At 52.6% G+C, this 69,895-nt stretch overlaps 1 protein-coding gene and 6 non-coding genes across 7 annotated transcripts; 2 read left to right on the plus strand and 5 right to left on the minus strand.

Moving 5' to 3' along the window:
• Positions 1-453: 453 nt before the first annotated feature.
• Positions 454-554, minus strand: TRNAL-UAA (transfer RNA leucine (anticodon UAA)). Its single transcript is given in 2 exon segments — positions 454-499; positions 517-554. It is a non-coding gene; the product is annotated as a tRNA-Leu (tRNA).
• Positions 555-6,126: 5,572 nt separating this feature from the next.
• TRNAM-CAU (transfer RNA methionine (anticodon CAU)) lies at positions 6,127-6,199 on the minus strand. The gene has a single exon. It is a non-coding gene; the product is annotated as a tRNA-Met (tRNA).
• Positions 6,200-13,127: 6,928 nt separating this feature from the next.
• TRNAK-UUU (transfer RNA lysine (anticodon UUU)) lies at positions 13,128-13,200 on the minus strand. Its single transcript has one exon. It is a non-coding gene; the product is annotated as a tRNA-Lys (tRNA).
• A 14,994-nt stretch (positions 13,201-28,194) lies between these two features.
• On the minus strand, positions 28,195-28,267 carry TRNAF-GAA (transfer RNA phenylalanine (anticodon GAA)). Its single transcript has one exon. It is a non-coding gene; the product is annotated as a tRNA-Phe (tRNA).
• Positions 28,268-36,801: 8,534 nt separating this feature from the next.
• Positions 36,802-36,883, plus strand: TRNAL-UAG (transfer RNA leucine (anticodon UAG)). Its single transcript has one exon. It is a non-coding gene; the product is annotated as a tRNA-Leu (tRNA).
• A 6,886-nt stretch (positions 36,884-43,769) lies between these two features.
• LOC142005147 (C-signal-like) lies at positions 43,770-49,557 on the plus strand. Its single transcript, XM_074982836.1, has 6 exons — positions 43,770-43,916; positions 44,761-44,812; positions 45,514-45,701; positions 47,364-47,522; positions 48,470-48,589; positions 49,444-49,557. Exons 1-6 carry the CDS (start codon positions 43,770-43,772, stop codon positions 49,555-49,557), a joined length of 780 nt encoding a protein of 259 aa, XP_074838937.1.
• Positions 49,558-62,323: 12,766 nt separating this feature from the next.
• On the minus strand, positions 62,324-62,396 carry TRNAV-AAC (transfer RNA valine (anticodon AAC)). Its single transcript has one exon. It is a non-coding gene; the product is annotated as a tRNA-Val (tRNA).
• Positions 62,397-69,895: the final 7,499 nt, after the last annotated feature.

Here is a 69,895-nt window from a genome sequence, read left to right on the forward strand (position 1 = left end):
TCCTATTCTCCGGAGCTTTCTACTACAACTCCTCTCAAAGGCCAGTAGCCTTCCCTTTGAATCTTTCATTATCACCTGTGTCCCACATACGCACAACATGCTGCTCAGTACATGTTTTGGGAGGAAGGGAACTTTGAGGTTTGGGCTGTGAGGATTACGCAAATGAGGTGTTGCGTATGCAATACAGCACCTCATTGCAATTCACAGAGCTGACTCATTTACATGTCCCCTTCCCAGGAGGTGGCTAGTGTAGATGAGGCCCAGCTGTGGCCTCACCAATTCTGAATCAAGGGGGAGATAATAAAGTGTCAAGATCTGCCAGAAACTCTCCTGCCAAGGCCCCCCAAAATGCTTTTAGCCTCCCTGGCTCCAAGGGCACAATGTTGACTCACCTCCCTCCACCATTGCTGAGCCCCTCAGCCCCAAGGTCATAACAAGGCTAAAGAAAGGGTGTGTCAGGAGTGGGATTTGAACCCACGCCTCTCTACAGAGACCAGATTTCTGAGAAAGCATCATCTTAAGTCTGGTGCCTTAGACCACTCGGCCATCCTGACAAATGCCCTAAGTTTTGAATATAATTCATATGCAAGTTTCTTCTTGAGCCTGGTGACCATCCGGTGCTCACTGTTGGTTGCCTCCCCTGTCTTTGTCTCAACAGAGCAGTGAAACTTGCTGACTCAGTGAAAGTTGAACTTTCTGACTCCTGGCCCAGCCCGCTCAACACAAACCTTTTCCTGGGCCACCAGCCAACCACCTCGATGACAAATGCCTTTTGGTTTTTGCTTCAAAATACCTCAAATACTAAATTATTCACATTGCGGTATTAGGTCTGTAACAGAAGGGGGGTTGTAATAATTGATATGAAAGGAGTTATTAGTAATAAAAATAAAAATAATTAAACAGATTAAGAGCTTTAACTTTTTACCAAACTTCCTTAGAAATAAAGCAAAATGTGAATTTATGTCCAAAGGGGGGGTGAGGGTGGGGGGTTCCTGTGCCCCTTGCCCCACCCCCCCCATGGCACGAAAGGGAAGGAGGAGCAGGGCCAGAATCCAAAGTCAGGGAAAGTGGGAGGGAGGGAGGAAGGGCCCCAGGCTGGAGCCCAGACACCTTCCCTTCTCTAGGCACCTGGTGCAGGAAGCGGCTGGTGCTCACAGCTCCAAGGAGAGACTCAAAAACCACGGAGCAGTTGAGGTCCAGGCGAGAGGAGGGGAGGACCATGCCCATGCCTGGACTGCAGACAGCCATACAGACCACACCTGGTTTGCTTCCACCCCCTCGCACAACAAACAACCAGTCACCGAAGGCCTCCCACTGACCAGCACACAGGGAAGCTGCTGCCCCTCTGTGACCGGTGGCAGGAGATGGCAGGAAAGCCAGGCCTGCCCCCGACACCTCTCTCCCTGCTCCCACTCGATGGGCTCAGAAAAGAGCCAGGTGCCCATCTGGAAGAGGGAAAGTGCCTTACACATCAGCCTGGATCCACCACCTTCTTCCTTTGACCAGTGGAGGACAGTAAAGGGGCCAGTGGAAGTATCCAGGGTTCACAACCAATCAGTGACTCCTTCCTGAAGTTCAGCTGGAGCCAGACCATTTTTTTCAGGGAAGCTGAGAAGAAAGTCTCTAAACAAACCCACTGCAATGGGCTGCTATGAAATCAGACTCCATAGCCATTAAATCACAGAAAACAGCTGTTTACGGGTGCTTCTTTCAGAGGAGCAGACAATGTGCTTGTTGGATAATCCAGCAATAGGGCAGATTCTCTGGCTGTGGGCACACTAGCTCCTCCTTTCAGAAGGTGCTAAAGAGATGCTTGCAGGAATAGGCAGCACATCCTTAGCATAATGGTGGCCACAGGTGCTTTGAAAGTGCCAGATTCAAAACGTATGCTGCCCATGTAGCTGGGGACCTTTCAAAACAATCCCCCTCAATTCGAAAACCCCTTCTTCCCATTTGGGCCTCCTCTTGTCTTCCTCGTCTTGGCTTCCTTCTTCTGCCCCATTCCTGCCTCACTTCTTCCTTCAGCAGCTCAAGCAAAGGAGGTCAGCAGGAAGACCTGGCCTCCAGGGGACAATATCCAAGGGCAGGAGATCCAGGCCACAAGCCTCCTAAAAATGACTGGTTTAACTCGTGTAGCTTACCCACGCTGACAGCAAAGGGAATGCTCAACTGATGTCACCACCTTCTGTCCCACAGGAATTGGACTCATTAGAGGGACAGGCCAGGGCAGAAGGAGATGAGACATCCTGGGCATAAAGGGGATGCACAAGAATGAAAACTTTAACACCTCTGCCTTATTCTGAGCCAGGGACCTTTTGGGTGGTAGGCCAATGGGATAACTGCTACACTACAGAAGGTCTTACTCCATTGTTTTTCCACCACTCAATTCCATCCACAATGCACAGCCTCAGTCCCCCTGTATCTCTACACAGTCTGATGAGTTCCAGAACCCCAATCTGTTACAGGCATGTGGGTGAGTCAGCCCAACCAGAGGCCTAGCTCCAGTGGGCCTCATTCATTTAGCAGGATGAGGAGCTCTAACTCGGATACACCTGTGTGCAAAAAAGCCCAGCCCTTGGAGGGAGGTATGTTTAGGACAGACCACCACAGCATCAGAAGGTCCCACAGAGGTTTGAATTCAGATTTCAGAAGTCAGCCTCTTGGGTGCTGCCATTTACAGAATGGGACTTACAAATTTTAGCTGTTTTGGAGAGGAATAAGGGGATTTTGAAAGGTGCAGGGTCTTTTCGAAAAGGACCCCCACGTAGCCACACTGAGGTGCGAGCATTCAAAAGTTGCGCTTTGGAAGCGCCGCAGCCAGAAGTGTCCTAATGCTAATGAGGTGCTGAATATTCAATTGAGTGCCTCATTAGCAATCTTTGCATGGCCATGACCATTTCAAAGTTTTGGCCAAGTGTGGGCACAGCCACTGAGCCCAGCCCTTCTTGCTGCCAACCCCTCCTGGCTGGAGGGCAACATTTCTCTGAAACCCCCAGAGTGAAGAAACAGGTTCATTTTTCTTTTACACTAAGCAGCCGCCAAAGAATTAACAGAAATGCAGAAACTGGGGAGCTTGGTGATACTTGTGTATGAATATCTGGCTGAGGAAGCACATAATGGCCCTGTGTGTGAATTCCCAGAGTAATTGACATCCTCTCTATACACACATTTACAAAGCGTGCAGATACCTTGTCGCTGAATGTGATACATTTGATAGACGATGAATGAGCACCTCCTTATAGAAATGAGACCCAAAACTCCTCATATCGGTATCAACTGTCAGTTTCCCTGTGGAGCCAGATTTCAGCTGCGGGAGGGGTTTGCTTGGTTTGCATGCAACAGCTCTGGCAAACGTTGATGGTTCATCTCCATTTTAAGAATCCCCACACAATAGAAACCCAAAGTGCATTGAGAAAGGTGACACAGCTATTGTCATTCAAATAGTTGCCTTTTAAGTTGGGGGGACAGGGAATGGATTTGAAATAAGACCACTTGGTCTGAAGTCAAAAACTCTACCACTGACCTACACCCACGTTTCACTCTTGCTTCTGTTACTGACCTTCAGGTCCCTGTAGGACAAACCCTTCTTTTCCAGGTTCCTTTGTCTGTCCCAAGCCAGAGTGGTGTTACAAGTGGGGTTTGATTAAACTTTCTTTCTCGAGGTGCACACCACAGCTTCCCCCCACTGACCTGGCTTCTCCCACTCACTTTCATGGGCAGAGACCCGCTTCATCAGATGCATTTCTCAAAGATACAGGCTAACACCATGACCTCTCTGATAGTGATACATCAACGTTTGTTTGTGCATTTTCCTATAGAAATGCATTTGCAACTTTGCAAGGCTGATGGAAAGCAGAGCGTTTTCCATCGAAGACTGGCCTTTTCCTCATCTTGAGCCTTGTGAAGTAAAGCTGAGGCAATGGAATGGGGCTGAATGGCATTTCTGGAGTGTAGGTTTTTTGAGTGCGTTGGCCAGTTTGGACTCTCAGCTTTCTCTTTCCTCATCAAGGATCCTTTAGCTAAAGAAAGATTGGCCACAGACTGATAGATGGAAAGATCTGAGCTGTCTATCAACCTGGGTCTGTGGCTGTTCCCTCAGGATCAGATGAATACTTTTGTATGGTGGAATTGGTTTCAAACAGCCACTCATCAGAAAAGTCCATGTTTTGGGGGGTGAAATAAGGATAAAACACAGAAGGAGACAGCTTGTGTGATTTTTTGATAGCTAGTGCGGTGATAGAGTTATGTTCCCTTTTGCGGCTGGTTTCCTACAACTTCTGGGAGACTAACTACTGCTTTTGGGGTCCAGGCTGACTATTTCTCAGCAGGTCTGATTTTGATATTTTCAATTGTGACCCACTAAGGCACAGGGATGGACACCTTTTGCTTTTCTGCCTGCTGTTAACAAGATGGAGGCCCACCCAGGAGATGAGAAAGGAAGAGCTAGAGCACTGATGTAGGAAGAAGGAATGCCATCGCATTCTTTGGGGAACTCAGAAATGAATGCCATGATCTTTCCATTGAACACGAGCATTTCGACTGGCTCCCCACCTTTTGGAGTGAGCTGAGACATCAGCCAAGCAAACGTATGGCTCTGGGGTCTTCCGTAGACCAGAGTTTCAGACGCAGGGAAGGATCCTTGTATTTTGGGAAGGGGCACAGAGTCCTGGCTCCAGCCATGATCCCAGAATGAAGTGTGTCATGGGGATTAACGTTAGCCCCCAGAACAAGCACCGCACCTTAAAAGAGAATATCAATTTTATGGAACCCGACAATCTCAGGAGCACACCCAGCTCAGGATCCCCATCTGGACTTACACAACCTCCCTGGCCCAGCACATGGTGAGCAGCCTTTTCTCAGCCTAGTGGGACACCCAGAGACTATGTTCCCTCTTAGTTCTCCAGCCGTGTGTGGGATAATTTCTATTTGCACTGAGATATGTACAAATGGGCCTCACCAATAGCAGCAAATAGTTGTCTGAGCACCTTTGGAATCTCTCCTGAGCAGCTGCTCAAGTGCACAGCTGACAGGGAAGATGGCCACAGACACAGGGCCACACCCAGCTCTGCCCTGCCCTGCCCGGCTTCACTCAAGCATACTGTGACTTAGCTCCTTGGGCCGCACTGAATGATGGAACAGACTGGTGGCAGGGGCCTGATGACCTCCCAGCTGTAGGCAGATCACTCTCGTGGTCCCTGAGCAAAGCCCACGCTAGAGGCAGACACACAGCTTAAGCGGAAGAGTATCATATGGGGGCAAACAGCCCATATCTGAGGAAGGGTCTGAGTCCTGCATTCTGGCCACACACTCCAGCACAAAGGTCCCTGCATGAAGCGTGTTGCTGACATAAGGGTTAGGTGAGCAACAGAGGGGCCAACTCTGTATACCGACGAGGGAGCAATCGCACCACCTGTCACAGAGGGAGCACTTTGCATTTGGGAGCTGCCTTCCAGGACTGGGGGAGATCACGTAGGCAGTGGAGGGGAGGGACGGGACTGGATAACATTGGTGTTTATCCCACTGCCTCCCACAGGCTAAGCTCACACTCTGCCACATGAGCTAATTCCCCTGCTGAGGTGCAGCCCCCCTGACCCACCCACCCTGTTCCAGAGCCTGCAATGTCCCTGCAGCTGCCTGAGGCTCCTCTCCGAAAGGGACACTTGTGAGCCTGTCTGTCAAGTGCTGGCTAGCTGTGCTGCTCAGTGTGCTGCCAATGATAGCAGGGCAGCCCCGCCTATGGGGGAGGAGAGGGGCAGTTACACAGGGCCCGGCATTTCAGTCCACAGTAAAGGACTCCTTGTCTCACAGGCTTTTGCCCATCAAATTCCAGTGACAGTTGGGTGCCAGAATGCAGCCCCAACTCCTGGGAAATGCTGCCCATGAAAAAATGTTCTGGCACAAAGTACTAAAGACAGGCCAGGTCCCCCACAATACAGAGGAGGAAAAGGAAATGGGAGTCAGGGCTTGGTCTTTCCAGCTGCAGTCAAGAGTCAGGAAAGGACAGGAAGAGTACATGTCTTAGTCAAACCTGTGTGGGTGTGTTTGGTGGGCGAGAGGGGATCCAGAAAGCACTCTACTTCCCATGGGATTTCCTTCAGAAAAGCTGAAGCAGGAAGCAAAACCAATTGCCTTCTCTGAGGCTTGAACTCAGGACCTTCAGATTATGAGACTGATGCACTACCAGCTGTGCTAAGAAGGCATCAGAGGACCTGAGCCCCCAGGTTTACAGGACCCTCTGGAGCAGTGATACAGATGAAAATATGAGGAATGAAAAATGAGATTCTTCCTTCTAACTTAACTGACTTTGAGCCTTGTTGTTTGCAGTGCTGGTTTATCCTCATTCATCTCGGGACATGAGAAAGATGGGGCTGACCTATTATCTTCTTTCGGGCACCCAACCAAGTGATAGTTCCTCTTTCTTGTAATGGAAAAGCTAGTAGTCACCCAATGACATTAAAGGAAGCAGGGTTGAAACAAATTAGAGAATTAGAAAAAGGGGATGAATCGCTGGGGCTGTGGCCACACTTGGCGGAAACTTCGAAATGGCCATGCTAATTGCCAAATAAATGAATACTAATGGGGCTGAATATTCAGTGCCTCATTAGCATTAGCATGCTGCCAGATGTGACATGGCTACATGGGGGTCCTTTTCAAAAGAATCCCACAAATTGCAAAAATCCCACCAACTTCCTCAGAAAACTACAGTCCATCGATGACCTTCCTGAAAACACCAGCCGGGCCACCATGGATGTAGAGGGTCTTTAAATCCATATCCCCCATGAAGATATCATACTCCAAGCTGTTAAGAGCATTGTCCCTGAAGAGACCAAGGCACAAATGGTGGAGGAGCTTTGTGACTTTGTCCTTACCCACAATTATTTCAGATTTGAGGACAAATTTTACCTTCAAACCAGTGACACTGCTATGGGTACCCTCATGGCCCCACAGTATGCCAACATTTTTCTGGCTGACCTGGAGCAACGCTTTCTCAGTTGTCATTCCCTCCTGCTCCCCTCTACCTGCACTACATTGATGACTTCTTCATCATCAGGACCCATGGGAAGGAGGCTCTTGAAGAGTTCCATTGTGATTTCAACAGTTTCCACCCCACCATCAACCTTAGCCTGGACCAGTTCACACAAGAGATCCACTTCCTGGACACTACTGTGCAGATAAGCAATGGTCACATAAATACCACCCTCTACCAAAAACCCACGGATGGCTCTGATTATCTACATGCCTCCAGCTTCCATCCTGGGCACATTACATGATCCATTTTATACAGCCGGGCAGAAAGGAATAACTGTATTTGCTCTGATCTATCAGCCAGAGACAAACATCTACAAGACCTTCGCCGAGCTTTCCTCAAACCACAGTACCCACCGAAGGAAGTGAGGAAACAGATCGATAGAGCCAGACGGGTACCCAGAAGCCACCTGCTACAAGACAGGCCTCTCAAGGAAAATAAGAGACCACCACTGACCATCACATACAGCCCCAAGCTAAGGCCTTTCCCGCGAATCATCGGTGATCTGCAACCCATCCTGACCAGTGATCCTTCACTCTTACAGACCTTGAGAGGCAGGTCTTTCCTCGCCTACAGACAGCCTGCCAACCTTAAACAAATCCTCACCAGCAACTCTAGATCACAACAGAATAACTCAAAACCTGGAACCAATCCCTGCAACAAACCTCACTGTCAACTCTGCTCACATATCCACACCAGTAAGATCATCACAGGACTTAACATTAACCATACCATAAGGGACTCCTTTTCCTGAAGATCTAGTAGCAGGCATCCCGAGGGATCATGGGCTTGCGCCCCAGCTGGACTGATTCGAGCAGCATCTCCTGTGGCTGTGCAATCCAATGCAGGAGTGGCAGTCCTTTCCACACTGTGAGCAGCAGTAAGCAGATGTCGCTCTGGTATCACGGGCAGGGATCTTCCTGAGGGCTCTCATGTCTTCCGCTTCCTTCACCAAGGTAGTTTCTGACATAACAAGAGCTTCCTTCACTCCCTGTTTCCAGGCATGCCTGTCTGAGGTGAGCGAATGCCAGGTGTTCACACTGATAGTGAGCGTGCTGAGGTCACGCTTGCACATGTCCTTGTAGTGCAATTTAGGTCGCCCTTTCGGCCTCTTTCCAGATGCCAGTTTGCCGAAGAGGAGGTCCTTTGGTATTTGGCCATCTGTCATGCGTGAGACATGGCCCAGCCAGTGCATACACCTCTGTTCGAGAAGGGTGAACGTGGATCCACTGTACTGAGAAGGGAGATGCCGCGATAGTTATTACAATCGCTTTTGTCACAAGGGTTGTCATAGCCGGGGGTCGTTGCGGGGATAAGCTCCCAGTATCTATAAAGTGCTCCCATGGCGTGTGTCTCCAATAGCCTCTGACAACCGAAGTCCAGCTGCTGGCCTTCACGTGTGGTTTAGTTTCTAAGCCTGGAGAAACTTTGCACTGACAGGAGAAGGGGTGAAGGTGGGTGACTGGTGCCAATGGAACAAGTAATTAAGGAAATCGTCTGCAAACACTTGGAAGGTGGTAAGCTGATAGGGAACAGCCAGCATGGATTTGCAAACAACAAATCATGTCAAACCAATCTGATAGCTTTCTTTGATAGGATAACGAACCTTGTGGATAATGGAGAAACGGTGAATGTGGTACACCTAGATTTTAGGCATTTGATATGATCTCGCATGATATTCTTCTTAAACTAGGCAAATATAATTTAGATGAGACTCCTATAAGATGGGTGCATAACTGGCTGGATAACTGTACTCAGAGAGTAGTTCTTAATTCTTCATTCGAAATGCAGCTGGCCACCATTATGCTAACGTGGTGCTGCACACGCATGGCAGAGCCTCACTGGCATCTCCCTTTTGAAAGAGTAGCTCTTATGAGAAAGTTTTGAAATAGATTTCAAAGTGCCGAGAATTACTTTTTTTAAGCAAGTGTGAGGAGAGGGAATAAAACTGGTGTTTAAACATTTGGATGTTCCGCAGTCGTTAAAAGAATTCTCGTGTTCTGTTATGCACACACACATTGCTTTGTTATAAGTTGTTGCAATTGTTTAGGCTGGAGCCTGGCTCTGCTTTTCTACTGTTTTCGCCACGGCTATGTCTGCACAAGAGTTTTTTGTCTCAGAAGCCACAGCTCTTTCAAAAAGTCCTGTGGAGCATCTCCACAGGAAGGCTGTGGCTCCACTGCCCAGCCCTTTTGGAAGTGGCATGGAAATGTGGCCAATAGGAAATGCAAATGAGGTACAGACTTAAATATTTCATGTCTCATTTGGATAACCATTTGGGTCTTCAGTTCTGGAAGAGCTGATATTGAAAGTCCCAGTTGTGAGTGCAGCTGCTTCCCTCTCCTCTAGCAACTGAGCTGGTAAAGGACTCCGCCCAATTTCTATAAGGTCCCCCATCTGCATGTGGCAGGGCAAGCAGTGAGGTGAGGATGCAATTTAAGGGAAGACAAGATAGCTCCAGAAAATGAGTAGAGCTTCTCTAGTGTAGTGGTTATTGCATTTATCTAACATGCCTAAGATTGTGGGTTCAAAACCAGGCAGAAGTATAAGTACCTGTGTTTATCTACCTCTCCCTTATGCCCAGAAGGGCTCATCTCTTTCTGCTGAAACCTCTCTCTCTGGTAAGGCCAACACCCATGTGACAGAAGGGCTGTGTCTACACTAGCCCCAAACTTTGAAATGGCCATTTCGAAGTTTACTAATGAAGTGCTGAAATGCGTATTCAGCGCTTCATTAGCATACGGATAGCCAAGGCACTTCGAAATAGATGCGTCTCCTTTTCGAAAGGACCCCGCCTACTTCAACGTCCCCTTATTCCCATGAGCAGATGGGAATGAGGGGACTTTGAAGTAGGCGGGGTCCTTTCGAAAAGGAGCCCCGTTGGGACAAGCCGCATGGGGGCGAGGCGCGTCATTTTCGAAGTGCCGTGGCCGCCCGCATGCTAATGAAGCGGTGAATATGCATTTCAGCACTTCATTAGTAAACTTCGAAATGGCCATTTGGTGGCCATTTCGAAGTTTGGGGCTTGCGTAGACGTAGCCAAGGAGTTGAACCAGACCCTGTTTTACAGCAGGAGAGCCCAGCAGATGCATTGTTGCTCGTGCACAGAATCTCTGTCCTGGCATGTACTTGAAGGGTTTTCCCTCACTGTCGTCACTGGCTGGGAATCACAGAGCTACCTTTGCCCTCAGCCAACAGAAGCTGTGCCAGGCAAGTGCCTCTGCCCTATGCTACATGTTCCCTCTCAGCCAGACCCAGCCACAGCCGACTCCTGAACCTGCCTCCCAGCCTCATCCCCATCAGCCCCCTACCTCACAGACAGGCCTGGCAGAGAAGGGGGCAATAAAGCTGGAGTTGCTGTGCTAACAGAGCAGCTGGAAAGCAGCAGAGCATGTCAGGAGGAGACACAAAGGCTGCAGACCCTGCCCACGGCCCTGGTCTGTACACACCCAGCAGGGACACATGCACAGAGCTGGGGCAGGGCCCAGCCCCAGAGGAGAGAATGGTCATGGCCGGGCTGTGCTGCTCCCAGGCCAGGGGACCACAGGGCCCTGCTCACCCCAGGAAGCAGCACTGCAGGGGACAGGAGTGAGCGTAGCCCTGTTGGGCCAAACCTGCACGTCCTGAGTCCCCGGCCAGCCACCGAGTGACAGAAATGTTCCTGGCGGGGTTGAAGTTGGGACATATGAAAAATTTCGAGGCACGTTGGGTGAGGTGCCGAGTGGTGAAGGGGATGGACGGCTAATCCATTGTGCTCTGCAGCATTTTAATCCCATCCTCCTTGAACCTTTATAGGCACCATCCTGCTGAGCTTTGTTGAGTTCCAGTCCTATTGTGTGATGCTACTTCTAGCACAGCTGAGCCGGCTGCCTCCCAGCTCCTGTGCTGGGCAGACTCTAAGTCCAGGCCAACTCTGTGAGGCTGAGCTGAGCTCTGGCTGCCAGAGGTGGGGGTGGGATGATTTCATTTGCCTGACAGGGCCCAGCCTATGTCCAGTGTCAAACCAACAGTGCTACACTCACCTCAGTCCCCTGCAGTGCTGCTGCCAGGGGTGAGCAGGACCCCACACACAGCTGGGGTTCAGTGCCCCAGCCAGACATGGGGGCCAGGTGGGGGCAGCCCTGTGTCAGCTGCAGCCAGTGACATGGGCAGCTGCCTATGAGGAAGGGCCTGTTCCCAAGGCTGAATCAGGGGCTCTGGTCTCTCCCAGCTCCTGGGCTGGGCAGTGCACAGCTGGGAAAAGAGCAGATACTTGCCCAGGGGGAACGAATGTTTCTCTGCCCCAACTGCAATAGATTCTTCCACAGCACCAGCAACAGGCCCTGAGGCAGGTCTCCATTCAACTGTGCCACCCTGGGCAAGTCCTGAGTTCTTCTGTGCTTCTCAGAAGTTGGAGAATGCCTCTTTGGGACATATCTGCTGCCCTACAGCAAAAAGGAGCCCCACTGTTAAGAGGCCCCCACTTGGGGATTGCCCAATTTTCCACCACCTTGTGGGGGGGGCTGTTTATGGAACTCCTCTGGCCACATGTACTCATGTTCCTCCCTTCTTCTTAAGCTTTGCTGAGGTGCTCTGTGGCATTAGAGCCATCCCATGGATGTGTCAGTACCAGCAGCAGCACCTCCAGGTGCCCAAAGGAGGACAGGTGAGCTGGGCTGCTGCCCGGAGCCATCAGGCCCCTGAAGAATGGGTCCATGTCTGGAAGGCCCTATGGGAGTACTTTGATCGGGGGATCAAGTGAGCACCACCCAGGTGCACACCCTGCACACTCCCACCACCACCTGCAAACCGCCCCCACCACTCACTCACTGCCTCCATCACCCACACACCAGCCCCACCACACACACACACACACACACACACACACACACACACACACACACACACATTGCCCCCATCACCGGCTCTCCACCCCCACACGTAACACATGGGGGGGGTGAAAAACAAAACTGCTTCCTTGTTAAACAACCAAAAACCTCACCTCTGAGCATGGAACATAACAACCACCATCAGAACTAACTATGTACAATGGGGGGATAACTATATACACTAACTATTTACACAGGGGGACAGGAGGCACATGGGGCTGTCCAAGGGTGAGGGTGCTGATGGGTGCTGGTTGCCATGGCCGTCTCCATGGGCTGCGGTGTGCCTGGGCCCTGGCATGTGGGGGTCATGGCCTGGGGGCGTGTGCCCTGTGGGGTACGTGCCTGACAGTCCACCGCCATGGTCTGGGAATGACCATTGGGCAGATGTCTGGCTGGAGCTGTAGGAGGGGACGTCCAGCACAAGCTCAACCTCCTCACTGGATCACTTGGATGGTGGGGCGGATGGTCCCTGCTGTGGCCCTGGGGGTGAGGGGCTGGGCTCTGGTCCTGACTCAGGCTTCACGTCCTGCTGGGGCTCCTCAGCCATGGCGTCAAGAAAGGCCAGGGGAGAGGAGGTGTCCCTGGGGCCTAGGATGGCTTTGAGCTCCCGGTAATAGGGGCAAGTGGTGGGGACAGCCCCTGGGCCAGATGGCTGAGTCCTGCACTTGGGCATAACCCTGCTGCAACTCCTTACTAGACCTTACTCCTGATATGGTGAGGTGGGCAGGAAGGGTGACCCCAGGGGGTCAGGCCCTTGCCCAGCTGGTTGAACACTTCTGCATTCCATTGCTTGCTTCCCATTACGTGGAGCACCTCCTCCTCACTCCAGAGGTCACAGAGCTCAGAGTAAGGGCAGGAAGGGCCCCATATTCCTGTTCCAATGGCTGGAGGCCTGAGAGCCATGGGATGGCCTGGTGGGGGAGCCCTGGGGGCACTCAGGGGGCTGGCTGACATCTGGTCTCTGGAGGAGCACCTCATGGTGTGGCTGCTGCCTGCATGGTCTCAGCTTCCTGATTCAGGGTTTCCAGGTCTTTGCAGCTTTAAGAGCTGATTCCTGCCATGGCAGACCCCATTACTTCCAAGTAGAGGACTGCAGAATGTCAACACAAATCCTCCTTGTACTGTCTCTGTTTGTACTAGAGCCAAGGACAAGAACACACATTTCCTGCCAGAGGCCGGGACAACAGTGAAAACTGTTTGGTAGGCTGGGAACATTAGTGCAAGAAAGGAAGCGCCCAGCATGGGGCTTGAACCCATGACCCTGAGATTAAAAGTCTCATGCTCTGCCAACTGAGCTAACCAGGCCACAAATAAAACCCTCCATACAGCCTATCACAGAGTAGAAAGAGTCAAATGTGCCTGCCAGCTGGGCAAAAGACAAATGTGTGGGGCAAAGTGCTCACAAGGGCCGGACTCCAGTCTTTGTTATCTGGGCTGCAGGAGGTGAGATGCAAAGAAAATAGATTGTTGGAGTGAATCTTGGCCAAGCCTCTCACTGGTGCTGCGAGCTCTCCCGAACACCTCACACACCTACGGCAATTTCTGCACAACAAATGAATGCTGACACCATTGATCTCAGCGCAGAGCCGGTGCAGTCAGTAGAACACGTTTCTTTTTCATACAGAGCGAACACACATTTGCAGAGAGTTTTCTGTGGTAAATTGCCTGTTAGTGACTCTCCAGAGAAAGGGGCATTCGTGGCTCACAGACTGTTGTGCTTCACAACAATGGGCGATGGGACGAGAAAGGAGGAACCTGATTCATTCACTCTTCACTTCCACTGGGGAGGGCAGCACCTTAACTGAGTGTTTTCCCTGCCTTCAATTTGCTCAGCATCAGCTGGATGAGGCTCTGACCTGCCCCAGGTGAACGTCGGTCGTCCAGCGCAGTTAGTCAAGAGGGAAGGAGAACGGGACAAAGAGGCTCCTTCTCATGCTCATTTTCCTCACCCTGATTCCTCTCCAGCCTCACGGGCAGAGCGGAGGAAGGAGACTCCCTGTGGGGAAGCCCCGGGGGTGTCTGAGATGGCCCCAGCCCTGCAGCCTGTCCCACATGGCTGGTGTCAGGGACTCTCTATGAGGTCATCACCTTCCAGCTTCTTTTAACCAATCGGCTGAGGTGCTGTAAAAGGCCCTTGTGATGTCACTCCCACACCTGCCCCTGCCCAGCAGGGCTCATGTCCTGCCCCTGGCAGCCCCTTTGCATGGCTGAGCTGCTACCCCTCTGTCACCCCCACTCTCTCAGGGACATTCTGGGGCTCTAGCTGGCTGCACATGGGAACACCAGAGGCTGCTCTGTGCCACAGGCTCTTTGCAGAGATCGTCTCATCTGACGCCCCTGAAGATCACAGGCCTCCTGTATGGTGCAGTCGGGAGTGTGGCACCAAAGCGCACACCAGACAGGCACTTGGTCTGCACTGGAAGGCGCCCAGGGCTAGAGAAAGCCCCACACCCCTGGGGTGTTTGGAGGACATTAATGCAGTGACTGGAAGGGAAAGGATCCAAAGTCCACACTTGTGGGTCTGTATCATAATTCACATGCAGAACATCTCTGTGCTCAGGTCTGCACATTTCACAATTTTATTTCTCTCTCAAGCTTAAATTTAATTCTTTGAGCAGTGAGTTCTCCAATCCCTAATGTGGGCAGAGTAATGACCAATAGATGGATAGATAGATAGACACCAAACATCAATCAATCAGTCTATCGAATTGGGAATACAGCTACAAATCATAAAATTCCTTCCCTTTAATTTTAGTTAAATTGAATTCCCCTTTAATTGCAGCAAGGGAGGTTGGAGATTCGGAGATATTTCCTGTCAGGGCAGTTAAGCGCTGGAATAAATTGCCTCGGGTAAGGGCAAAATCTCCATCTTTGGAGATATTTTAGAAGTTGGATAAATATAAAGAAGGAAACTTTTTACATTGGTCCCCACATTTCATCCCTGAAATGAGCAGCTCCCCCACAACCTGTCTCATGTCATCAGAACCTACCGAAATGTCAGTGATGTTCAAATATATAAAAGCCCGTTTGGGCGCATGTAAGAAGTCTGTAGAATGGAAAAACTTCATTCATCGGTGTATAAATATGATGACGCAGACAACGGAACAGATATCTTAAAGGATGTCATAAGGAGGAGGGAGAAAACTTGTTCTTCTTGGCCTCTGAGGAGAGAACAAGAGGCAATGGACTTAAGCTGCAGCAAGGGAAGTTTAGGTTGGACATTAGGAAAAAGTTCCTAACTGTCAGGGTGGTCAAGTACTGGAATAAGTTGCCAAGGGAGGTTGTGGAATCTCCCTCGCTGGAGATATTTAAGAACAGATTAGATAGATGTCTATCAGGGATGGTGTAGATAGTGGTCGGTCCTGCCGTCGGGGCAGGGAACTGGACTCAATGGCCTCTCGAGGCCCCTTCCGGTCCTAGTGTTCTATGTTTCTATGTTTCTATGATTCTATGAAAAGCTCTGCAAAGACATAGGCCAAGTCATCCCTCCAACCCACCCCATATGCTGTGGCCTGAAGCAGCTCCCGTCATTTCCTCCCACACAAATTACAAAAATTGCTGCTGGGCACATTCTGATGGGAACCCTGACAGAAATCTGGGGCGGGCGTGGGACCCTGCAGCCTGTGGTCTGCTGGATTGCTCGTGAGCTTGCTCAAACCTGAGTAATTTTACCATGTGTCCTGCATGCAGCAAATGGAAATAAGGTCATGCAAGGGAAAGTGCTGCTTTGCATTGTGTAAGAGACCCCTTGTGGAGAACTCGACCTTGCGTCTTCTAACAGTGTAGGAACCTCTCCAGCTGTAGCAGGGCTGGGTACAGGCACCTGACTGATTCTCACTACCTCGACAATCGCACATCTACATCCTTAGCTGTGCAGAGTTTTGCCCTCTGCTTTGGTGCCAAAATAAACAAGCCATAGAACTCTACAGGAAAATCCTGACCTCCAACCACACGCTCTTCCAGTCTTTCATGCACTTTCTCCATCCTGTACACACAGCACAACTGAGAGCAGTGGAATATGGATCATGATTGCAGTGGCTCCTCACTCAAGGCACAGTGCCCATATCCTGGCAGAGAACTCCCCATGCAGAGATGGGCCAGGGATGGCTCAGCCCCAGTCTAGCCAGTCTTGGCACAGGGAAGGGCCAGGGCAGAGCTGTTAATTTTACCCCTCCTAGGGTTGGACATACCCCACTTCGAGACCATCCCCAGTTCAAATCAAGGGGGCCTAGTAAAACGGAATCCAAAGGAGAATCAATGTCACATTTCCACTTTCCCCGACCTACCCAGATCCTGCATAACCAAGAATTGCCTCAGCACGGCTCTCAGGTGTGTTCACTTGTCACAGCCCACTGGAAGCCTCTCAGCATCAATGGCTCGTCAAAGTGCAGCTACCTCTGCAGCTTGCTGCCCTTCTTGAGAGATTGCAGCTCACACTATTGTTTTCTTTTAACAAGTGTTTTCTAGAAGCTGAGTGCTTGGGGGGCCATCCAGAAGAAATTCAAATGCAGCCCAGCTGATAAACAGAGCACCCGCAGCTGGCAGGGTGTGTGTTTACTGGTGGTGCCCACACGCACATGCCTTGGTGTACGTTCAATTTATTCTGCACATGGAAAGATGAAATTAAAAGGAACGCTGCTCTCAGACGCTTGTACACCTGTGGGAGGGTGGGTCATTTCCTAGAGGGCTCATTCCCTCCCCCACATTCTGCTGTCTCTGCTCATGGCTTCTCACCCGCAGGCTGCTCTCAACATGCTCACCAAGTGCCAGGCCTTAGGGCATGGTGGAGATGGGATCCTGAGTGTTGCTGTCCATCCTGGCTGGGTGCAGACAGACATGGGGAGTTCCAGCTCCATCCAGGAAGGTGCCTCACTGGGAGAGGCCAGTGGTAGGCAAGTGTTAGGAACAGATGTTCATTGTTGGGGGTAATGGCCGTGCTGGAACCCGTCCTACCCTCCACCTCCGCCCTGCACGGAGGGATCGTGTGCCACTCACATGCCCTCAGGGATTCAGTGCTGTGCCCTGGGCTTCCAACCTCCTGCTGCCGCTTGCTTGGTTCCTCAAGCTGCTGGCATCCCAGAGTGAAGGTGAGCAGAGCTGATGCTGTGAGGAGCTGGAGAGGGGGAGCTGGTCGTCATGCACACCAGCTCGCAGGTATTTCCATGGGGGTCATATCTGTGATCTCCATCCAGTGTCCTCATGTACCCAAAAACCAAACTCCCAGCCAGGACCCTGGATCCCTTCTACACCCCACTCCCAACCCAAAGCCTAAACCCACTCCAGCACCCCACCTCAGAGCCTGGACCCCCATCCTCACACCCACCCACAGTCCTGAGATCCTTCCACACCCAGAGCTCCCTTCCGGCAGCCCGAATCTCTGATGTCTGGCACCTCCCTAAAGCCCAAACTCCCAGCCAGAGCCCTCACACTTCTGTACCCCAACCCTCTGTCCCAGCCCGGAGCCCCTCCCCCACTCAGACCCCTTGGCCGCACTCCCACCACATGAATTGTGTTATGTGCACCAGGGTGAAGGGGAGGAGTCACACGTCAGCTGCGTGTTGCACCCCCTCACCTCGACACACATGAGAAAATTCATGCCACTCGGGTGTGGGACAATTCAAGGGAATGCCAGCTGGACCCTGCCTGTGGGCCCCTGGTGTCCTGAGTCACTCCCAGGGCAGGCTCCCCCCTAACTCTGCTTCCCCCCCGCAGGCTCTACTGACGGTGGAGGCGAGTGTCCGAGGGATGCTGCACGTGCTCTCCACGCTCTGCGAGAAGGACAATGGGGCCTTTGGGAACTGGGAAGGGGAAGTTCTTCCCTGGTGAGACGCTCCCAGCCCTGCACCAGGAGCTCTGGGCCAGGCTGTTCCAGTGACCCTGCTGTCAGCTGTGCCTGTGTCCTCAATAAACACCCGGAGCTAACGCAGCAGCACTGCCTGAGCCGGGCCTGCTCTGTCCTGTCCTGGGAGACACTGGCTGCGCCTGGGTGGAGCTGCCATGTGACCATTGGTTCCTCCCCGCACAGCCAAGGCGCAGAGCTGGCCTGTGAAGGAGGAGCTTTGGGTGGGTGGCTGTCTGGGAGGGGGTGGCTGAGGGTGGCAGCCGGGGTGAGGAGGACACCCAGGACCTCACTGTTGCAGAGAAGAGGGCCCAGGGAGAGCCCACGTGCAATGATACCACCTTTCCTGGACTCATGCAGTGTGTTGAATTAGCTGTGCCGAGATATCCCAGCCAACACTCCCTAAACTGGGCCGAGAAGCACCTGTCCCCAAGGCAGGCAGGGGTCACTGGGATAGGGTGGCCAGGAACCTCTCCATACACTGGATCTCTCTCTCTCTTCATGTGTCTGTAAGACAGGAGGATACTCTGGGCACAGCTGAGAGAGCCAAACCAGGGCAAATTGCTTCAAACTGGGTGTAGAGGTTGGGTCAGGCATGTGCGCCCCCTCTAGGGTGGAGCAGGCCACAAGACCTCTCCAAATCAAGGCACTGCCTGGTTCTGGGCAGACAACAGTCTCCATGGGCCCCAGTCCCATTTAACAGGGCTGCAGGTGGGCAGTCAAGACAGAAGCCCCAGCCCTAGGGCAGTCCCTTAGTCAGACTCAGCCTCTACACAACCAGTCTGTGTAGAAGCCCTGGGCCTGGGGCAGGGCTGGGCGGCGTTTAATCAGCCTCAGCAGCTTGTTCACAGGACGGGGCAGTCCAAACAATATAAGAGCCCTGGGCCAGGGGCAGGGCGGAGCGGTTCAAACAGTTTGCCAGTGGGTTTTCCCTGAAGCAGGGTACAGCACCAAGCACACCACCAAGGCACTCTGGGTTGGGAGAGGCAAAGGAGATGGGGAGGGGGCACAGGCACACCAGCTCTGCTCAGCGGGGATCCCCCAAAACACATCAACATGGGCTCTGATGGGGCGTTTTCCCCAGCTGCTTCCTACCTCCACCTCCCTTGTCTCGAGGTCCCACGCCGTGTTATCTGGGAGGTTGGGCAGTTCTTTGTCATCTGGGTAAGTAGCCTCCATCAGGTCTGGAAAGTCGGGCATGCCTACGTCATTGGGCTAGTGCAGTGACAGCAGAGCTGTAGGCTCAGGCTGGTCCTGGACCCCTGGGTCGGTCTGGGATGCACAGGTAGCTGGCAGACAGCAGATCAGGACCTTCCCGAGAGTGATTTCATAGAGGGGCAGAGAGCTCAGGTCAGTCCAGGACCTCTGAGTAGCAGGTAAGCAGGAGGGTCATCTCCACCTCTGGGGTCATGTCAAAGCAGAAGGTGGGCCCTTCTGGCCAGTCTGCCACCTGGGTGTATGGTCTTTGTCTCCTGATTCCAGGACCTCAGCCAGGCTCCTCTGCTTGGCGTAGAGGCCACCCTTTTAGTGAGCCCTGGGTCCTGCCATGAGCATGTCCTGTCTCCTGTGTCAGTCTCTGTGGGGCTGGGCACAGGTGTTCTGGGCTCACCCAGTGAGGCCTCCAGCAGGCATCCCCTTCTTCTGGGGATGGGGGTGCAACACCCCTTTGCTTCACAGGGCTGCTTACAGCCCAGCACTGGGTGTTCTCCCCACATGGCACCAAATCAGTCACAAAGACCACATCTGTTGCCAGCCTGGCCAGCAAGAAGTCACACAAGCAGTTTTCTTGCACACCCAGCTTCCCTTGTGCCACAGCCCGTATCCTCCTCACACAGACGTAAACCAATCTCACCAAATCCACCCAGGTTCTTCCAGTTCCAAACGACCTGCCACAGCCCCAGGTCAAGGTACCCAGAAGACCTTAGCGAAAAGAGCCCACTGGGCCAATCCTTTTGCATTTATTAATAAGAAGAAAGACGAGGTGGAGGGTAAAATTGCCAAAATAATCAAATTGCAAAGTTTTTGATGCAGACTTGCAGCAGAAGTGGGGCAGGCTGCTATTTTCAAAGTCTCTACAGCTGGCAGAGAACCATTTTCATCCATTGACCACTGGGTTATGGGCACAGCACACTTCTGCTACGCCACACCACTCAGCTGTGAAGGCTTTACCCAGCATGCAGTATGGTGAGTATCCTGCACTGACGCTGGCAGAGGGCGAGTGTTCTGCTGGTGAGTGGCTTTGCAGCCATGTGCTAATCCTGTAGCTATTAACCGGAAAGATGGAGATTCAAGCCCACCCAGGCACAGTGCTGTTAAGAGTCTGCTACTGATGACCTTTGTGTGAGTTTCCTTATTACTGGAAGCAGCCTTCCCTCTCAGCTTCTTACCCAAAAGGGCAGACTGTGCCAATACTGTATAATCTAAATTCGAAAGCTTTCTTCCGAAATAAGAAAGGGAGAAAATGTTGACAGTCAAATGGTGAGAGCCATCAAATTACAGAGCCCAATTGCAAAGATTTGGTGCAGGCTTGTAGAGCAGCAGAGTAAACTGCCAGCTGGCTGAAACAAGACTCTTACTGCCACGTCCTCCTCTCTGAGCGTGGCTCAGAAGGCCTTTTGGGCTCACTTCTTAGCAGAGAGGTTCCACAAGAGAGGAGTTGAAATGAAGACCAAAGGGGAGATACCCACCTGCATTCTGGGGGCTCTTGGTCCCACAGGGGAGTGCACTAGGCTGAATAAATAAGTTTCCCAACCTTGGCCAGAAAAATCACATGAATATCTGAGAGGTGTCAGGCAAAAGGAGTAGCATTGTCCCCTTCAGTGGTGTAACATCAAACAGTCTGCACATTCCCTGCAGTGGTGTAACATCAAACAGTCCACACCTTCCTCCCCCCATTCAATTCCAGGGCAGGGAGGAAAAGGTTTCTGCAGAACGATCCAGAATAACAGCTTCTGTACTGCATCCGTCCAGTGGTCTGGCCACTGGGGGAGGGCAGCAGCCCACGAGCCTCAACCTCTGCAGCCCTCATCCCTTCCTTTGTCAGCCACCAGAGAACCAAGGCCACATCTGTGTTCCCTCGGACATTGCCCATCCTCGGGCTGGTGGAATTTCCTTTGGGGCGGACAGAATTTTTTATGGGTGACACCAATGCTGGTGTCGTGTAGATTTGCCTCATGGGTACAAATAAATATCTTTGTTGTAAATACATATTTGGAACAGCTCATAGGTATGGAAGACAATCAGATTTAAGCAGCTGATAACTGACAAGGAGCAATGCTTCTGATGATTATTTCATATGACGTCATTCTAAAAAGAATATTAACGCCCCATTTCAGAACCTCTGTTTAATCACCCATTCTACCTGCTCCAGCTGTTAAACACACCCAGATGGGACACTCTGAAAATGGCTTGAGAAATAAATCACAGACTTGGCTATTCAGTAAAAGGTTAAAAATATGCCCCAGAGGAAACCCCTCCTCCCACAGACCACTAACTCTCCACTGCAGCTGCTCTCAGAAATGAAGCATCTACCAAAGCACCTCATGCTACAGACCCCTGCAGTTCACACAGTCACCCGTTACATGTATCTCACCTGCCCACGGAGCTTAATCAAGCTGAGTCCAGGGAGTTGACACAGCCAGTAGAACCTGTGCAGAGGACACCAGGCACTGCAAAGCCACTGGAACCTCCCTGTCTAGAGCAGCCAGGCCACTTAGTCAAGATGCCCCAAGGGCTCATGTAGAGCTGGAAACCGTCATTTTGGCATTATTAGCAGCACTGTCTGAACAGCTCAGCCAGCCAGCTGGTAGGAACGGGTCTTACAAGTGTCATCTTAGGAAAGGAGCTGGGGAGCTGCAGGGACGTGTGGACTCAACAGTGAAGTGGCTGGGGCACAAGACTTGCCTACAACCAGGGGAATTAGCTCAAATGGTAGAGCGCTTGCTTCGCATGTAAGAGGTAGTGGGATCAATACCCACGTTCTCCAATGACAACTTTATTCTCCACACTTTTCTTCCAAGGTAATGTGAGAGCAGTGCCCCCTTCACAGTTCCCCCCCAGAAAGCTCTCAATGTACAGGGGGGATCTGTAGGTCCCTGTGCGGAGCTGTGTGCAAGGGCTCATGAGAGCCCTTTGAATATCTCCTCTCTCACCTGGAGGGAACACACACATGTTTGATGTGGAGGCTGGATTTGAAAGAGGAGGCCGTGGCCATGGACTGCCTCGGCTGAGAGAAAGTGGTGATGCACACGTGAGCCATTTACCTCATAGGGAGATACCCCTGCAGCAGGTAGGAACGAGTTGCAGGTGAATCATTTTGGTGGGCAGGTTTAGTGCTGCATACGCAGAGGTTCTGGGGTTGGGGTGACAGCTGTGGGCTCTGCTCCTGTGGGCTCTGTGTCTGTGGTAGGAGAGCAGACAGGGCAGCTGCTGGTCTAAGGCCCTGTGCTCTGGGTGAGCTGGGAGCAGCTGAGCTCAGGAGCAGGCAGCAGGCTGGGGTCCCTCCGTTGGAAGCACGTTGCAGCAGGGGGTGATGGTGTTACCCCTCTGCCAGGGAACATGGGCCGTGTTAACGTTGTGCTCAGGGGAAGAGAGGGAGGGGATAGGCAGGGTCTGAGGAAACACCCAGCAGGGGCCTAGGACAGCGGGTGAGGGGCAGCAGGGTCTGAGGGAATTCCTAGCCAGGGCTCAGGGCAGTGGGGAATGGGAGACACAGTCTGGGGCTGGGGTGGGGGCGGAGGAGCCAGGTTGGGGCTCAGGATGGTGGGGGGAGGGGGTTTGGGAATGCGCAGGTGGGATGCTGAGCTGTGGGGAAGGGACAGCGATCTCACTGCAGGGGTAATACTGTCCTCGCAACTGCCAGTTGCTCCTTTCTGAAAGCACCTCGGAGAAGCCTGGTCCTCTGTGGGTTGGCTGGCTTGTTTGGTTAACACTAAGCCCTTTGCTACCTCGGAGACAGCTTCAGGGTGCTGGTGTGTTCCCCTTTGCTTGACTGCTCGAGACAGCAAGGGCCAAAGATCAAGGAAAGGCGTTGAGTGGCTTGTAGGGAGCAGGCCAGAGTCCTGCTGAGAGGAGGTGGCAGGATGCAGATGCTTTACTGGGTGTGGGGGAGGCTCTGCCCTGTATTCCCCTCACTCAGGCTACGTCTACACGTGCAGCCAACATCGAAATAGCTTATTTCGATGTTGCGACATCGAAATAGTCTATTTCGATAAATAACGTCTACACGTCCTCCAGGGCCAGCAACGTCGATGTTCAACTTCGACGTTGCTCAGCCCAACATCGAAATAGGCGCAGCGAGGGAACGTCTACACGTCAAAGTAGCACACATCGAAATAAGGGTGCCAGGCACAGCTGCAGACAGGGTCACAGGGCGGACTCAACAGCCAGCCGCTCCCTTAAAGGGCCCCTCCAGACACAGTTGCACTAAACAACACAAGATACACAGAGCTGACAACTGGTTGCAGACCCTGTGCCTGCAGCATAGATCCCCAGCTGCTGCAGAAGCAGCCAGAAGCCCTGGGCTAAGGGCTGCTGGACACGGTGACCCTAGAGCCCCGCAGGGGCTGGAGAGAGAGCATCTCTCAACCCCCCAGCTGATGGCCGCCATGGAGGACCCAGCAATTTCGACGTTGCGGGACGCGGATCGTCTACACGGTCTCTACTTCGACGTTGAACGTCGAAGTAGGGCGCTGTTCCTATCTCCTCATGAGGTTAGCGACTTCGACGTCTCGCCACCTAACGTCGAAGTTAACTTCGAAATAGCGCCTGACGCGTGTAGACGCGACGGGCGCTATTTCGAAGTTGGTGCCGCTACTTCGAAGTAGCGTGCACGTGTAGACGCAGCTTCAGTTACCATTCCAAATCCCCTCTCCCTGGGGTGCTGGTGAGTGACAGCCTGACTTGCAGTGCTGGGTGTCTTCTGAGCAGCTGCTGCTGTGCCTGTCACAGCCCTGGGTTCATAAGGGGGTTCTACACAGCAAAGCTATTTCAAAATAACTATCCCAGCATCTGCACAAGGCAACCGCTGCTTTGAAATAATTTAGAAATAAATCGGGGTTGGCTTATTTTGAAAGGCGTAAACCTCCTTGTACGAGTAAGAGCAGCTCTTGGGAACGGGGGCTGCTAAGACAGGGACTGGAGCCCATTTTGAAATCAGCCATAGTACGTCCAATGGCTACATCTGAAATAGGCTTCCTGTGTGTAGACACTGTATTTGGAAATCTTGATCTTGCCACTCACTGGTGCTGCAGCTCTCCCAAACACTTCCTACACCTCCCGCAATATCGACACAACAAATTAAAGATGAAACAATTGACCTCAGCACGGAGCCAGTGCAGTCGGTAGAACAGGTCTCTTTTTCATGTACAGCTGCACTGCACATTTCAAGAGACTTTTCTGTGGCAGATGGCCTGGTAGCCCTGCTCCAGAGAAAAAGGCATTAGTGGCTCCCAGACTGTTGCGCTTTCCAGCTCTGGGCCAAGGGAGCTGGAAGGAGAATCCTGATTCATTTACTGTGCGGTTCCATTGGGGATTGCAGAACCTTAAGATGTTGTTTTCCTACCTTCAATTTGCCCAGCACCAGCTGGATCAGACTCGACCTTCCCCACAGGGACGTCTGCCATCCAGCGCAGTTAGTGGTGGGGAAGGAGAACACATCAAAGAGGCTTCTCCTCACGCTCATCTTCCTCACCCTGAATTCTCTCCCCAGACTCCAGGGCAGAGCTCTCGAGTAAAAGACTCCCTGCAGCAAAGCCCTGGGGGGCTCTGAGATGGCCCCTGTCCTGCAGCCTGTCCCACCTGGCCATTGTTCTGCACTGTCTGTGAGGTCACCACTTCCCACCTCCTTTAACCAATCAGCGACTGCTCTGCAAAAAGCCCTTGTTTTGTCACTGCCACACCCACCCCTTGAATTCTGGGGCCCAGAAGTGTGTCACTGTGGAGTGAAGGGCACAAGTCTGTCCCAGTACATAAAGGGAGAGGGACATGGATGGTTCTTAGCCAGGAGAGTTAGAGAGGGGAGCTCATATGCTGGTGTCCCTAGTCTCTGTGTGCCAGAGGTGTGTGGTGCAATGGAAAACGTTATGGCCTTCTAAGCTGTCGTGATCACCTTGATCTGAAGCTCATCACCAAAGAGATTGTCTTGTTAGTCTTTAAAGTGCTGCATTTGTGCGGTTTTGTGCTGTGTGGTTACCTTGAGTTAAGGCCAATCATCCAAAGGGTGTGAGTTCAAATGCTGCCAGACTCACTTTGGTGTGCATTACCCCTTGGGAGGGCTGGCGAAGATGGCAGAGCAGGGACTTCAAACAGAAGAACAGGAGGATCGGAAAAGCGGCCACAACTCTGTCCAGACTCAGCAAGAGAGTGTGGAATAACAACAAGCTGTACACTCACACCAAAATGCAAGTCTACAGAGCCTGCATCCTCAGCACCCTCCTTTATGGCAGCCAGACTTGGACCCTGTATGACCGCCAGGAAAAGAGGCTGAACTTCTTCCACTTGCGCTGCCTCAGGCGCATCCTTGGAATATCATGGAAGGACAGAGTGACCAACACCGCCGTCCTCGAGCAAGCTGGAATCCCAACCATGCACACCCTCCTCAGGCAGCGTCGACTCCGCTGGCTTGGCCACGTCCACAGGATGAACGATGGAAGGATTCCAAAAGACATCATGTATGGTGAGCTAGCCTCTGGCAAAAGAGCCCCCGGACGCCCCCAGTTGCGTTACAAAGATGTCTGCAAGAGAGACCTCAAAGAGGTAGACATCGAGCAGGACAACTGGGAAGAACTAGCAGATGACCGCGGCAGATGGAGGCAGGGGTTACACAAGGGCCTTCAGAAGGGCGAGTTGAAGATCAGACAGCTAGCAAAGGAGAAGCGAGCACACAGAAAGCACAATAAGGACTTGCCAGACACCCACTACATCTGCAAGAGATGCAGCAAGGACTGTCACTCTCGTGTGGGTCTTTATAGTCACAATAGACGCTGTAAGTGAAGTCTTAAATTGAAACTTTAAAGGGCGCGATCCATAGTCTGTGCAGACTGAAGGATGCCTACTGCTACTGCTGCTTGGGCCAATGCATGGGGCTCTGCAGCTGGGAACTGTCAGTGACTTTTCTGAGATGTGTTGGTCCTTTCTGCAGCCCCCACTGTGGGAGGGCTTTGCCTGGTCCTGGGCTGGGTTCTTTTCTGGGGCTTCCAGAAGCTCTGCCCCTGCCAGTTGAAAGTTTCTTGGTCAGAGACACAGGCTTCTTCCTGTGCCTGGGGTGGGCCCTGACACTGCTGGACGAGCGTGATGAAGCCAAAGTGCTGTGAGCTCAGTCTGAACCAAGTGGCCTTTGTGTGTTAGATTCCTGAGCCCCCTGGCTTTGGGCCTGGTTCTCCTGCCCAGCACAGGCCACTGTGTGCAGGGCCCTGCATATCTGTGATGTACAGTACCCTCGTGTGTTCAATGGGAACAGAACCCTGAGCTTTGCAGGCTGGGAACTGATCTCCGCTGAAGGATAGGTCTGCTCAGTGCTGGTACATTTGCAAAGGAAGATGGCAAGTGTTTAAATGTATTTTAGGGAAAACCCCAAATGGACTGGAGATGAAGGTGTATTTCCCTTAAGACAACCATCTGTGAAGGAGCACCTGGGACTTTTTCAGCTGCAGTCAAATGCTCCACCAAGAAGCTGTACTCTTTACCAGCGGCAAATGGTGAAAGTTTGGTTTTGCTGTGGAGGCAACTGTGATGGAGTGGGAGGAGTGCATGTGTGAGACTCAGGCTGGATGTGTGTGAGAGAAGCAGAGCAACTCCCAGCAGCTAAGGATGACCCTGGGGCTATAACCTAGGCTGGCAGGTAACACCTCTGCCCTGAACAAAGAGGAGGGAGGAGCCAAGCTGGGTTTCAATCGGAGGGGGCAGTTAGAAGTTGAAGGGGAGAGGTAGATGGAAGGCAGACAGCCGGGCAAGGGGGAAGCTGCACCTCAGAGGGGCATCCCTCGGGCTCCTCTCCCCAGGATGGGATGGAATGACTGTCTCTGATTGCTGCACTGACTCTTCTGTGAGAAACTGGACCTCTGTCGCCTAATAAACTTCCTATTCTACCTGCTGAGTGAGAGTCGCTCCTGCCTACGGCCAGGGTGCAGTGCATGGGGACCCCTGAACCCCATCACAGCAACTCTACCTTTCTCAGAAGGAATGCATGTATGCCAGTATCAGTAGCCAAGGTAAGCAGGGTGCCAACCTCCAAAGAGTAACAGGTGCCCAGAAATTGTTTAGCTGCAGGTCCCATGGCGTAATGGCAGTGTTCAGAGCTCTGCATTCTGCAATCTGATTTCAAATCTGTGGGTTTTGCTCTAAATCAATGTCTCTCCAGGGCCTTTCTTCTCCACAGGCACACCTGAGTTGGGGCTTTTTCCTCCTAGTGGATGAGTGAGGCCCTCTGGAGCTCCATCAACAGTATTTTACCTTTAGGGGAACCTCACAGAAAATGGCCTACGTTCCCTAACTGCTTCAAAGCCCTCCCTGTGGACCAAGCACAAATCTGGTGCTGCATTTAGTTGGCTGGAAAAATATGCAAGGGGTTGTGGACTTTGTTGTCACTCCACCATTTCCTGTTTGTCAGATCTCTTTCTCTTTTTCAGCCACCCACTTGCCTGGCCACTCTTTCCTCATCCAGCAGCTTAAAGCTGGAAACTAAGAAAAGCGAGTCCTTTTAAGGCTTCTCGGCCCACCACCTCAAAGGGTGTCTCAAGTGGGGAGAGGCAATCTCACATCTCAGGGAAGATGGGCGAGCTCAGCAACTTCTGAGTTGGCTGCTTCTTATTGCCTCAAAGAGAAGAAATCAACAGCATACAGGCACCTAAGTGCAGCAAAGGGGACAACTACTGTTGGTGGATGTTTTTTGTTTCACTAATTACAAAAGTGTCCCCATGTCTCATTGAAAGGTACTGCAGTCTGTCTGATTGCTGGCACTCATAGGGGCAGGGAATGCCCAGCTCCAGGCCAGCCATAGAAGCAGGGAAACATGTCAGGACACAAATGACATACTGTGTTTTTTGCTGATTTCAGCTTGGAAAGTTCTGTGATTACCAGTGCACCACAGAATCTCGGCTGTGTTCCTCTGACCCTCCCCTGCAATGCCATCCACCAGTGTGGCATTTGCTGTGACACCTGGATGGGCCAACCTGGAGAAAGTGGTGGTGAGAGGGCCTCAGAGCTGCCTTTCACTCGCTCGGCGGGTTGAGCAGTGGACTTTTGGGAACACTCAGCAAGATCTGTGAAGTTGGCTGGATCATACTGGGCACAATGGGGTCTTTTTTCCTCCCCTTGCTGCGGAAGAGCAAGAGAAGAAAGGAAGAGCACGCTCGCGCCTTGGTGTCCCAGAAGGGCTGACAACATCCTTTCCAGGAGCATTTGCTAGCAGTAAGGCACCAAGCAGTCACTAATTGCTCTCTGGGAAAAGTTCAGAAAAGCTTTGCTGAAGCTTGGGATTGAACCAAGGACCTTTAAATCTTCAGTCTAACGCTCTCCCAACTGAGTTACTTCAGCAGCTGTTTATGAGGTTTTCAGGTCATCACCTCAATATTGGAGGTGTTTTTCTCAGCTATTGCTGTGATAGCAAGTGTCCTTGGGAGGCAGGAGGAACGTTGGCAGCTTCCTGAGTCAGAAGATTCTGCAGGTGTTTGTCTCTGTCGGAGGGGTTGGAGCAAATGCGGTTATATCTTAATGCTGGGCTGTAGACAATGGATCGTGTGGTGTGTCTGGGATGGAAGCTGGAGGTATGAAGGTAGGTGTATTGGAGATGTTTTTCTCCAATCACAAGGCCTTTTACAGAAGATACTTTACCTACAGCCTGAGTCTCACACATGCACCCACACGCTCCCCCCCACTCTATCACAATCTGTTTCATTTTTTCACCCCCCATGTGTTACCTGTGGGGGCGGTGAGTGGGTGGTGGTGGGGGCAATGTGTGTGTGTGATGGGAGGCAAGGTCAGGAGCATGGACTTGAAGGCTTTGCCCTCACTGATGTCACTGGCTGGGAATCACAGAGCTATCTTTGCCCCTCAGCCAAAAGAAGCTGTGCCAGGCAAGTGCCCCTGCCTGATCCCACATGTTCAGTCCCAGCCAGACCCAGCCAAAGCCTGCTCCTGAACCTGCCTCCCATCGGCCCCTCACAGACTGACCTGGCAGAGAAGGGGCCAATCCAGCTGGAGCTGCTGTGCTAACAGAGCAGCTGGAAAGGAGCAGAGCGTGACAGGAGGAGACACAAAGGCTGCAGACCCTGCCCATGGCCCTGCTCTGGACCCACCCAGCAGGGACACATGGGCTGAGCTGTGCTGCTCCCAGGGCAGGGCACCACAGTCCCCTGCTCACCCCAGGAAGCAGCTCTGCAGGGGACATGAGTGATCATAGCCCTGTTGGGCCAAACCTGCCCTTCCCATGTCCCCAGCCAGCCAGTGAGTGGCAGAAAGGTTCCTGGCAGGGTTGAAGTTGGGACATATGAAAAAGTTCCAGGCACGTTGGGTGAGGTGCCGAGTGGTGAATGTGATGGACGGCTAATCCATTGTGCTCTGCAGGGCTTGAATCCCATCCTCACTGAGCCTTTATAAGCACCATCCTGCTGAGCTTTGTTGAGTTCCAGTCCTATTGTGTGATGCTACTTCTAGCACAGCTGAGCCGGCTGCCTCCCAGCGCCTGTGCTGGGCAGACTCCAAGCACAGGCCAACGCTGTCGCTCACTAGTGTGGGGGGTGTCTCTGCAGAGGCAGGTCTGGGGCAGGAGAGGGCCAGAAGGCAATACACACTGTGAATGGGATTCCCCAGTGCTCAGTGGCCCAGGCCTTAATGCTGAGCCCCTGGCTCCTTAGACCTGTTGGTGAATAACAAGAATCAAGGGCATCACCTCCCTGCCTTAGTAACAGACAAAGGGCTTTGGGGTTCCTCCCATGCTCCCCACACCCACTCTGCAGCCACCTCAGCTGTCCACCTGTCAGTGTCTGTTACTTCTTCCTGCAGAAGGACGGCAGCCGCCTCCTGCAGCTCTCTGAACTCTCCAGCACAGCCCAGAGGTGCTGCAAAGCAGGTGAGAGGCAGCCAGAAAGATTTGCCCAGTCACCACTGGGTGCTGCTTTCCAAATCTCCCCTTACCTGGGAGGTCCATGGCCAGGGGAGCCACAGAGCCTCTGGGACTTTTCTCCTAACTCGTTTGGGTTTTGTCAGTGACAAACAAAGGGATGTGAGAGGAGAGTAACTCTCCCTCGCCTGCCCAGCTGAGATTGCGCTGTCAGCAGCTGTGCACAGGCAGTGCCAGAGAGCCACAGGGCTGGGAGGATCAGTCTCTGTTCTTGTAGCCAGAGGAGCCACCTTCCCAACACCAGTTGCAGCTGCCTTTGGCTGAGCTCTGGTCTGTGCCTGGATTCTTCCCAATGCTCCTCTCCCATCAGCCTTTGCCTTCCCCAGCCATGACTGGGATTGCCAAGGGAGGGCTTTTTGGTTCCCCATACACCTGTAGGAAAATGTTGCTCATGATGCACAACCAGGCACTGCTGGGAGTTGAACCCAGGATCTCCTGTTTACAAAGCAGGCGCTTTTACCAGTTAAGCCCTGGTGCCCCCCTTGCTTGCGCTGTGGGTCCTGACAGGGAGGTATCTGTGTTCGTCTGTGTCTTCAGCCAAAAAGCCGTCCTGCAGCACTTTAACGACAACCAAACGAATTTATCAAGTGATGAGCTTTTGTGGGGGCCGACCCACTCTGGTGGGCTGCCCACAACAACCCCTTCCCATTGCCCAGCACAGACATTGTGCCCGACGGAAGCTGGAGTTGCTGCCGAGAGGACATTGCGGATGAGAGGAACGAAAAAACCCCCTTTCACTTCCTGTCCCCTCTGCCGTGTGCAGATCAGACTCCACCAATCTATCCTCCTCCCACCCCACCTGCCCCAGTGCCAGGATCCCACCAGCAGAGCCTGGAGTCCTGCCCCCCTTTGCTCCCTCAGCCTGACTTTCACTCTGTGCTCCCCACACCCTCCTTTCTCCCTCTTCACACCCGAGGGGTGGGGTGAGGAGGGCCCAGCTCCGGGGCAGAGTTATCGCCTGTCTCTCACGGAGTGGGGGATGGGCTGTGCTGCCCCGGCTGGAGCTTTTCAGGGTGAGCATTTGCTGCGGTGTAACGAGAAGAACATTTTGCCTTTCTGTCTCCTTCTGCCCTTCAGTCCCACTTGTGACCCTCCACACAACCCCTTTGCTTTATTACCAGCCCAGTGCAAATCACTGTGCCCTGGGGGTGGGGCTGACTTCCCAGCTTTCCCTGTGTGCAACCTTTGAGCAGGGCCTGGGGCTGTTACTGTGCAATTGCAGGTCGGGGTCCGCTGGGGGTGTGGGGCTCCCAGTCATGTCTGGTGCCCCCGCCCTGTGTCACAGAGGTGTGTGCCGTGTGGGGTACATACCTGACCGTCCACTGCCGCAGGTGGGGGTACCCTTGCGTGGACAAATCCTCCTTGCTGAACAGCTGCAGGTGGGCCATGGCAAGACCCAAGTGGGCATCAGTGGGGAGCCACAGACCCCCCCAATCTGCCCTGGATGAAGACTGTGAATGCAGGGACATGAGTTGGGGATCATTGTTGGCCTCTACAGGGTATGAGTAGGATCCATGGCTCCGCACACCTTCCTGGGTGAGGCTCCTGCTTCTGGGCTGGCTGGGGGCTGGGCATCAGTGGGAAGAGCAGAGACCCACCCTCCATTCTGGTGCCCGGCCTCACGAGCAGAACTCTGGTTCCTTTTCTGACCCCACGGCTGCTCTGATCTCCCCTCTGCCCAGGCCTTCCTACCCTTGCTGAAGCAGGCTGCCCAGGGAAGCCCCCAGAGAGGGCTGAGCTGCAGCAAGGCGGCCATCGTCAACATGTGCAGCATGGCGGGCTCCATCCAGAATGTCTGTGGCTGGGACATGGTCCAAATCATCTCCTATCGCTGCAGCAAGGTACAGGGCACACCCAGCAGGGCCTGACTCCTGCCTGGGTTTGCTACTTGCACAAATCGCTGTCACTCGCTGTGTTCCCCTTGTTCCCCATCCTGCTGTCATCATTCCAGCCTCCAGCACTGTGTTGGGCAGGGCCGTCAGATTTTGTCTGCCTGCAATTCACTTGGGCTTTAGATCAGAGTTCCCATCCGGTGAGGAACTTTCTGTTGTGCCTGTATCCCGCCGGAGAAATCCCCACGCTGAGATGGGCTGGGGACAAACCTCTCACCATTTTCCAGTGATAGAGAGCCTGGCTCAGTGGTGGAACACTTGACTGCAGATGAAGCTATACCAGATGCCCCTGTTTGGATGGTTTTTTTAATGGAAATCCATTTTCACCTCTGGCTCCAGTATGTTTTGGGGTTGCACTGGATGCTTGACATGGATTTAAACACTTCACACTTTCCTCTACAAACGTACAAAAACTGAGCGAACCCGTCCCTCAGCTGCCTCAGTTCCCAGCCTCCGAGGCTCAGGTGTCTGTTCCCATCGATCACACAAAGGTGCAGTACGATGCACATGCGCAGGGCTCTGCTTGCCATGGGCTGCACTGGGCAGGAGAACCGGACCCACAGCCGGGGGGCTCAGGAGCCTCACACAGAAATGCCCTTGGTGCAGGCTGACACACCTAGGCCGTGTCACACTCAGCCAGCAGCAACAGAGACTGACCCAGGCCCAGGAACAAGCCTGTGGCTCTGAGCAGTAAATAGTCACCAGGCAGGGGGCAGAGCTGGGCAGAGGGCCAGGCAGAGCCCTCCCACAGAGGGAGCTGCAGAAAGGACCAATGCAGCAGAGAAACAAAGAAACATAACTGCCGAGTCTCACACATTGGCTCAGAGCTACCGAAGCAAGAGACGAGTGAGCCAGGCTGATGCCAGCCCCACAGCCATGGGTCAGCAATTCGCCCTGAGACTGAAGGGGCGAGAGGTCCCGGGAGTGACTCCTTCCCCCAAAAGGCTCATTTGTGAGTTTACCTCTGGGCACCCAGAGGGAACAGACCCCTTGGGGCACAGCCCATGCAGAGCACAGTTTAGTAAGCATGAAAGGAAGCACAAAAATCTACCCCACGAGCCCCAGTTTAAACTCTTATTGCCAGAGACAACGACATCTCCACTGCGGCTGCTCTCAGACAATGGAGCATCCACCAAAATGCTCGCAAGTGGCAGACTTGTGCGGTTGACACAACCAGCCCTGTTGCATGTATCTCACCTGCCCAAGTAGCTCAGCAAATCTGTGTGACCAGGCAGGTGACAGGCATAGAAACAGAGGATGCCAAGAACAGTAACAGCAGGTTACTGCCAGTCACCAGCACACCTGGACAGAGGCATTTGGAATTCTTTTGGTGATGCCAACAGTGACACCCAGCAACCCCCCACCCTCCAGGCTGACCCCTGCACAGCCCCCTGGGCATCGTAGAGCCTATTTGTCCATTACAGCCAGGACAACAAGCAAAGGTGAGCTAAAAGGTACAGCAGAACTTGAACCCCTCATGGGAGCATTGGGAGACTCCCAATAACCAGTTCATCTCTCCAGCCTCGGTGGAAAGGAGCCATGGGCAGCTGCAGAGAGTTTGTGGTCTCTGGAATGAGCTGTGCGGGTCAGGACATTTGCTTATTCTGAGGGTCATGCGCTCCAGGGGTAGAACATTTACTAGTGCTAGTGGGTGAGTGCCCAGGGCTGGGGCTGGGAAGTGGCCATGTCAGTGTCTCACTCAGGTCAATGCTGGAAGAGAGTTTCACCCATGAAAACAGCCCAGGGCAGGGAAGTGTTTCCCTGGACTCTCCGGCATTTCAGTGGGTCTGGCTGCTTTGGGGCCGGGACACTGAGCTCTCCTGCTGCAGTCGTTACCCCAAAGGGGCTTGGGGTTTCCAGTCTCAGACACAGCACACAAAGCTGGGCTCAGCAGCACTGCAAGAGCCACCCCACAGTGTGGCAGCCGCCATGTGCGGTTTGACCTGAAAGCCCAGAGCTGCTCCTTTCCCATGAGGACAGGAGTGTCCCAGGGGGGCCTGGAGCACTGGCCTGTCACCAGCATGTGAACCTCCAGAACATCCATTGTGGGTCAAAACAAAGGTCCCTCCAGCCCCATGTCCTGTCAGGGCCAACACCAGGGGATGCAGAAGGTAGCAGCCCGGCACCCCTGGCAGCTGAACCCAGCAGCTCCTGTGTGCTCCTTTCAGCTGTGGAGCAGGAGATATGTCCCAAAGAGGCTTTTCCCCAGCTGCTGAGAAGCACAGAAGAACTCAGGACTTGCCCAGGGTGGCACAGTGGAATGGAGACCTGCCCCAGGCCCTGTGGCTGGATCTATTGCTGTCAGGGGCAGAGAAACATTCCTTCCCCCTGGGCAAGTATCTGCTCTTTTCCCAGATGTGCACTGCCCAGCCAAGGAGCTGGAAGAGACCAGAGCACTGCATCAAGCCTTGGGGAACCAGCCCTTCACTCAGAGGCAGCTGCACCTGTGCCTGACTTCAGCTGAGTCAGGGCCGCCCCTTCCTTGCCAGGGAACTACACCCCTGGCTGTGTTTGGGGCCCTACTCGGCCCCACACAGCAGCCCTGAAGGGGGCAGAGGTGAGTGGAGCTGACACTTCAGTCAGGCTTGGCACTTTCACGGCAAATGAAATCATCCCACCCCCCACCTCTGGCAGCCAGAGCTCAGCTCAGCCTCACAGAGGTGTCCTGTGCTTGGAGTCTGCCCAACACAGGAGCTGGGAGGCAGCAAACTCAGGTGTGCTGGAAGTTGCAAACAATGGGGCTGGAAATCAACAAAGAAAGATGCAATGAGGATGGGATTTGAACCCCTGCAGGCAGAGCACAATGGATTAGCAGTCAATTACCTTCACTACCTCATCTTCATGTGCTGCAAGTTTTTCATCCTTCCCAAAGTCAACCCTGCCAGGAACCTTTCTGCACCTCGCTGGTTGGCCAGGGAAACAGGATGGGCAGATTTGGCCCAACAGTTCTACTCTCACTCCTGTCCCCTGCAGTGCGGCTTCCTGGGGTGAGCAGGGCCCCAAAAACAGCTGGGGTGCAGTGCCCCGGCCAGACATGGGGATTTGGTTTGGGAAGCCCTGGCTCAGCTGCAGCCACTGACATGGGCAGCTGCCTGTGAGAGAAGGGCCTGTCCCCAAGGCTGGCTCAGGGGCTCTGCTCTCTCCCAGCAGCTGGGATGAGCTGGGCTGTGCACAGCTGGGAAAGGGGCAGACACTTGCCTGTGGGGTTGAATGTCAAACTCCCCTCTCTCTGACACTGAGAGCAATAGATCAGCCTGCAGCAGCAGCCACAGGGTCTGAGGCAGGTGTCCGTGTGACTGTCCCGCCCTGGAGCCCCTGGGGTCCTGTAACCAGACACAATCCCCCTGCTCTACTCCATCTTGCCCCTTTTCGGTGCCTCTGAGCACACAGCACAAAGGAACAGCACAGTCTTAGAGCGTTTGAAAGCACAGACGCGCCTATCTGAAGCCCAGCGTTTAGATGCTTCAGAACACAGATGTGCAGTGTCAGCATGACCCTGGACTGAAGCGTACAGACAAGGGGGCTAACAGGCTAGATGTTGACCACAGGGCCTCAAATTGCCCTCGGCTGCTACCGATAATTGAGACGCCCACACTGCATGCAAAGCCGAGCTGCTGAGCCTTCAGCTGTACCCCTCGCTTTCCCAATGAGCCAACAAGACAGCAGGTGCTACAGGATGGGCCATGAAGCAGGCGAGGCAGCGTATTGCCCAATCATCTGTGAGTGCGACCCAGAAACCTACCACACGCTCTGTAGCACAGACAGAAAGACAGACAGACACATCCTGCACCCAGCTACAAAGGCTGTTCACACACAGAAAAGAGGTTCTGATATTTGACAGCTAAACCATTTCCCTCAAATGTCAGATTTAGCACATCTGCCCATCACACAGGCAGGTGGAGGGTTTGTGGTCCCAGTTGCTCACAACCAGACACATCCAAAGCCATGAACCACCAGCCTGGCTCAGTCACAAAGGGACAGTGGTCCCTGCTGCCCCAAGGCTGACAGAGAGTCCCTCAAGACCACCACTGCCCAATCCACCCAGGACCTGCTCCTTACTCACTCAGACAGAGCTTTGCTTGTTTTCCTTCCACCCAGAATCCCACTTCTCTTCCTGGGGTACCAGGAGCCATTCCTGGAGCACCATTGGACAGGCACAGGATTCTGCCCCCCTGCAGCCAGCCTCACCTGCACAGGCTTTGGCAGGAGAGAGAGTGGTGCTCCATTAACTGCACTGAGGTGCTAAGCTGCTCTCCCGCCTGCCTCAGCTTTACTTCCTTCTTCTGCCCCGTTCCAGCCTCACTTCTTCCTTTAGCAAGTCACGCAAAGGAGGCCAGCAGGAGAGATGGCCTCAGTCAGTCAATCCTCAAGGGCAGAGGAGGCCAAGACACAAGCCTCCTGAAAAAGACCGGCCGAACTTGTGTAACTTCCCCAGTCTGAGAGCGACGTATATGCTCTGCTGATACCTCTACCCTTTTTCACACAGCAGTCGGGTTTACTCCGGAGACAGAATGAGACCAGCTCTTCTCAGCCCCAAAGGGGAGCAAAGCAACCAAAGCGCTGGTGTTTTCATGGGGCTTTAAACAAGTACATTGCACGTGTAATGCAAATGTAACAACCACAAAGCTACAGAAGTTCTATCTGGGTTGGGTTCCCCTCCCATCACGTCCATCCACAAGTCACTGCTTACCCTGGCCCACGTGGGGAGCCCTTCAAAGGCTCAGCTGCTAGAGCAGAGGATGGCAGCTGCACCCAGGAACTGTGACTCCAGCTTTAAGAGTATCATGACCAGTAATCCCCATCACCTTCCTCTGTGTGTCAGTGTGATCTGGGATAAAAAGCAGCCGAGAGAGACGGCAGGGGAAGGTTAGGGTGTGCTAAAAGCCATCTTTTTGGAATACTGTGTCACAGCCCCCTTTTATTGAAAACTTGCTGACATTTTCACTAGGCATGACATAGGAGGCGTTTTAAAACTTCCTATGTACTCTTGGTGTAAACTGTTCTGAAACTGAGGAACTGTCAAGAGAGGTTGATGCTCGTGGGAGGTACCTTTTGTAGGTAGTGTGGCCGAGTGGTCTAAGGCACTGGATTTAGACTCCAGTTTCATTGGAGGCGTGGGTTCAAATCCCACCACTGCTGTCTTTTTATGAACTGGAAGATGGATAGAAAGCTGCATTGATGGCCAGACCCCAACTGTTGGAACTGACATCTCTGTTTGGAGATGGGTTTCAAGTATAATGTCCTCATGATCAGTTCTCTGTCTTGCAAGGTTCAACATCTTTATTGAAAAGCTGGATGAGGGGGAATACTACACCCTTAGCAAATTTGCAGATGACCCTAAACTAGGGGAAGAGGTAGATCTGCTGGAGGGTAGGGATAGGCTCCTGAGTGACTTGGATAAATTGCAGGGTGGGGTCAAAAGAAATGTGATAAGGATCAATAAGGACAAATGGGCTGTGTCCACATTTGGCCAAAACCTCAAAATAGCCATGCTAATGGCCAGCTACTCTGCTGATTGGAATAGGGGGATTTCAAAGTCTGCGGGGTCCTTTGGAAACCTGCCTGTGCACCAAAAGGAGATGATGCCAACACCCAACCACACTGGATGACTTCACCGTAGTTGCCAACACAAGAAGATATTGCATCAGGAACTGGATTTGAGAGAAGGTCTGCCAGATCCAAACGACCACCTGTCGAGACTAGAGACCATGTTATGTCGTATTTCCAGTGCTTTCGATGTAGGATTTCTGCCAACAGTATAGTGGCTTATTCCATATTTGTTGCTGTAGTTAGAATCAGTTTTATTTTAAAATGAAGAGGCTTCTCAAGAGGGGAGGGAATGTGGTGCTTTAGGTGTAAGACTGCTTGTAACTACTAGAACTGTGAATCCAGGCTGCTGGCAGTCTGGAAACACAGAAAACATGAAGAAGAAGTTAGAAGATTCGCAGGGGCCTTACAGAGAGCTACAAAATGGTGCAGCAGCTTTGTCAAGAGGTCTCACTTTTGGAAATAAAGTGTGTGGATGTGTGTTAGTGCCTTGCTTGTACGGTACCACAGGCTGGTGGGAGCAGGTCCCTCACAATCCTGGGTGTCCCTGAGGAGCGTCACACTCAGCTTAGAAGATTGAAAAGCTGAGTTCCCTTGTTCCTGCTCTGCCCTCTTTGTGTGCAAAAGGACACTTGCCTCCTCTGTCTGCCTCCACATCAGCTCCAGTAGCTCCGCACCACAGCAGTGGTTCACAATCCGTGACCTGTTTGCAGCTCATTCAGCACCCACTTGTGACATCCTCACAAACACACAGGTAGTATTGGACACAGCCCACATTACACACTGTGGTTTCATATGCAGCCTACAGTAGTGAACAAGTTGAGAACCATTGTGCTCGAGATGCTCAGAAGAGCCAAGTTTGGGTTAAAATTCCCCTCTGGCTGGTTCACCACCCGTTCAGCCCAGCCCAGACTCTGGGAATGGGAAAGAAACTAACTTCTGGAGGACATGAAATACCCTCAACAAGTTCAGCAGCTCCAGATCAACCAAGAGATTATCAGAGTGAGAATCGGGTGCCAGATAGAGGGGTCTGTAACTGTACCCGCTGAGTCCCAGGGGAGGGAAACCAGCATTCGTTGCTTCTGTGAACTCCAGCACAGACAGATAACTGCTGCCTGGTTCTTCTTCCCCCTGCAAGTTGTGTAGGGACAGAGGTCATCAATGGCCTTGGAAAGAAGCTGTAACATTTGTAAGTTCTCCCTGGTTGTTTACACAGCTTTTCATTCCTGTGCTGGCTAAAGTAGGGCCAGCCAGCCAGTCAGCTGCTCTGGGACTGTCAATAGGGCTGCAGGGAGTTGCCTCATCAGAGACCTTGGCTTCATTACCTGCTTGCCAGAGGGTGGTCTGGAGGGTTGTTACTCATTTAAACCCTGACAGTCTGACATTGGGATTTCTGAGTGCCCCAGAACACACCTTACTGTCTCCTCTTCACTAGCAAGTAGCCCCTTTTTGCTTTTTTGTCACATGGCTGTCAGTGTGAAGAGGCACAGCTAGGTGAAGTGCATGTACGGTCCCCCGACCTGCTCATGAACTCTCTGCAGGGAGACACCAGCTAATCTCCTGCTTCTCAGAAATGTTCTTCTTCCTGTAAAGAATGTGCCAACAGGAGCTTTGTACTGCTGAAGGATTTGGGGAATGTGTCCTCAAATGTAAAGGTGCGCCCATGTAATGCCTTGAAAACAAAGCCTGATGGGAGCAAGTGAAGCAAAGCGTTTTCCTCTCTTGTAAATAGCTTGTTGTTGGAAAGTCACATTTTATGACTTTACCCAGGGTAAGAATTGTGGAGTCTCACCAGTGCTTGAAGTTGTTGTGGGCTACAGGGCACTCATGACTGCTGTGTAAGATATGGATTACAGAGGGATCCCTTCATGGAAACATTATGAAGTGAGAAAGGGTAGGACTAGTGGTTGATTCAGCTTGCTGGAAGCCTTTGGGCTATACAGCGGTAAAACTGGTTTGACTATTTCTTCCCCCCGCTGTTAGAAGGTGGACCTAAAAATGGGTCAATAACTATTCTGCTAGAATTCATCCTGGTGAATACCGAGATGCTGCACCTCGATGCAGAGCTGAATACCAGTGTGAACCGAAATCCCCTATGAGCTGGTAGCTGAAGCCCTGGAGTGCTTCAAACACAGGGTTCTGTCTATTGCAAAACCCACAAGACAGGAGAGGGACGTCTGGTGTGAGATGCAGCCAGCAGGTGTGAGCAGCGGGTGGGCAGCTGGCAGGGGATGCGGAACGCCGGTCCAGCACGAAGGTTGCGTTACCTCCAGTTCAGAGAGGGAATGCAGCAAGGGCCATGTCCACACTAGCCTGTTCCTTTCGGAAGGGGCATGGTGATGAGTGAGGTCGGAAGATGATAATGAGGTGCTGCCATCAACGTGCAGTGCCTCGTAAGCATAATGGAGCACAGGGCGATTGAAAAGTGCCACTTTCGAATCTTGTACCATTTGTTTGGGGGGGCCTGTCGAAAGGACCACCTATTATTCAAATGTCCCTTCTTCCTGTTTTGTTTTATGAAGGGGTGAGTGTAGACAAGTCGAAAGTGATGTGTCAGGGAGTGCAGGGACTGGGGAGACTTGGAAGTGGGGCATTTGAAGTGGATAGGGAGAAAGCTTGGGTGTGTGGATTGGCTCTTTCCAGTATAGGACGGCTGAGCCTGAGAGGCAAAGGGCACTGCTCCATCTGCTTGAGCTGGGATACTTACTTGAGGCTTGGTTGTGAACTCTGGGTGTGGTATTTTCCCCAGCTTATGCCATATGACTTTTCTGCCTCTTTCATTAAAAGCTCATTTTCTACACTCAGACTCTGTGCTTGTGAGTGGGGAAGCATTGCCCCTGCGAGGCACCCAGGGCTGTGCAAATTTCCCAGGCTTCTGGGTGGGGGCTCCAGCCGGTTCTATGTGAAATGGATGAAAAGGGACCCCTCGATGTTGAAACAGACCCTGGTTGCTGCCGACTCATTCTGACAAAAGGCTTACATTACACAGCTGTAGACCCTCTTATCAGACTGAGCTCCTTCATGAGTCCCTCAGTAAATCAAAGGGGTGACTATCCTCCAGTCTCTTTCACAGAGTACTAGAAGTGGAAGGGACCTCACGAGGTCAACAAGCCCACTTCCCTGCACGTTTCCTCGCACAGAGTCCCCAAATGTCAATCAAAACTCCAGTAGCTGAGATTTATTCCCCACAAAAAGATCATTTGCATGTGTTTCGAGGTGATATTGGTGCAGGAGTCCAGAACTGTTACAAGAGAAAGAAAAGAGAAATTCCGGTCTAATTCCTAAATGTGCTCATGCTGAGCCAGATTGGAAGGTTTCCCTTCCTCATAACTTCTAGCAGTTTGTGCTTCCTGGGATGCTTTTCTGATTAGGCCACGTCAAAGGCTTCTTTGTCTTTCCAATATTGTTGCTGCCTTCATTGTAGGTACAGGAGGAGAGGAGAAATGATCATGACAACGTCCCTTTCTTTACACGCTCCTCTGGGTGCCAGAAAGATCCTCGGTGTGTCTCAGAGCCAAGCAGCTCATGGTGTCCAGCCCATTGAGCAGCTGCCTTTCATGGCCATTGTGAACCTGTCACCTACATGTCCCTTCCTAGTGAATGACCAGGGATGGTAACTTAACATCTAGCTGGGTGTGGGTCACTGCTTTGTTGCTACTGCAGAGTTAATCTCTGGGCATTTCTCAGATTCTGAACAAAGAAAGAACAAACACAAAGAAAGAGCAAATGTTTTGTCTTCCAAGGTAAGAAACGTACGTTTTTGAGAGAGAAATTTATCCCTTATTGCTTCTACCTACCTGAGTGGCCTAATGGATAAGGCGTGGGCCTCTGAAGCCAAGGATTCTGGGTGCAAATCCTAGCTGGGGTAAAGCCCTTTTTCCTGACTGTCAATCTCAAGATAAATGAAAATGTGGGCTTTTAAAATCAGACAGGGTCACTTCAGCAATTGTGCATCACTGGTGCTCTTGAAGTGCCTGAGGTTGGCTTCATGTGAATGAGTTGCTGCATATTCATATCACTGCCTCATTTGTATCTGTCATGGGGTTCAGGCTTCCCCAAACTTTGCACCCCATCTACAGGCAGGAGTGACTCTTACTCAGCAGGAGAAGAGCAGGTTTATTAGCTGACAGGACACAGCATCTTACAGAAGAGTCAGTACAGCAGGCAGAGGCAGCCAGTCCAATCCATGCTGGTGAGAGGAGGCCCTGAGGGCCCCCAGAGCTGGGTCCTTCCCCCCTCCTTTGTCTCTCTCCCTCCCAGCCCAGACGAACTGCTTCCCACCTCCCAGTTTCAATTTAAACTCCTTGGGCCCGACCTCCCCCTTTGTCTGCAGTACAAAGGTGTTACCTGGTTGCCAACTTACCTCCAGCAGGAGCCCCACACCCTCTGTGAGCCACTCACATAAACACACACACATACCCGCCACATCACAGCATCTTCTGAAGTGGCACACTCCCATAGCCCCTGCAAAAGAGAGGCTAAAGTGGCCCCACATCCTGCATGTATCAGACAGAAGTTGGGCTGTGGAGAAGGAGAAAGGGGTTGCTTGAGAAGAAGCAGATCCTGAAAATAGGCCACTGTGGGAAAGGAAGAGACTCAAAGCTGTGGGTACCCAAAAGGCTCCTGTTACCACCTGCCTTCAGCCTGAGGAGACGGATGGAGTGAGACCTCTCCTGCTGGCAGCACAAACACTCTCCTGTTCCTGCCCTGGGCTTTGCCGTTCCTCTGCATGCAAGTGACAAACACTCTCTTTTGAGTCATTGATCTTCAGGCCCCTGCAGGACAAACCCGGCTTCCCCAGCTCCTTTTCCTCCCCACGTCCAGAGTGGTTTTACAAATGGAGTTTAATTAAACTTTCTCTCTCTGGAACAAAAAAAGCAGTAAAGTAGCACTTTAAAGACTAACAAAATAATTTATTAGGTGAGCTTTCGTGGGACAGACTCACTTCTTCAGACCAGAGCCATAGCAGAACTCACTCAATATTTAAGGCACAGAGAACCAAAAATAGTCATCAAGGTTGAAAAATCAGAAAAAAATCATTATCAACGTCGGTAAATCAGAGAGAAGAGGGGCGGAACGGAGGGGGGGGGGAGTCAAGAATTAGATGAAGCCAAGTATGCAAAAGAGCCCCTACAGTATCTCAGAAAATTTGCATCCTGAGTGAAACCACATGTTAATGTGTCGAATTTGAATATGAAAGAGTTCATCACGAGCATGGAAATTCTTTCCCAGAACAACCATTCCCATTGCATGGAGCACCAGTGCTCCACAGAGCAGCCTGGGAATGACTGGCTGAGAATCAGCACACGGGATCATTTCCAGGGCAGAAGGCAATATGCCGCCTCTGTGATAGACCCAACCTGGAAAGCAGCGTATGGAAACTGGAAACACAGAAATGATCCAGGCGCACGGACAGTACAGACAGAATGCCTGTCCACACTGGAGCTGGGGACAGGAGCTGGCTGGCTTATGTCGGTGCACAGCAGCAGCCTGGAGCTCTTTGCTGCCTTTTGACTCTGTGCAGACGAGAAAGGACAACTTGTTTCCAGCCTCAGCGGAGGGTGGGGAGAAAAGAAGAGCTCTGCAAAGACAAGGGCCAAGTTATCCCTCCCACCCACCCCATATGCTGTGGCTGGAAGCAGCTCCTGTCCCTTTCCTCCCACACACATTACAAAAATTGCTGCTGGGCACATTCTGATGGGAACCCTGACAAAAATCTGGGCTGGGCGTGTGACCCTGCAGGCTGCGTTCTGCTGGAATCCAACTGAACTTGCTCAAACTTGAGGAATTTTACAGGTGTCCCATATTCAGCAAACGGAAACATGGTCACTCTCGGAAAAGTGCTGCCTTGGATTGTGGAAGAGACTCCTTGAGAAGAACCCGACCTTGTCTCTTGCAACAGTGTAAGATCTTCTCCAGCTCTAGCGGGGCTGGGTACAGGCACCTGACCCATTGTCATTGCCTCTACAAATACACGTCTACATCCTTAGCCGTGCACAGCCTTGCCCTCCGCTTTGGAGCCAAAATCAACAAGCCACAGAACTCTACTGCAAAATCCTGGCCTCCATCTACATAATCTTACAGTCCTTCACCCAGTCCCACTTTCTCCCTCTTCTGCGTACGGCACCTCTGACAGCTGTGGAAAATGGATCTTCATTGCAGTGACTCCTCGGTCACAGCACGGTCACCGCAGTGGTGTTGCCCTTCTGCACAGGAAGGCAGCCAGAAGTTGATTGGCCCTGCACCAAAACATGAGTAAGTAGCAAACCAAACCAAACCGACCAACCCGCTCACCTGAGAGGAGGAGTAACAAATAGACAAATAAGGTCTGGCGTATTGGAGCACTTTCTGTTTTGTCACCTGATAGCAGCAGAGTTATTTCCCTGGATGTATCATTCCATAACCCCAGCTGTGAGCAGGCAGGGAACTCAGGGCTCTGACAAGTGCAGCTCTCACTGAGTAGAGGCAGGGAGGTGCCATGGCTGGTTTAAATCTCCGCAGTGTTCTGGTGACAGGGGCCAATCAAGGAATCGGCCTGGAACTCATCAAGCAGCTTCTGGGGAACTCCAACCCACCAGAGTGGGTCTTTGCCACCTGCCAGGACCCAGCAGGGGAGCAAATGCAGGTGAGAACGGGGCAAGGGGGGTGGAGTTAGCAGTAGCTGGAGGGGGAAGCAGAAGCTGCGCAAGGGGCTTCCAGTGTTGCAGCACTTGGGGCTGAGACCCACACACTGGAGCAGGCAATGACTGCAGACCCTGCTCCAGCTCGAAGGTGCACAGTTGCACCCCAAACCCTCTACACCTGGCAGCTCAGGTCCCAGAGCAGTGAGGATGTGGCAGCATTTGGTGAGCCTGGGGCACCGACCCAGGGGCTGTGGATCGTCTTGCCCAGCATAGGTGAATAATGACTATAGCACAGCAATACCCAGTCCCACCAGCCTCCAGTGAGCCTAATTCATGAGTCTGACACCTCCCTTGTCTGCCACTACCTCAGGTCCTCTGTCTTCTCAGCTCTGCTCTCACACCCAGCCTGGAGAACTGCAGATTCTGAGTAACTTCTGGGTCATGGCACCAGCTCCTTCCACAGCTGACAAAATCCCCACTCACAACCAACTCCTGAGAACTTGAGACACTGCCAGATCCCAGCGGCTGGGGGGAACCCCCCTTACCTCCCCTGGGGGAACTGACCTCCAAAAGCCTCCTCCCAGTCCCCATGAATGATGGGGAAGTGATTTGTGTCCCAGACTCCATCACACTGAGTTAGACAATGGCACTGGAAATGCTCAGGGGCAATTAGAAGCCTCCTACTGGTACAGAAACCAGGGCAGGTTGTTGTACAAGGAGGCTTGGTGGAGAAAAGCAGTTAAGACATTGACTTGGTTCCCAGGGTCAGTGGGGATCTGGATCCTGCCCAGCATGGCCCTGGGCATGGGCCCAATGTCAATAACCATTTACTTCATTCTTTTTCAGGAATTGCGGAAGCTGGAGGCCAAACATCCGAACCTGGTGATCATTGCGCTGGGTGGGTGCCCGGCCCCAGGCCCAGAGCTGAGGTTCCATCTCCCTGCAGCATGTTCTTCCTGTTCCTATCCCCCTCTGCATCCCCCCTCCCAGGTTCACCCAGTCCCAGTGAGGAGAACAGGACCAGAGTCAATAATCGCTGAGAGCTCATTGATACCTTCACCAGCCCCAGAGGAGGCAGGTGTGAGTGGAAATTCTGGCAGGGTTGGTTGGCTCTGGAGAGGCTGGAAAGCCCCAGGACCACCATGTGGCAGGTTCCTCCTGTGAGAGTCACACATGGGCAGCTCTGTCTGGCATTCCCACCTCTGGGATGGAGCCCTGCACGTCCAGCTGGGGACTTCTCTCACCTACAATGCATCACAAGCAATTCTAAATCATCCACTTCCTTTGTCTAAGTGAGATCAACTCCGCGCGTATGAACTAACCACTAACTCCAGCACATTTCCATTTTCTTGGCTACTCAGATTGTCCAAGGAACTGATCATAATTGTCTCTCTGAATTAGCTTTTCCTCTTGTTGCTCCAGCACAGCTCCCCGTGCCTGGACCCAGCAGCAGTCCCCAACCCCCACCTCCTTTCCCCAACCCCCCTCCCACCTCTGAGCCCAATGGAAGAAGCCCTCTGGCCCAGGGGGCTGTGCTCTGGTGGGGGTGACATCGGAGAGGAGGAATCATGCTCTTGACCCCCTGCTCTGTCGCTGTAGATGTCACAGACCCAGCCAGCATCAAGGCGGCGGCAGCCAGAGTTGAGAAACACCTGAAAGGCTCCGGGCTTAATCTGCTGATAAACAACGCTGGGATAGTGAAGTTGAACACACTGGAGTCAGAGACACCAGAGGACATGGCCCTGGTGTACGCGACCAACGTGACGGGGCCCTTGCTGGTGAGCCAGGTAAGGGCCCTGACAGAGAGCACGTGGCCAGATGCACCAGGGTTTGACAGTGCTTGGGCCAGGAGTCCTCCCTTCCCTGGGTTTGGGTCACTGGGTCAATGTGGGGCCTTTGCTGGGAGCACAAAGGCTGCAAGTGTATTGAGGGACTTGAACCTCTCAGAAATGAAACCTCACCCCAGATCCCTGCATGGCCCTGGCTCTGCACACACAGAGCTTCAGTCCCTCACTTTTCACACCCAGAGCATCAGTGCAAGGACAGCGTCATTCATGAAGCCCCAGTTCCCTTACTTGAGAGACCTCTGTCTCCCCAGTCCCACCACTATGTGTGGCCTTAAGAGGACTCTCTCCCCGTCCCCTCAGATGGGGCCCAGCCGGCAGAGGGGCATCTGTCTGCTCCGGGGCTGAGGGTGACTGCAGCACGGAGCTGCGAGATGGTCTCTGGCTGGCCGGGCTGGGGCTCATGGACGTAGGTCCACAGCCAGGAACTACGGCCCTTCGAACTGTGAGGACAGAAACGTGTCCTTTCTCCTTGACATATAGTCCCCAGTGGGATAAGCAGCAGGAAGGGGCTATCAGGGCTGGTTCCCTCTTTTACCAAAGGCACCGAGTGCTTGTGAGCATCTCTATAAAGCCCCTGGACCCCCTGGTCAGCCCATGAGGCTCACAAATGGGCACCTGGGTGTGAGTGGTGGCAGGAACTGGCACAAACTCGACAGCCCAAAAAATGAGCTTCCCCATGTGTTCACTACAAACCCATCTCTGCTGGTGCTCAGCAGACTGATGGCCCCAAGTGGGCTCACTCCAGGTGCCATACGAGCTGCAAGTGGCAGCGCACAAGGGGCTGGGGGGGGCAGGACAGGCTCGGAGGGCTCCACGCTGGGTGGGTCTGTCACTGGCCTGTGTACAGAGACCGAGTGTGGCACAGGCCGGGGAGTCAGGGCTTGTGTGGCCAGAGGCCGGGGGGTTCAGGCACCTGCTGCGGAGCCGGCACAGACCAGTTAGCTTCACGCCAAGGGCAGCTGGTGGGGAGATGCCTCAGAGCAGAGGAAAGAGATTCTTCCAACCCCGGCAGGGCTGTGGGGAGGCTCTGTGCCCTCCCTGGTCCTCATCCTTCCACTCCTCTCCCCACACACCCTGGCTCCTGGCCAAGCCACAAGCTGTAGCCTGGCTGGGCAACTCAAACCATTTACCTGCCCAGGGTAGGCAGGTGGGGGAGCAACATCCAGCCTGAGTCCCTGATCCCGGGGCCTCCTGCTCAGGATATAGGGGGGGTTCCCAGAGGTGTCCACATGACTCTTCCCCTGCCCTGGCTCTGGCTTGCAGCCTTGCCCAGCAAAGACTCACAGCTGAGGAGCTACAGCTGGGCCATGCTCAGAGCCATATGGGCAGCTGTGGGGAGCCGCAGACCCCCCATCTATCTGCCCTGGATGGGGACTCTGAAGGCGGGAACATGAGTTGGGTCATTCTGGGCTCCTACCTGGGCATGAGCAGGGTCCACAGCTCCCCACACCTGCCTGTGTGGGGCTCCTACTTCTGGCCTGGCCGGGGGCTGGGTTTCAGGGGGAAGAGCAGAGACCCACCGCATTCTGGTGGCCTGTCTCACGAGCACGAGGCTGGTTCCTTTTCTGACCTCACGGCTGCTCTGCTCTCCCCACTGCCCAGGCCTTCCTGCCCTTGCTGAAGCAGGCTGCCCAGGGAAGCCCCCAGACAGGGCTGAGCTGCAGCAAGGCGGCCATCGTCAACATGTCCAGCGAGGCTGGCTCCATCCGGAATCTCTACCTCTGGCATCTGGGACAAGTCATCTCCTATCGCTGCAGCAAGGTACAGGGCACACCCAGCAGGGCCGGACTGCTGCCTGGGTTTGCTACTTGCACAAACCCCTGTCAGTCGGTGTGTTCCCCTTGTTCCCCATCCTACTGCCACCACTCCAGCCTCCAGCGCTGTGCTGGGCAGGGCCGGCAGATTTTTGTCTGCCTGCAATTCACTTGGGCTTCAGATCAGAGTTCCCATCCGGTGAGGAACTTTCTGTTGTGCCTGTATCCCGCTGGAGAAACCCCCACACTCTGAGGGGCCAGGGCAGCTCAGCCCCCGTCCAGCCAGTCTCAGCTCAGGGAAGGTCACTGCGGAGCTATGAATTCTATCCCCCCTGGGGTGGACATACCCCATTTTGAGACCATCCCCAGTTCAACTCAAGGGGGTCAGATCCTTGCTGTGTCTGGCTCAAATGTCGGGTACCCCAAAGGAGCATCGATGTCACATTTCCACTTTCCTCTAACTGCCCAGATCCTGCGTAACAGAGAGCAGCCTCAGCACAGCTCTCATGTGTGCTCACCTGTCACGGCTCACTGCAGGCCTGTCAGCATCAGGGGCTCATCAGAGTGCAGCTACACCTGCATCTCGGTGGCTTGCTGTCCTCATTGAGCCCATCAGAGACTGCAGCTCCCACGAGTGTTTTCTTCTCACTAGTGTTTCTGACAGGCTGAGTACTTGGGCAGCCATCCGGGAAAAACTCACATGCCACCCAGGTGATCAGCAGAGCGCGCACAGCCAGCAGCGTGTGTTTTCATTGGTGGGTGCCATCCACACATGCTTCAGTGCACACAAAGTTTATTCTGCACATAGAAGGACAAAAACAAAAGGAGCTCTGCTCTCACCCCTTTGTCTCTCTGTCTCTCCCATCCCTCCCTTCGGGAGGGTGGGTCGTTTCCTACAAGGCTCATTCCCTCCCACACACTCTGCTGTCTCTGCTCATGGTGTCTCACCTGCAGGCTGCTCTGAACATGCTCACCAAGTGCCAGGCCTTGGGGTATGGTGGAGACGGGATCCTGAGTGTCGCTGTCCATCCTGGCTGGGTGCAGACAGACATGGGGAATTCTGACTCCATCCAGGTAGGTGCCTCGCTCGGAGAGGACAGTGATTGCCAAGTGTTAGGAGCAGATGTTTATTGTAGGGGTAATGGCTGTGCTGGAACCCATCCTGCCCTCCGCCTCTGCCCTGCGTGGAAGGATCGCGTCCCACTCAGAGGCCCTCAGGGATTCCATGCTGTGCTCTGGGCTTCCAACCTCCTGCTGCCGCTTGCTTGGTTCCTCAAGCTGCTGGCATCCCAGAGTGAAGGTGAGCAGAGCTGCTGCTGCTGCTGCTCTGGGGGTTTTATGGGCACCAGCTCACAGGTACTTTCGTGCAGTCATTTCTGTGCTCTCCACCCAGTATCTTCATGTACCCCAAAGCCCAACCCCCATCCTGGACTCTGGACAGCTTTAACTTACCACTCTCCAGCCAAGAGCTGAAACCCACTCCAGCTCCCCAGCCCAGATCCTGGACCCCCATCCTCACACCCACCCCCCAGTCCTGAGCACCTTCCACATCTTCTGGTAGCCCAAATCACTAATTTCCAGCATTTCCCTAAAGCCCAAACTCCCAGGCAGAGCCCTCACACTCCTGCATCCCAACCCTCTGTCCCAGTCCAGAACCCCTCCCCCACTCACACCCCTTGGCCCCACTCCCACAGCATGAATTGTGTTACGTGCACCAGGGTGAAGGTCATGCATCACAACACAGCTGTGTTTTGCACACCCCCTGCCTTGGGACACACAAGATAATTCATGCCACTCAGGGGAGGGACAGTTCAAGGGAACTCCAGCTGGGCCAAGGGCTCAACTTCGTCCTGTCTCTGGGCCCCTGGGGTCCTGGGATGCTCCCAAAGTCAGCTCCCCCACCTCACTCTGCTTCCCCCCACCCACAGGCCCCAGTGACGGTGGAGGCGAGTGTCAGAGGGATGCTGCACGTGCTCTCCACACTCTGCGAGAAGGACAATGGAGGCTTTGTGAACTGGGAAGGGAAAGTTCTTCCTTGGTGAGATGTTCCCAGCCCTGCGCCAAGAGCCCTGGGCCAGGCTTTTCCAGTGACCGTGCTGTCAGCTGTGCCTCTGGCCTCAATAAACCCACTGAGCTAACGCAGGGGACCTGATTGAGCCTGGCCTGGTCTGTCCTGTCCTGGAAGCCACCGGCTGCACCTGGGTGGAGATGCCATGTGATGACTGGTTCCTCCCTCCACAGCCAAATCCCAGAGCTGGTCTGTGAGACAGGAGCTTTGGGTGTCCAGCTGGGAGAGGGTGGCTGAGAGTGAGGAAAACACCCAGGACCTCACTGCTGCAGGGAAGAGGCCCAGGGAGAGCTCACGGGCAGTGACACCCCTTCTCCCGCACTTGTGCAGTATATTGAATTAGCCACCCTGAGTTATCTTGGCCAATGCTACCTAACCTGGGCCAAGAAGCCCCTGCCCCCGAGGCAGCCCAGGGGGCACTGGGAGGGGGAGGCCAGGAGCCTCTGGATACACTGGGTGTCTCTCTTCATCAGTCTGTCATACAGGAGGATTGTCTGGGCACAGCTGAGAAAGCCAAACCAGGGCAAAATGCTAACACAGTGTGTCCCGGTGTGGGCCAGGGTGTGCCCCAACTGGGGTGGAGCAGGCCACAAGACCTCCCCAACTCTCAGCCCTGCCTCGTTCTGGGCAGGCAGCAGTCCCCATAGGGCCCAGTCCTCCTTATCTGGGCTGCAGGTGGGCAGCATATAGGCCCTGTCCGTGGGGCAGGATTGGCCACATCCCACTTAGGCAGTCAAGATGTAAGCCCCAGCCCTAGGTCAGGGCAGGGCCACAGCTGATTAGTCAGGCTCAACCCCTACAGCAGGGCAGGGCACACACAGTCTGTGTAGCAGCCCTGGATCTGGGGCAGGGCTGGGCCGTCTTTAATCAGGCTCAGCACCTTGTTAGCAGCTTGTGAGCAGCCACGGCTAACCTGCCTTTGCTTTGAAGTAGCCCAGGCACTTTGAAGTACCGGCGGGTTAGTCACTGTGAGAGACAAGCTGGCACTTCCAAGTTTGTTGCTTCAAAGTTGCGCGGGCGGGGGGGCCCCGCGGGAATCGAGAATTAGCTTAATGAAGTGCTGCTTTTGCATCACAGCACTTCGTTAGTAATCTCACAACACCCTATTTCCCATGCTCCCTTCCAAGATGGGAGCCAGTGCAAACACAGCCTGAGACAGCCGGGCAGCTTACTGAACTAATTAGAAATAGTGGATGGCTTTTTTCGAGGTCTTTAAGCCTCATCCTACTAGGAATAGTGCCTATTCCAAAAGAGAGAATGGGGCTGTATGGACGGGTAACTGGGGCTCTTTCAAAGAATAGTTTATTCCGAAATAATGCTGCTGTGTCGCCATAGCGCCAGTGTGCTTCAAGGGCTCTAATCTGAACTAGGCTCTCTTGTGTGGGGACGTGCTGTTTTCCAATAGGTTTTGTTTATTCTGGGCCTTCCTTGGTGCGTGAAGGCTTCATTATCAAATGGCTTATTTGGGAGGAATAATTCTGAAATAAGCTATTCTGAAATAACTCTGTAGTGCAGACAAACCTGGAAAATCTCTGCCCTGGGGAACAACAGCGGTGGTGAACTGGCAATGTGTAAAGACAAATTCCTGATTACAACCCGTCACAGTGTGGGATTATTTTGGGTGTGTGGACACTACAGAGTTTATATATATATATATATATATATATATATACATATACATATGAGGATACACATGTCACGGAAGTGGAAGGGACCTCAGGAGGTCATTAAATCCAGTCCTCTGCCCTCCTGGCAGGACCTAACACCTTCCCTGACAGGCATTATTTTTTTTTATCTCTATATAGGGCTTGTCTACACTACCTCTACCTCCCTACTTGGAAGGGAGCATGTTACGTAGGGTGTAAGGAGATTGTTAATGAAGTGCTGTGCTGCTCAGGCAGCGCTTCGTTAAGCTAATTCCCCCCCACCAGCAACTCTTTAGTGTCGGCTGGTGTGTAGCTGGGGCTCACCTGCCCGTCCTTTGCACTGCCTGGGGTACTCCAAAGTCCCCTGAGTCCTCAAAGTTTGGAGGAGTTGAACACTTTGAAGTTGCCGGGGCCGGGGGAGAATTAGCTGAATGAAGTGCTGCTCATGCAGCACAGCACTTCATTGATGACGTCCTCACGCCCTGCTTACCAGCCTCCCTTTGAAGAAGGGCAGTACTGGAGACAGACCCATTTGCCCCAGACTCCTAAATGGCTCCCCTCAAGGGCTGAGCTCACCCCCCTGGGTTGAACAGGCCAATGCTCAAAGCACTGAGCTCGCCGGCCTGCAGAGCAGGACCTTGGAAATGAGCAACAGGCAGCTGCAGGGCCCCTGGCCACTGAATGAGATTTCCTCCCCTCCCCCACCAGCCTGGCCTCCCCTTTCAGACTCTCTCACCCATCCCCCACTGCTCTGAGCCCAGCTGGGGGTTCCCCCAGCCCCGGCTGCCCCTTGCCAGCTGTCCTGGGCCCTGCAGTGGGTCCCCTCAGATACTGTCTCTCCCACCCCTCCCCAGTGCTCTGATCCCCTTGTCCCCTCAGACCCTGCCAACCCCCCCACTGCCCTTTTCCCCTCCTCCCTCAGCCACCAGCCCTGCCCGGGTTCCCCTTCACACCTGCCACCCGTCCCCCCTGGCACCCGGCCTCCCCCTCCCTCTACACTGTTTGTCACCCACTGAGGTCTTGGGCCCTGCCACAGGCTGTGTCAGAACAGAGACAGCCCGTGGGTGCAGCCTCTGCCTGGGGGCATCCTGCAGCTGTGTCTTCACGTGCCGCTTCTTCCAGAAGTGGTGTAATAATGAGCTGTCCAGGAGATGCGAATGGGGCATGGAATGAAATGTTCTGTACCTCATTAGCACATGGGCGCATGATTGGGAGCCCAGAAGAAGCTCTTCCAAACTCCAAAACACACGTTCAGACGCGCGTCCCACGGGGATCTTACAGAAGGAAACGCTCCCTCCAGAAGCCCCTGCTGTATTTTATCATCTCTCCCATGAGCTTATCATTTCCAGGGCTTTTGTTTTTCTTTAGTCATCTCTCTGCTCTTTCTGCTTCCTCCTTCTAAACACCAGATGAAGCTCTGCTATGTGCACACACCTGACTCCCTGCCAGCCCCAACTCCTGGGCCTGCCCAGCTTTGATGGAGTTTGGATCTTGTAATGCGTGGGAGCAAGCTGAGCTTGTTCTGGGTGGAGTCACATGGACCAGGCAGGTAAAGAGTTGTGAAGGACTGAGCCCAGCCGCACCAGCCCCCTGAGCTTGTGAATCTCACTGTAACCAGGAGGCAGTGTGGGGAAGTCCTTGACAAGGTGAAGTCAGGTGCAGCTGGTGTGTGGGGCTGTTTGGTTTTACTTTTGTCTAACTTTGTTAGAAGTGAGGTTCGCTTTTTGTCAGAAGCCGGGTTTGTTTTGCAAAACCAGGTGTTGCTCAGGGAGCAGGAAGTCTTGAGTTGAACTCGCTGATGCTCCCCCCAAAGAATGTGTTTGTTGCTGTCCCTGACCTTGCGTTGCCTACATTTTTCTCACACACAGTGTGGTTTCTGAACTGACCTGAGTGTGTAGTTGGTTTCTTGCTTCAAAGCTGTGAGGGGAGCTTGGAAATGACCTTGGAAAGGTGAAGTTAAGTGTAGGATTTATCAGAGCACTGGGGGTTTATTGAAACCTGATTCTGTGGAACGCCCAGTTCTTGTTTTGTAAGAGGGGCTTGTTGGTCTAGGGGTATGATTCTCCCTTAGGGTGGGTGAGGTCCTGGGTTTAAATCCCCGACAAGCCCTTGTTCTACCATTGTCTAATACCTGATCCAGATGGTTTTGGGGCTCATGTCCTCTTACATGATTTTCCTCTCTTCATTTGCTCTGTTTAATGCAACAGCCACTTGCTACTGGATGGCTCAGCTCAAGCATCAGCTCTGTCAAGATATGCTCCTGCCAGTGACTACACCTCTCCTGTTCACTGTGGCAGCCCCTCTTGCTGGTAGAAGCTGCCACTGTCCAGCTTCTGACTCCCCCTTTTGTCTGGATGACTTGGCTGTTCTCCCTTCTGAGCTACAGTCCTTCATTTCTCTGTCACTCTCCGTGACCCAGACAATCCTCTCAGTCCCTGCCACAAGCCTGATCTATGCCCTCAATGGAGTTGGTGGAACCCAGGTGCTCCCTCCCTCTGGTTGCAGCCCAGCAGGGACCCTACACTGAGCACTTCTGGGCTTTTTCCTCCACCTCTCCCTGCTCCTTCCCTGCACTGCTTCCTATAACTCCCACTTCATTGCTCTGCACTGGCTACGAACCCTCAGCCATTCCAGTGTAAGCAACGTGCCAGCAGGAACTCAATGCTGCTGAAGGCTGGAAGGAATGTGTCTCCCAGAGATCATTTGCATGAGAGTGCAATGGGGTGCATATGTGGTACCTTGCAAACAAAGCCTGATGGGTAGCAAGGAAGCAATGAGATTGTTTATTTTCAAGACATTGTTGTAAAATCACAATTTATGTTCACACTCAGCATAACAATTGTGAAATCTCACCAATGCTCCAAGCTGTTGTGGGGGACAGGGCAGTCATCACAAGTGCACAAGACATGGATTGCACAGGGCTCCCCTGCTTTAAAAGATTGTAAAACAGAAGATAGAGAAGTACAGCTTGAGTTAGTTATCTGACTGTGGATAGCTTATTGTTTTGGATCTGGTTTTACTACTTTTCTGCACCTGATAAAGATAATAGTGAAAACTAGTGTTTTAATGGTAATTAAGATTACTGAGGCTGTACCTACACTAGCCCCAGACTTTGAAATGACCACGCAATAGGCCATTTTGAAGTTTACTTATGAAGTGCTGAAATGAATATTCAGCACTTTGTTAGCATGTGGGTGGCTGCGGCACTTTGAAATTGACACGCCTCGCCGCCTCGTGGCTCGTCCTGACGGGGCTCCTTTTAGAAAGGACCCCGCCTGCTTCAAAGTCCCCTTCTTCCCATCAGCTGGGAAGTTGGCTTCGAAGTAGGCGGGGTCCTTTCGAAATGTAGCCCCGTCGGGACGAGCTGCGCGGCGGCAAGTCGTGTCAATTTCGAAGTGCCGCGGCTGCCCGCATGCTCATTAAGCGCTGGATATGCACTTCATTAGTAAACTTCGAATTGGCCATTTGCGTGGCCAATTCGAAGTTTGGGGCTACTGTCGACGTAGCCCAAGAGCTACAATCGTAGGACTTGGTTTCAGAGAAAATCTTCAGCAAATACAATGACTAGCAGTTGGTTATTAGCACCAGCAGTGGATGGGTGGGGCAGCTGAGAGGGAGCAAACTGAGTGCTGTACCAGGGCAAAGCTGGCATTGGCTCAGGTACGGTGAGGGAATGCGTCAGTGTGATGTGTGGAGTCTGCATAAAATACACACTGGATGGGTCACTTTTCAACCTTTGTCCTCTGGATGTTAAAATCAAGATGCTTGAGAGGCTCATCCTTGAAGCCCTTTTTGCTGATGACTCTGCGCTGATGGCACACAGGGAATCTGATCTCCAGCTCATTGTCAACAAGCTTGCTGATGCCCCTGGCTTCTTTGGTTTGTCCATCAGCCTGGGAGAGACTGAGGTCCTGTTTCAACCAGCTCCAGGATCTGTTGCTGTTCCCCACTTCAACCTTAACTAAAGGAACAAAGTTAAGAACAGTAGAAGAGTTTAAGTACCTTGGCAGCGTGAAAGCCAATGACAGCTCTCTTGACAAAGAAATCCACGCCAGAATCTGCCAGGCCAGCTGCACATTAGGATGTCTTTTAGGAGGCTTTTCTACAGAGCATCAGAAAGACTTGGCACCTGTAGTTTTACAGCCCCTTCTACTTGGAGTTTTGCTGAAACCTGGGTTTGAAGCAGGGGCCTTTAGATTTTTACTGTCCCACATGCCCTACTGAGCTACTTCAGCACCAGCTTCAACAATTCTGAGGCCATTCCTTATCAGTTGGAGATGATTTTGTCATGCGACTGCTGAGGGAACACACTAGCCAGGCTTTTGGCATCATCATCATCTTCATCACCATCATCATCATCGTCAATCATGGGCTCAGCGACCATTGGTGTCCAATGACTCCATCACGATTTCCTTCCATCTTTCCCTGTCCAGTGCGGTGCGCCTTGGTTTCGGTAGATGAGCTCCACACCAATCTACTATATCATCTACCCATTTTCTCTGGGCTCTGCCGCTCCTATTTGAACTGACCGTTATGCCGAATATCAGGGTCTTGATTTTCAATTCATTGTTCCTTTGGGAAATAAGCCCGAATAGCTTGTGGAACCTTCTGGAGCAGGTTCTCTGTGGCTGTATCTGCCAATCAAATACCTCATTGTTGACCTTCTCTATCCATCAAAGCTGCAGCCTGTGTTTGAGGAGGTGGAGAAGTGGGAGCCTGTGGAGGCTACAAAGACAGGGGAACTGTGTGAGCAGCAGGCCAGGAGAATGCTCATCACAGTCACCTCCTGGATGGGTGAGGGTTTGGGAGGTGGCACTTGGCTGGGCCAGACAGAAGGCTATGGCCAGGAGAAAGAGGCTGGTGGGGGGGTTACCCGGGGTGGGTCAGAGAAGAGGCAGTTCCCTTCATTCCGAGCCAGTGTTGGGTGAGATGTGGCACTCATGTCTCTCTGTTACAGGGTTGTGAGCTTAGCAGAGGCAGGGGAAGAGGGAGCTTTGCTCCAGGCCTTACCCCAGGGCTGTGGCTCAGGTTTTTCCTTTCGACTGTGCAGAGGCAATGGATGAAGGGGTTTCAGAGACAGCCCTGTCCCTGTGTGCCCCACCACTGGGAATGACTGGAACAGCTCCCCCTCTCTGAACTCTCCAGCAGAGCCCAGTGGCTCTGCAAAGCAGGTGAGAGGCTGCCAGAAATATTTGGCCGGTCACCAAGGGCTGCTGCTTCCCTAACCTCCATTTCCCTGGCAGGCACAGGGCCAGGGGAGCCACAGTGCCCTGCTGGGACTTTTCGCCTAACTTATGTGGGTTTTGTCAATGACAAAGGGACATGAGGGGAGAGTATCTCTTCTTGTCCTGCCTTGCCCCACAGGCAGAGGTTGCCACGTTCCCAAGGCCTGTCACAGCTGCCTTTCTCCAAACTCCAGGTTGTGGTTGGATTCTTTCCAACACTCCTCTCCCATCTTCCTTTTCCTTCCACACCAATGACTGGCCTCGCCAAGGAAGGTCCCCTCTGTTCCACAGGCAGACATAGGAAAACTTTGAGAGAGATGTATGGCAAGGCACCCCTGGGAGTTGAACTCCAGAGCTCCTGTGAGCTAGCAGGTGTGTTAGAGCAGCTAAGACACAGTGTTTCTCTTAGAAAAGCTCTCTTTGGTGTCAGGGAAGTAGCTGTGTTAGTCTGTATCTTAACAATCAGAAAAGAGTCCTGGGTTCTTAACACCACTGCCACCCTGTCATAGCTCCTTCCCCATCTAACAAGATAAATGCAGAAGTGGGGGCCAGCAGAAGTACCTCCAAAACCTTATCCACTAGGTTTTGGTATAAACTTCCCCCCAAAAATCCTAAAAACCTTAGATTTGGGGGATAAAATTCGCTGCCACCTCACGCTCATGGGTTCAAGCCCCATGCTGGGCACTTCCTTTCTTGCACTCATGTTCTCAGCCTGCCTAACAATTCTCAAACCCTCCCCTTTGCAGCTGTCACAGGCCACCTGTGTGCTGAGTCTGCACTGCCCAACCACCACCACTGCCAGCAGTGCCCTGGGAAAAGCTGTCTGGTTGGCAGGGCACTATCTGCACCGGGGTAGGTCAGTGTCCCTCTTACTCAGGAGGGGGTGTGGGTTTTACAGCCCTGACTCACACAGTGACACTGACCTGGTTCTCTAGGCTGTGCAATGAGTCACCCCCCTTTGGGAGTAAAACTGCTCCAGCCTCTGCCTGACAGGATCCAAACACCACTGAAGCCAGGCAGGCCCTGGTGTGGGCTGGCAGGAGTCAGGTGTGGGCAGAGGGCAGAGCTTAACTAGAGCAGGCACCATGGCCTGGTTGGTAAAGAACCTGCCAAGTAAAGGGGAGATCCTTTGTTCAACTCCCAGTGGTACCTGCCTGCTGCCTGCTGGCTGCAGGAACATGTGGTGTTGCCCCTCCCAGAGGACAGGACACTGGGCCAGACAGACCTTTGGCCTGACCCACAATGGACATTTGGATGCTTTACATGATGCTGACAGGCACTGACCATAGAGGTGCCTGTCTCCATTGCAGCGTGAGTGCCCTGGGGTGGCACACTGTGCTCCAAGCACCACCCAGAGTCACCACTGCCACATGGCATGAGACGTGTGATCTGGGCTTCCCAATGTGCTGGCAGTTCCCAGCAAACCTCTGGCAAGGACCAAGGGCTGAGAGCAGAAGCCTGGCACTGCAAGCAAGGGGTTTGGGGTGAGTTTGAGGGACAAAGACACCGGGGGGATTGCCCTGTGTGGATTCATATCCTGCCAGCTGCAGAAATGCTGTTTGCCTGGTGGCCACCACTTGTGTGCTGAGCAGGTTTGTTACCAAACAAAGCCCCAGGTTGTCTTGTTATTACCCTCTTGGTACTTAAATGCTCCAGTCTCACTGCACTTCTTCAAGGAGTTCCCTCACGCACCACCTGGGCTTTGCTGAGAGCCACCCATCCCATCCCTTGCACCTCTCTGCCTGGGCACATGGGGATGGGGGAACTGCGGGTGAGATGCCATGAGCAGAGACAGCAGAGTGTGGGGGAGGGAATGAGCCCTGCAGGAAATGACCCACACTCCTGAAGGGAGGGATGGGACAGACAGACAAAGGGGTGAGAACAGCGTTCCTTTTAATTCCATCTTTCCATGTGCAGAATGAATTGTATGTGCACCAAAGCATGTGCGGATGGACACCACCAATAAAAAACACTCGCTGCCAGCTGTGGGTGCTCTGCTAATCAGCTGGGCAGCATTTGAGGTGTCTGCTCCATGACCACTAAAGCACTCTGCTTATCAGAAGCACTCGTGAGAAGAAAACGCTCCTGGGAGCTGCACTCTCTCATGCTCTCAGTGATGACAGCAACCCACAGAGATGTGGGTGGAGCTGCACTTTGATGAGACAAGGATCCTGAGATGCTTCCAATGAGGTGTGACAGGTGAGCACACCTGAGAGCCGTGCTGAGGCTGCTCTCGGTTATGCAGGATCTGGGCCGATATGGAAAAGTGAGAATGTGACATTGTTGCTCCTTTCGGTTCTCCCATAATTTTACTCGGCACAGTTAGGATCTGGCCTCCTGGAGTTGAGCTGGGGATAGTCTCCAAAAGGGGTATGTCCCCCACTACAAGTGGGTAGGATGAAGAGCTCTTCAGTGGCGCTTCCCTTAGCTGAGACTGGCTAGACTGGGGCTGAGCTGTCCCAGCCCATCTCAGCGTGGGGATTTCTCCGGCGGGATACAGGCACAACAGAAAGTTCCTCACCGGATGGGAACTCTGATCTAAAGCCCAAGTGAATTGCAGGCAGACAAAATCTGCCGGCCCTGCCCAGCACAGCGCTGGAGGCTGGAGTGGTGGCAGTAGGATGGGGAACAAGGGGAACACAGCGAGTGACAGGGATTTGTGCAAGTAGCAAACCCAGGCAGCAGTCAGGCCCTGCTGGGTTTGCCCTGTACCTTGCTGCAGCAATAGGAGATGATTTGGACCATTTCCCAGCCACAGATATTCTGGATGGAGCCAGCCTCGCTGGATATGTTGACCATGGCCACCTTGCTGCAGCTCAGCTCTCTCTAGGGGCTTCCCTGGGCAGCCTGTTTCAGCAAGGGCAGGAAGGCCTGGGCAGAGGGGAAAGCAGAGCAGCCGTGGGGTCAGAAAAGGAACCAGAGTTCTGCTCGTGAGGCCGGGAACCAGAATGGGGGGGGGTCTCTGCTCTTTGCACTGATGCCCAGCCCCCAGCCAGCCCAGAAGCAGGAGCCTCACCCAGGAAGGTGTGCGGAGACATGGATCCTACTCATACCCTGTAGAGGCCAACAATGATCCCCAACTCATGTCCCTGCATTCACAGTCTTCGCGCAAGGCAGATGGGGGGGGGGGTCTGTGGCTCCCCACTGATGCCTACATGGGTCTTGCCATGGCCCACCTGCAGCTGTTCAGCAAGGAGGGTTTGCCCACGCAAGGGTACCCCCAACTGCGGCAGTGGACGGTCAGGTATGTACCCCACACAACACACACCTCCGTGACATGGGGCGGGGGCACCAGACATGACTGGGAGCCCCACACCCCCAGCGGACCCCGACCTGCAACTGCACAGTAACAGCCCCAGGCCCTGCTCAAAGGTTGCACACAGGGAAAGCTGGGAAGTCAGCCCCACCCCCAGGGCACAGTGATTTGCACTGGGCTGGTAATAAAGCAAAGGGGTTGTGTGGAGGGTCACAAGTGGGACTGAAGGGCAGAAGGAGACAGAAAGGCAAAATGTTCTGCTAGTTACACCGCAGCAAATGCTCACCCTGAAAAGCTCCAGCCGGGGCAGCACAGCCCATCCCCCACTCCGTGAGAGACAGGAGATAACTCTGCCCCACAGCTGGGCCCTCCTCGCCCACCCCTGGGGTGTGAAGAGGGAGAAAGGAGGGTGTGGGGAGCACAGAGTGAAAGTCAGGCTGAGGGAGCAAAGGGGGGCAGGACTCCAGGCTCTGCTGGTGGGATCCTGGCACTGGGGCAGGTGGGGTGGGAGGAGGGTAGATTGGTGGAGTCTGATCTGCACACGGCAGAGGGGACAGGAAGTGAAAGGGGGTTTTTCCTTCCTCTCATCCGCAATGTCCTCTCGGCAGCAACTCCAGCTTCCGTCGGGCACAATGTCTGTGCTGGGGAACGGGAAGGGGTTGTTGTGGGCAGCCCACCAGAGTGGGTCGGCCCCACAAAAGCTCATCACTTGATAAATTCGTTTGGTTGTCGTTAAAGTGCTGCAGGACGGCTTTTTGGCTGAAGACACAGACGAACACAGATATCTCCCTGTCAGGACACACAGCTCAAGCAAGGGGGGCACCAAGGCTTAACTGGTAAAAGCACCTGCTTTGTAAACAGGAGATCCTGGGTTCAACTCCCGGTGGTGCCTTGTTGTGCATCATGAGCAACATTTTCCTGCAGGTGTCTGGGGAACCAAAAACCCCTCCCTTGGCAATCCCAGTCATGGCTGGGGGAGGCAAAGGCTGATGGGAGAGGAGCGTTGGGAAGAATCCAGGCACAGACAAGAGCTCAGGCTAAGGCAGCTGAAACTGGTGTTGGGAAGGTGGCTCCTCTGGCTACAAGAACAGAGACTGATCCTCCCAGCCCTGTGGCTCTCTGGCACTGCCTGTGCACAGCTGCTGACAGCGCAATCTCAGCTGGGCAGGAGAGGGAGAGTTACTCTCCTCTCACATCCCTTTGTTTGTCACTGACAAAACCCAAACGAGTTAGGAGAAAAGTCCCAGAGGCTCTGTGGCTCCCCTGCCCATGGACCTCCCAGGTAAGGGGAGATTAGGAAAGCAGCACCCAGTGGTGCCTGGACAAATCTTTCTGGCTGCCTCTCACCTGCTTTGCAGCACCTCTGGGCTGTGCTGGAGAGTTCAGAGAGCTGCAGGAGGCGGCTGCCGTCCTTCTGGAGGAAGAAGTAACAGACACTGACAGGTGGACAACTGAGGTGGCTGCAGAGTGGGTGTGGGCAGCATGGGAGGAACCCCAAAGCCCTTTGTCTGTTACTAAGGCAGGGAGGTGATGCCCTTGATTCTTGTTATTCACCAACAGGTCTATGCAGCCAAGGGCTCAGCATTAGGTCCTGGGCCACTGAGCACTGGGGAATCCCATTCACAGTGTGTATTGCCTCCTGGCCCTCTCCTGCCCCAGACCTGCCTCTGCAGAGACACCCCCCACACTAGTGAGCGACAGAGTTGGCCTGTGCTTGGAGTCTGCCCAGCTCAGGAGCTGGGAGGCAGCAGGCTCAGCTGTGCTAGAAGTAGCATCACACAATAGGACTGGAACTCAACAAAGCTCAGCAGGATGGTGCCTATAAAGGTTCAGTGAGGATGGGATTCAAACCCTGCAGAGCACAATGGATTAGCCGTCCATCCCCTTCACCACTCGGCACCTCACCCAACGTGCCTGGAACGTTTTTAATATGTCCCAACTTCAACCCTGCCAGGAACCTTTCTGCCACTCACTGGCTGGCCGGGGACACGGGATGGGCAGGTTTGGCCCAACAGAGCTATGATCACTCATGTCCCCTGCAGAGCTGCTTCCTGGGGTGAGCAGGGGACTATCGTGCCCTGCCCTGGGAGCAGCACAGCTCAGCCCATGTGTCCCTGCTGGGTGGGTACAGAGCAGGGCCATGGGCAGGGTCTGCAGCCTTTGCGTCTCCTCCTGACACGCTCTGCTCCTTTCCAGCTGCTCCGTTAGCACAGCAGCTCCAGCTGGATTGGCCCCTTCTCTGCCAGGTCAGTCTGTCAGGGGCTGATGGGAGGCAGGTTCAGGAGCAGGCTGTGGCTGGGTCTGGCTGGGACTGAACATGTGGGATCAGGCAGGGGCACTTGCCTGGCACAGCTTCTTTTGGCTGAGGGGCAAAGATAGCTCTGTGATTCCCAGCCAGTGACATCAGTGAGGGAAATCCCTTCAAGTACATGCTGGGACAGAGTTTCTGTGCACTAGCAGCAAGGTATCTGCTGGGCTCTCCTGCTGTACAACAGGGTCTGGTTCAACTTCTTCTTGTCACATGGGTGCTGGGCTTATCTGTAAGAGAGGTTATAGGAGAAAGAGATGAGCCCTTCTGGGCATAAGAGTGAGCCCCACAAACAGAGGCATTCATGCTTCTGCCTGGTTTTGAACCAGGGACCTTTTGCGTGTTAGGCAAATGTGATAACCACTACACTACAGAAGCTCTACTTTTTTATACCTTGCCCTCCCCTAAATTGCATCCTCAAGCCACGGCTTGCCCTGCCACATGTGGATGGGGGAACTTATAGAAATTGAGGGAAGTATTTTACTGGCTCAGCTGCTCGAGGAGAGGGAAGCAGCTGCACTCACAACTGGGACTTTCAATATCAGCTCTTCCAGAATTGAGGTACTGACCGGTTATGCAAATGGGACATGGAATATTTAAGTCTGCACCTCATTTGCATTTCCTATCGGCCACATTTCCACGCCACTTCCGAAAGGGCTGGGCACTGTAGCCACAGCCTTGCTGCGTAGCTGCTCCACAGGACTTTTTGAAAGAGCTGTGGCTTTTTTGAAATAAAACTCTCTAGTGCAGACATAGCCATGGGGAAAAAGTAGTAAAGCAGAGCCAGGCTGCAGCCAAAACAATTGCAACAGCTTATAACAAAGAAACGTGTGTGTTCATAACAGAACACAACAATTCTTTTAACAACTACAGAACAAACAAATGTTCAAACACCAGTTTTACTCTGAATTTGTGTTATTCACTTACACAAGGACAAGGGTTTGAGTGCTCTGCCACTTGAACTAACACCTCTACCTAGGAGCAACTCTTAACCCACTCACCTTGTTCCTGAACCCCTCATGGGCCTTTCTCTGCCCTCTGAATCATTTCTGAAAGGGCCACTTCCAAGGCATTTTTCAGGTGGGCTGGCTAGCTTAGCTGTTTGGCTTCTTGTTGTAATAACAACAAGTTGGTGGGTTTAAGTTTACTTGGTATACTTGGTAGACTAAGAGTTCCGTGTTCTTACTTAGCTCACAGCTGTAAGTGGGGAAGAGAAGCTGGTGGGAAAATCCATTTCAAAGTTTTGTGTAAGTGTAGACACGGCCCATCAGAACTCCCATCAACCCCCTATTTAGCAAATATTTGCATGGAAGAATTCCAGCCCTGAGTTCTGCAAGCCGGCAGTTCCCACTTTGTCCAAAACTTTTTAGCTAATGACAAAGCACCTCCAAATGTTAGGTGAGGGTGATTCTTTATGAAAACCAGCTGTGCTGGAGAACACCAGTTTGGTGTTGAAAAAGACGTGCTACTGTGGTCTGCCTGAGCAATTCATCAAACATTACAGATAGCTAGAACTGAGAGTTCCCCTTTTTCACCCCTGCCCAAGTGGTCTATGATTCCAAACTCAAGGTTCTGTCTGTCCCTTATTTCGGTATTCTGGTCTCCAAAGGGGGGTGTGGGTTCAAATCCCACTCCTAACATCAATTCTATTCTCTGCATGCTCTGCTGGCCTCGTTTCAATGTCTCTGCTAACATTGCGCCAGCCCTTGCTATGGGTTTCTGTTAGACGAGTGGTACAACTGAGGTATAATTCAGACAGGAACTTCATGGGAAAGTGATGTAGAAACTCGCACTGCAGCTGCACAGTCATGTAGCCAGCACCTGTACCAGTCACCTATTTTCTGCTCTGAGAGCTACAAGAATGCCAGGTTTGTAATACACCAAAGGAGATTTTGCCCCTGTAGGTCACTTCCCCACCTTGCGGTTGTGCCCTAAGATAGCTGTTTGGTCTCAGCCTGTGGCCAGAACAATGCCATGAGAGAGGGAGGGAGCCACACACCTGTCTGTGGTGCTTGTGGTGCCCTCATGTGAGAAAGGGAAAGATGCTCAGTCCTGCCCCACACCACTCACACAGGGGAGGGGAACTGTGGTGGGTATGGCAATAGCCTCAAGGGGCTCAGAAAGAGCTACAGGTGGTAACTTGACCCTGTGACTGTCTAACATGAATCAGGGTAAACAGGGCTGCCAGGCTGGTCCAGGGTTGGTCTGAGACTGCCCAGAACCCAGCAAGGGTTTCCTACAAATTTCCTACACCTCATTAGCATAAGGTCACATGATTTGGAGTCCAGAAGATGCTCTTCCAGACTCCTGAACATCAGGCAGAAGCTGGGACCCTGAAAATTTTTGGGAAGAAGGGGCCTCTGGAAGGGCTCCCTGGGCCACGCTTCTACATGGCATTTTGGAGTCCAGAAGGTGATGTAATGCTAATGAGGCACAGGGAATTTGCATCCATACCTCATTAGCATCTTTCGCTCCGTGTATTAGCATGCCACTGCTGAAGGAAGTGACCTGTGTAGAAACAGCCTATGAGTCACCCTTTCTAGTAACTCAGGAACATTCGGGGGAAAAAAGCCCCAACTTTAACCCAAACTGAAATGTTTCAAGGATTCCCAATTTTTCTACCTTACTTCAGAACAAGCAATTGATAGTAAAATTAACAGATATTACAAGCGAAGAGGTATTTGTCGAGTGCACCCTATGCTTGCAATAGATTTATTTCAAAATATAAGAGAAACATCTTTAAAAAAAAAAAAAAACTTTGATATTTGCAAAGGGTCCTCATTCCAGACAAGGTCACATTGACATCAAGGATTGTTGTGCATGGTGATTTACTGTTAAATACTTTAAGAAAGTCCTACAAGGCTCTGGTTCCCACTGAAACACAGAAAACAGAATGGATTTTAAACTAAGAGGGGCTAAAACCCCAAAAGCAGCTCAGTTATGGACACAACATTTTAAGGATTGTTAAGTGTCGTGATTTACTTTATAATCCTACAAGAAGGTCATTCAGGGCTCTAATTTCCAATGAAACAGGAAAAAAAATGGACTTTAAGCCAAAAGGAAAAAATAGCCCAAAGAAAAAAGCCCAGTTGTTCAGGCATCTTAACTACCCCCACGCCCCACTCCCCTTCCCTTCAGAAAAGGAGAACAATAGGGAGGGGTGGTGGGTTAATCAACCTGATAATTACAGACTTTTTTTTGAACAAAGAGTTAAAATGGTATAAAAACTTCAGGGTTGTGGAGCCAGTTCTCTTTTCAAGAGAAACTCTCTTGAGCTGAGGTGCTGTTGGATCTCAAGACCAGGTCTGTGGCTTGTTTTAAAATAGTCTTTTAACTCTCCCCCAACTCCCCTTATAGAGTTACACAATAGGATCATAGAAACACGGAATCTTCTCTTTTTTCAGTCATCCCATCTCAGCCTCGCAATGTGTATGCCCAGAACAGAATCCCATGGTTGAAGAAAACATAGCTCTCTGCAAAACCACACATTTATCTCCAATGGTCCTGGACCTTTTCCTTCAACATGAAGTATGGCCAAGAGCACCAGAGGACCTCTAGATGCTTCCTCATTCGGGGTAACTTCTTCAAAGACTGTTCCTGGGGTTGTTTTGTCTTTGTAACTCTTGGCCTTTACAAACAAGTGGCCCTGCCTACTTCTTGCCCCTCACCAAAAGCTTGGTCACCATCCGGTCACACAATGATCCTGGGGCCAAGTGGGGAGGGTGTGGAAAGAGACTCTTGTGGCAAAACAGTCAAATCCCATCTTCTTCTTTGCCATCAGTATCCTGCGGTCCCTGGGTGAACCCAGGAAGTAAGGCAGAAATGGGGCAAAAGAGGAACTCAAGCTGAAGAAAGCTGCCAACATTCCTCCTGCCTCCCAAGGACAATTGATATCACATCAATAGCTGAGAAAAACATCTCCAATATTGAGGTGGGAGAGTGTTAGACTGAAGATCTAAAGGTCCTTGGTTCAATCCCAAGCTTCAGCAGAGCTTTTCCAAACTTTGGCCAGAGAACAATTAGTGACTGTTTGGGCCTTGCTGTTGGCAAATGCTCCTGGAAAGGATATTGTCGGCACTATTGGGACGCCAAGGCGCTAGCATGCTCTTCCTTTCTTCTCTTGCTCTTCCTCAGCAAGGGGAGGAAAAAAGACCCCATTGTGCCCATTATGATCCAGGCAACTTCACAAATCTTGCTGAGTGTTCCCAAAAGTCCACTGCTCAACCCGCCGAGCGAGTGAAAGGCAGCTCTGAGGCCCTCTCACCACCACTTTCTCCAGGTTGGCCCATCCAGGTGTCACGGCAAATGCCACACACGTGGATGGCATTGCAGGGGAGGGTCAGAGGAACACAGCCGAGATTCTGTGGTGCACTGGTAATCACAAAACTTTCCAAGCTGAAATCAGCAAAAAACACAGTATGTCATTTGTGTCCTGGCCTGTTTTCCTGCTTCTATGGCTGGCCTGGAGCCGGGCATTCCCTGCCCCTGTGAGTCCCAGCAATCAGACAGCCTGCGGTACCTTTCAATGCGACATGGGAACACTTTTGTAGTTAGTGAAACAAAATACTTCCACCAACAGTAGTTATCCCCTTTGCTGCACTTAGCTGCCTGTATGCTGTTGATTTCTTCTCTTTGAGGCAATAAGAAGCAGCTAACTCAGAAGCTGCTGAGCTCGCTCGTCTTCCTTGAGATGTGAGATTGCCTCTCCACACTTGACACACCCTTTGAGGTGGTGGGCTGAGAAACCTTTAAGGACTCTCTTTTCTTGGTTTCCAGCTTAAAGCTGCTGGATGAGGAAAGAGTGGCCAGGCAAGTGGGTGGCTGAAAAAGGGAAGGAGGTCTGACAAACAGGAAATGGTGGAGTGACAACAAAGTCCACAACCCCTTGCATATCTTTCCAGCCAACAAAATGCAGCACCAGATTTGTGCTTGGTCCACAGGGAGGTCTTTGAAGCAGTAGGAAACGTAGGCCATTTTCTCGGAGGTTCCCCTAAAGGTAAAATGCTGTTGATGGAGATCCGGAGCGCCTCACTCATTCACTAGGAGGAAAAAGCCCCAACTCAGGTGTACCTGTGGAGAAGAAAGGCCCTGGAGAGACAGAGATTTCTCGCAAAACCCACAGATTTGAAATCAGATTGCAGAATGCAGAGCTCTGAATACAGCCATTACGCCATGGGACCTGCAGATAAACAATTTCTTGGCACCTGTTACTCTTTGGAGGTTGGCACCCTGCATACCTTGGCTACTGATACTGGCATACATGCATTCCTTCTGAGAAAGGTAGAGTTGCTGTGGTGGGGTTCAGGGGTCCCCATGCACTGCACCCTGGCCGTAGGCAGGAGTGACTCTCACTCAGCAGGTTGAATAGGAAATTTATTAGGTGACAGAGGCCCAGTTTCTCACAGAAGAGTCAGTGCAACAATCAGAGAAAGTCATTCCATCTCGTCCTGGGGAGAGGAGCCCAAGGGGTGCCCCTCTGAGGTGTAGCTTTCCCTTTGCCCGGCTGGCTGGCTTCAAGCTCCCTCTCCCCTCCAGCTTCTAACTGCCCCATCTGATTCAAAGCCAGATCAGCTCCTCACTCCTCTTTGTTCAGGGCAGAGGTGTTACCTGCCAGCTTAGGTTATACCCCAGGGTCATCCTTAGCTGCTGGGAGTTGCTCTGCTTCTCTCACACACATCCAGCCTGCGTCTCACACATGCACTCCTCCCACTCCATCACACTTGCCTCTACAGCATAACCAAGCTTTCACCATTTGCCGCTGGTAAAGAGTACAGCTTCGTGGTGGAGCATTTGACTGCAGCTGAAAAAGTCCCAGGTGCTCCTTCACAGATGGTTGTCTTAAGGGAAATAGATCTTCATCTCCAGTCCATTTGGGGTTTTCCCTGGATGTTTGAAATAGATTTAAACACTTATCATTTTCCTCTGCCAATGTACCAGCACTGAGCAAACCTATCCTCCAGCTGAGATCAGTTCCCAGCCTGCAAAGCTCAGGGTTCTGATCCATTGAACACACGAGGGTACTGTACATCACAGATATGCAGGGCCCTGCTGACAGTGGCCTGTGCTGGGCAGGAGAACCAGGCCCAAAGCCAGGGGGCTCAGGAATCTAACACACAAAGGCCACTTGGTTCAGACTGAGCTCACAGCACTTTGGCTTCATCACACTCGTCCAGCAGTGCCAGGGCCCACCCCAGGCACAGGAAGAAGCCTGTGTCTCTGACCAAGAAACATTCAACTGGCAGGGGCAGAGCTTCCGGAAGCCCCAGAAAAGAACCCAGCCCAGGACCAGGCAAAGCCCTCCCACAGTGGGGGCTGCAGAAAGGACCAACACATCTCAGAAAAGTCACTGACAGTTCCCAGCTGCAGAGCCCCATGCATTGGCCCAAAGCCCCCAAAGAGAGACATGAGTGAGCCACGCTAACACCAACCCCACAGCCAGGGGTTAGAAACTTGTTTCATGGCTCCTTCCCCACTCTAGCAAGATAAATGCAGAAGTGGGGCCCAGCAAAAGTACCTCCAAGACCTTATCTACCAGGTTTTGGTATAAACTTCCCCCCAAAAATTCTAAAAACCTTAAATTTTGGGGATAAAATTCACTGCCACCAGCCAAGTAATAATAAGGAAACTAGGGAGAGACTACGTGGGAAGTCTCAGCCCCAAAAGTAAGAACCAGGACACAAACATTAACCCATACCAGGTTAATAAAAAGAAAAAGAAAGAACTTTTGTTATTACAACAATATTTGTGCTGCAAGCCTCATGGCGAGATGGAAGAGTCACAAAGTAAAACACATGGGGAGTCTCCACCATGGGCCTAGAACTTAGTTACAATGAGAGGAAAAGAACATTTCTAAAAAGTGCACAGATATCAGATCCCACTTCCCAAACCATAAAACAGTAAAGCCTCACAAATCTATCTAAACTTTACCCGACTTACAGAAGGTTGGAGGGTCTGTTCTTGGAGGGAGACATTCTGTGTCTCTCTCCCTCATGGCTGGAAAGAAGAAGAAGGAAAAAGACAGAGAAGAGAAGAGGGAGGAGCCAAAATTCAATTCTTACCGATATTCCTCTTGGTCAGCCCCACCTGGCTCAGGAGGTTAACCCTTTTACTCCCAGGCTGCTGGCTAACCCTCATGATCGTGACAACTTGCCTTGAGAATGAAAGGATGAGAGGTCCCTGGAGTGACTTCTGCCCCAAAAGGCTCATTTACGAGTTAACACTGGGACTCCCAGAGAGGCCAGAGTATGGAGGATGAGGGGTTTCTTACCTGGAACAGCAGCCTGACATGTCCCCGGCTGCTCAGATTGGCCACGAAAACGATCCTAGATCAAGAGCTGAACACTCAGAGCCACAAAACACATTCAGCGACCGGAACAAGTTAGAATCCTCAGAATGAATGGAACCGAAAGGTAACTGTGCCAGGGTATCCGCCCACCATTGCTCTGGCTGTACCTGCAGGAAAAGGCAGGGAGGAGAGATTCATTGCTCGCAGGAGCAGATGGAGCTATAAGTCAGAGATGGAAGCTGGTAACACAGAGGCTCCTGGGGAAGGGCAGTCACTTTGCGGAACACCAGCTGGGAAACACGGGCCTGTGTGAACGTTGGCAAAAAAAGACATGTCAATGACACGACCGGAGCTGAACTGAGATCTTTGGGAGCTGGGTGGAAGAAGTGTCTGGGAAATCCCAAAGCAGTAGTGCTGTGACATGGAGCCTCTCATCAGGAGCAGGTGCTTCCACCCTGGTGTGTGAGGGTTGCGACCTGGCACTAAGGGATGTGACCTTGAGACAGATTCAAGGTCTCAGGATGTGGAAGTTGGTGTTAAGCAGAAGTGCATTGCATCTAATGGTGGGCAGTATGGAGTCCCCAGAGATGTA

Source organism: Carettochelys insculpta, chromosome 33 (assembly GCF_033958435.1).
Source record: "Carettochelys insculpta isolate YL-2023 chromosome 33, ASM3395843v1, whole genome shotgun sequence".
NCBI lineage: Eukaryota > Metazoa > Chordata > Testudines > Carettochelyidae > Carettochelys > Carettochelys insculpta.

Excerpts from the sequence above, each read along its gene's own strand:
- LOC142005147 (XM_074982836.1), top strand. The coding sequence starts at position 43,770 with ATGGCTGGTTTAAATCTCCGCAGTGTTCTGGTGACAGGGGCCAATCAA. Across the intron at positions 44,813-45,513 it reads CCTGGTGATCATTGCGCTGG|ATGTCACAGACCCAGCCAGC; the intron begins GTGGGTGCCCGG and ends CTGTCGCTGTAG. Across the intron at positions 45,702-47,363 it reads GGCCCTTGCTGGTGAGCCAG|GCCTTCCTGCCCTTGCTGAA; the intron begins GTAAGGGCCCTG and ends CCCACTGCCCAG.